The sequence below is a fragment of the Dermacentor albipictus genome, chromosome 1 (genome assembly GCF_038994185.2).
Source record: "Dermacentor albipictus isolate Rhodes 1998 colony chromosome 1, USDA_Dalb.pri_finalv2, whole genome shotgun sequence".
NCBI lineage: Eukaryota > Metazoa > Arthropoda > Arachnida > Ixodida > Ixodidae > Dermacentor > Dermacentor albipictus.
In genome coordinates this window covers 352,022,931-352,078,731 of record NC_091821.1, presented here as the reverse complement: position 1 = coordinate 352,078,731, position 55,801 = coordinate 352,022,931, and the positions used below count along the sequence as shown (strand labels likewise).

General features: G+C 45.5%; 4 protein-coding genes across 7 annotated transcripts; 2 read left to right on the top strand and 2 right to left on the bottom strand.

Annotated features, from left to right (window-relative positions):
• The first annotated feature begins 4,690 nt into the window (after positions 1-4,690).
• Achl (La ribonucleoprotein translational regulator Achilles) lies at positions 4,691-6,057 on the top strand. Its single transcript, XM_065441624.2, has one exon. It carries the CDS (start codon positions 4,974-4,976, stop codon positions 5,940-5,942), a length of 969 nt encoding a protein of 322 aa, XP_065297696.1. The 5' UTR covers positions 4,691-4,973; the 3' UTR covers positions 5,943-6,057.
• On the bottom strand, positions 6,001-32,128 carry Phax (phosphorylated adaptor for RNA export). Its single transcript, XM_065441623.2, has 6 exons — positions 31,927-32,128; positions 31,358-31,599; positions 20,664-21,114; positions 18,923-19,014; positions 16,045-16,213; positions 6,001-6,230 (listed from the first exon to the last, which is right to left on the bottom strand). Exons 2-6 carry the CDS (start codon positions 31,568-31,570, stop codon positions 6,055-6,057), a joined length of 1,101 nt encoding a protein of 366 aa, XP_065297695.2. The 5' UTR covers positions 31,571-31,599; positions 31,927-32,128; the 3' UTR covers positions 6,001-6,054.
• A 267-nt stretch (positions 32,129-32,395) lies between these two features.
• LOC135909619 (glycosylated lysosomal membrane protein A-like) lies at positions 32,396-50,120 on the top strand. Of its 3 annotated transcripts, none has more exons than XM_065441613.2 (6): positions 32,396-32,572; positions 36,265-36,404; positions 37,971-38,186; positions 40,308-40,535; positions 43,225-43,493; positions 49,565-50,120. In XM_065441613.2, the coding sequence occupies exons 1-6, from the start codon at positions 32,536-32,538 to the stop codon at positions 49,713-49,715; spliced, it is 1,041 nt and encodes a 346-aa protein (XP_065297685.1). In that variant the 5' UTR covers positions 32,396-32,535; the 3' UTR covers positions 49,716-50,120. The 3 variants fall into 3 exon arrangements, with proteins under 3 accessions (XP_065297685.1, XP_065297684.1, XP_065297683.1); XM_065441612.2 differs by having other exon boundaries at positions 32,404-32,763; XM_065441611.2 differs by having other exon boundaries at positions 32,406-32,763; positions 36,147-36,404.
• LOC135909625 (transcription factor Adf-1-like) lies at positions 50,112-52,559 on the bottom strand. Of its 2 annotated transcripts, none has more exons than XM_065441625.2 (3): positions 52,223-52,559; positions 51,494-51,653; positions 50,112-51,197 (listed from the first exon to the last, which is right to left on the bottom strand). In XM_065441625.2, the coding sequence occupies exons 1-3, from the start codon at positions 52,365-52,367 to the stop codon at positions 50,792-50,794; spliced, it is 711 nt and encodes a 236-aa protein (XP_065297697.2). In that variant the 5' UTR covers positions 52,368-52,559; the 3' UTR covers positions 50,112-50,791. The 2 variants fall into 2 exon arrangements, with proteins under 2 accessions (XP_065297697.2, XP_070387899.1); XM_070531798.1 differs by lacking the exon at positions 52,223-52,559 and adding an exon at positions 51,794-51,943.
• Between the last annotated feature and the right edge of the window lie 3,242 nt (positions 52,560-55,801).

Sequence of the window (55,801 nt, the reverse complement as noted above, 5' to 3'; positions counted from 1 at the left end):
GGCGTGTGAAATGCACGTGAATGATGTGTCCCAGTATTGCTCCTCTTTCCAGTAGGCAATGGTAACGACTCACGTAAAAGAAACTCTCCTGATAATTGACAACATCGGCCACTCGCAAGTAGAGGTAATAAATATGTATAATTTATTCAGTAACCGAAATGACGCCAAGCCGGATTCACTCGAAATTAGAATCAGTAGCAGCCATGCACAACAGCGCTTATACTCGGACTCACCGGAAGCATATCGTCAGCCTATGTTTATGTCCACTGCAAGAATAAGGCCTCTCCCTGCGATCTCTAATTACTCCTGTCTTACGCCAACTGATTCCAATTTGCGCCTGCGAATTTCCTAATTTTATCACCCCACCTAGTTTCCTGCCGTCCTCGACTGCGCTTCCCTTCTCTTGGCACCCATTCTGTAACTCTACGATGGTCGACCGGTCATCCATCCTACACGCATTACATGGCCTGCCCAGCTACATATTTCTTTCTCTTAATGTCAATTAGAATATCGGCTATCCCCGTTTGCTCTCTGATCCACACCGCTCTTTTCCTGTCTCTTTTCTTTATACGCCAAACATTTTTCGTTCCATCGCTCTTTGTGGTGATATATATATATATATATATATATATATATAAGGGTTTAGGAAAGCTGGAAAGCCGAATAAATGAAAACTTTCCGCCTGTGGGTGCTCATACGAACGAAAAGAGAATCAATCAATCGCTCGCCGGTACGTGCTTGCCAGCCGACTGTCGATGCTCGCCGTCCCCGACTCCGGTTTCCACCCTGCGTGCTCGAAGAAAGGCGGCTCAAGTTCAATTTCTTGCTATCCAAGGCATACGAGGGAAAAGCCGCTTCGCGCTCATTGCAGTGCACGACCACTGATGTGCACGTTCTGGCACTTGCGTTAAAGTATCTTTTCGGCATAATTTCTTTCGTGGATTACGTTGGTTTGTTTTTTCGTTTTTTTTAATGCAGCTATACTTTCCACGCAGGAGCCTCGACCCACACCCTGAAACCGCTCAAGACGGGCATTTTACAAATAACACTCTTCTTAAAGGTGTAATTCACGTTACACCCTTGGCAAGGTCAGCTTCACGGGAGTTTCCTGCACAACTAGCCGTGCGGGAATGAAACGTCACTCTCGAAAGATCAGTTCTACTAGTGGAGTAATGCACCATAAACATGCCCCCGCAATGCACAGCGCAAACGAAATTATTTTGTTGAAACGCTCGTTTCAATCAGCGTCTGTCTGCCCCACGGAGCGGGGTGCAAAGGAAAGAAGGAAGAGGAGCGCGCGTGCCTCAAGCCCCGCGTGACTTTACGCGTGCCACGCTGCATGCGCCGCCTGCGTACGAGAGTGGGAAGTATACGAGCCGACGCACCTGGGGGTCTTTGTTCCGAACTCCTTGTCCATCCCCTGCGAAGATGTTTGCTCTTTCTGCTGAGAAGGTCCTCGCCTTTACAAATATATTTCGCGAAATGTGCGTCGACGAAACGATCCTGACGCCACGCCATTACAATAATGATTAAATTACGGGGTTTTACGTGCCAAAACCACGATCTGAATGAGGCGCGTCGTAGTGGGGGGGGGGGGGGGGGGGGACTCCGGAAATTTGGACCACGTGGGGTTCCTTAATGTGCGCCAAAATCTTAAGTGGCGCTCTGCCCCGTCTCCATTCTTGTTTCTGTGTGTGTTCGCGCCTAGTAACCAAGACGAACTCGCCCACCAAGACGTCCTTTTAAATCTAAGTACACGGGTGTTTCCGCGTTTCGCCTCCCCCAAACGCGGCCGCCCTGGTCGGCATTACCATTACAATTACCACCAACGCACAAGTGTTTATCACTACTTTAAAACAGGGTACCAGGGATAGCTGCGTACGCTGTATACATGGGGAATAACAACGCGGATGGGAAAGTCGACTGTTCCCTTTGTCTTTTTTCCTTCTTTTTTTTACCACTATTCTCCCTCCGGCGAAAGTTAGGCTTCTTTGCTGTTACCATTGTGGTGCATATCTTCTCTGCTCGAAGTTCCAGAAGGATACACTGCTTTACAGGGTAGATGACGTAAGGCTTACGCTCTTGTTGCTGCGAAACATCAAACGAGTGTGTCGCTGTTTCAATCGTAAATCAAGGCGCTACGAAAGCAGCAAGACAAAAAACACCGCTACTCGCTTGTTACCATCTCCGACTGTATGTACATACGTCGTCGGCCAGCGTGTACGTGTGACGTCTCGGCGAGGCTGTAGTGTGCCTGCACTCAGACAGCGATTCCTCAAAATTAAGCAGAAAGCTGCTTCTGTAAGCTATAGCTTTGGATGCCCATGGTAGTACGACAAATGAAGCAGTACGAGGACACATCGGGCATTTAAAATTTGAAGCACGGGATGGCAGAAAGCAACCTTAATGAAGGAACAGTTCAAGTATATGGAGAACAATGAAAGGCGACAGTTCAGTATCTGGATAACTAACGCTACGGGGAAGTGGCGCCGCCAAGCATTTTTTTTCTTTTTCGGAGGAGGTGGTACGTTGCCGTGTGCCCCCCTCCCCCCGGCTATGCCCCTGGTACTTGGTGCAGGACACGATTGCTTGCAGGTAAACTTTCGTATACAGATGCATACTCTCAAGCCACACACTAAAAACAGTTGCCTGTACCATTTTCTTTCACCTCATTTTTGTTCTGCAGTGCACCTTACGACGCGGGCGTCGAGCAAGCGTTGTGAGAGGTCCTTCTGGTATTGCACCAGCATGTAAAGAGAGCCGCACTCGGCCATCACAGTGGGGTTTTACCATCACTACATCTGCGATGGCTTCCGAGTAGGCAACAATGTGTTCTGAACATCGTAGATGGTAACCTCTACGACATTCTGTGATAACAAGCACTCCTGTCTTGTTGTAGAGCCAAGACGGCCTCGACAGCAAGAACTTCTTACTATCTTCCATGGCATCCCTTGCCACCAGGACAACGTGTAAGTGAAACCAACGCAGCAGCAACTTTTCGTCCTCATGACAAAGCAGGAATCAAGACTCGGCGGATGGTAGACAGCGTAGAAGGCGGAGGAAGCACGAAAATCGCAAAACAGTTTCGCAAAAACCTAGAAGTTGCAGGTTTCATGAGCGGGAATACCGTCATCCATCCGACAGCACGAGGATACATAGGAAACCAACACGTGTTTCTCAAAAAGAAGGCTGCACAGCTAAAATTCTACTGGTACCAGACCGGGGCCATGCGGGTCGGTCTCCTTTCTAGCTTCGTACGTTCTACTGTCGGTGCGTGCATGACGACATTCCCGCTCTGGATGGAACATGGTTCGACCTCTATAGCATGAACACGCATTTCGTCCTTTTAGTCACGAGACGGACGCTTTGACCGATCCTCCGCCCTGGTGACGTGTCCTAAGCTAATGGGAAGCACCAGAGACAGTAGCACCGGTAAGGTGCAAAGGGCGCCGCATAGTGAAGCCAAGTAAAATACGAGCACGCGTACGCCCGCACTAGACATATATGCCCTCAGTGCTGTCATGGTAGAACGAACCAACGTCGGGACAAGATGTATAGCTCATATTGCTCGGGCCTTACAATGCTATTCGCCACCAGGTAACCAGACTTACGGGTGGTATGATGACCTCCGATTCGATCCTAATTGTATTAGCCCCACAGGACAGGTTCTGGGGAAAGAGGACTGGAGTTACGCATTTAAGTTTGCCTTGAGCACAGGCCTCTTGAGGGGTACACACGCACTTTATTAGTGATAGTTTACTTCAGATGCAACACCGAAGCTGTAGCAAGATTGGAACAGCAGGCATATTGTTTTGCGACTTTGCCGCTGCCGATTTCGCCTGCTTCAGGAACTCATTTGCATAAACTTGCACGAAGCGAGAATGTGTTTTAATAAATACGTTTCAACAACGAGTAGCCCTCGCTCATTTCACCATCAAAAGACTCCCAACGGAAGGTACGAAGACCCTCGAGCGAAACATTTCCGAGAACGGAATTTATTTTTCGTAAAATTTGACGCAACATCCGTAAAATCGTAAAACAATCCCAAATTCGTAAACATTAGGAAAAATTATAAGGAGAGTTGGCAGGTATGGTGCAGCTGATATATGATAAAGTTGGGCAAGTCACGTAATGTGTAGGTCAGATAAACATTGGTCTATCGAAGCAACATGATGGATGTTAGTGGCAGAGAATTAGGCGGAGCGATGATCAGATTTGCAGGTATGGATTGAAGTCGGCTGATGCAATCAAGACAGGGTTAATTGGAGGTTTACGCTTAGTCGTAGCTGCGTTCCTTTAGAAAGCGCACAAAAAGCGAGGTAACTTTGAGAACTGTGCTTGATAAGCGGACGCACCCAGATTGCTAGTGAGCAAAGTTTTTAGCACACAAAAAAGAAAAGAAAGAAAAACGCAATGTGTTTTATGGCAGCTGCTCAGTGCTAGGGTACACACAAAGGATAAGAAGGGAGAGAATGACGACAACCATTACGCATATGAATAACAATTAAGAAAACAAGGCATGTGATATCAATGTGCACTTTTTTAGAGAATTCAATAATCGCGTTACCGTACATATACGTGAATTTTTTGCTGGTGCATGCAGGCACACTCTGGATCGACTTATCCTGCAACAATGGCGCCCACGTGAAGCGCGTCTTCTTCCTCGCCACACAAAACAACGCAGCCGGCGCTCAACAGTGGACGTTGCAGCCAGTCGGCCGTGCTCGTGAATCACGCGCTCGGTGGGCCCATTGAGTGCGCTCGCGGCAGCTGGCTCGAGCCACGGGCAGCGAAAGAAGACGACGACGACGGGCGGCAGCAGGCACCATCGGCAGCGCCAGCGAGCGCAGCAGCAGGTCCAGCATTCATTGGCAGCCGCAGTAGCGTGGCGGGAGGCGACGAGGACGAGCGGGGCCGCAGAGACCAGCGTTCGGGATCCAGCCACCGGTCATCGCGCAGCCAGCCAGTCAGCTATGGGCACGGCGGACGAGAAGCGCTGGGAGGAGGAGGAGGAGGACAACCACGACAAGGACTCCGGCCTCGAGTCGCTGAACGGCTCGTCCGAAGAAGAGGACGAGCTGGCGCAGCGCATCGTGGCCCAGGTCGAGTACTACTTCTCGGACGAGAACATCCTGCGCGACTCGTTCCTCCTGAAGCACGTGCGGCGCAACCGCGAGGGCTACGTGAGCCTCAAGCTGATGGCCTCGTTCCGCAAGGTCAAGAGCCTGACCAAGAACTGGGAGCTGGTGCGCGAGGCGCTGCGCTCGTCGTCCACGCGGCTCGAGGTGAACGCAGAGGGCACCAAGGTGCGCCGCCGCGAGCCGCTGCCCGAACACGACGAGACTGCGCCCTCGCGCACCGTGGTCGCGTTTCCCCTCGTGGACCGCGTCACCGTCGAGGCCGTGGCCGAGATCTTCTCGCGCTGCGGGCCCATCTCGCTGCTGCGCCTGCTGCGTCCCGGCGGACCCGTGCCGCCCTGCGCCAAGCGCTTCCTCCAGCGCCACCCGGAGGCCAGCGGCTGCTCGGCCGCCGTCGTCGAGTTCGAGCACCACGAGGCGGCCAGCCTGGCGGTGCGGCAGGCCAGCCCGCTGCTGCGCGTGCTGCCGCTCTCTCCGCCGGCGGTGGTGGGCCTGCTGCCCACCCCCGCCGCTGCGGACAGCGACGGGCACCGCGGTGGGCAGAACGGCGGCAGGCCCGCCGGCAACCGCAGCGTGCGAGTGCCCGGCCCGGGCGGCGCGGCGTGCAACTCCCCGTGCCCCTCGTCGCCGTCGCCGCTGCTCGGCCCCCGACACAAGTCACACAGCCAGGGTGACGTGAGCGCTGCCGGCCTGTGGGTCAAGAAGCGCCCCGACGGGCTGGGGCCCGTGCTTCGCCAGCCCCGGGGCCCAGACGGCACGCGCGGCTTCCATGACCGCAGCAGCGCCTGCCTGGCGCCCTCCTGAGCTCAAGCAGACCAACGAGCGCGCGCAGGCCCAAAATTCGGCTGCTCCGCCCCACACCTTTTTTTTTTTCTCACTGTGTCTTTTATTGTGTCACATTAAACTTGTTCCACCCTCAGTCCACGATCTCGCCATCCTCCAGGTCTTCGTCGTCGGCGGCCGCCATATCGACCTCGACGCAGCCGCTGTCGGGTTCTTGCGGCCTTACAGGATCTTCCAGGTTTTCGGGCTCCTCCGCATCTTTTCTCTCTTCGGTAGCTTCGCTCAAGGGTACCGCCGCCGCCGCTAGAGCTGCACATATGCAAAACGCAGCCGTCTGAATGTTTCTTTTTCTCTTTTTTTTTTTCAGTCGCCGTGAAACACTAGCGCGGGCACACAAGCTGTCAAGTTGCTCAACAACAATTAGTGCATGTATGAATCTGCTCAACGTGCCAAATTGGTGTCCTTTTCCCCGCATTAATTTCGAAAACGTCGCGGCTTACCTTTTAAGAGGGGGCTCTAGCAGTCACTTAAGAATTTTGCATGCACAGCGGGTAGTCATACACCATTTCAGAAGCACTTACCCAGCTTCGTCCTCTATGAAAACTAAATACAGCGTGATAGCGCGGCCCGTACGGTGTATAGTGGCTTAGCGCGCCACATGCAATGACACCTACCACGGAAAAGCAGGACGTCTTGGCAGTGTGGGTAAGCCATTGAGCAGCAAGTGAACCTTGGAAACACCGCTGCGCCAAACTTCTGTTTCAGAATAGTAAAGTTTGGGCTGAGGTAACTGAAATAAGTGTCAGGACAAGGGAAAACTTTCGTTTCTTCACAAAGGCGGCCGAGGAAATATACGTGCGCAAGGATGCCCTCTTGACGGTTTTGTGAAGGGTCTCAAAATTAGGCCGCACGTGCATCCATTAAGGCAAAGTTATACACACCCATTCGCAATGGATTTGGTGGGCCGCGCACAACGGTAGCGTAAGAGGTAGGTGGTTTTAATCTGGCGTCAGTGGTCACCTCTCATCATAGATTGTCGTTCAGCCCAAATCCGTGGGCTTGTCCGCCACAGCTGCCACATTTCGAATGAGGGCGCGATATCGAAGCGGTGGCGCACGAACTTTTGCGCGGAGATGAAGAACCCCACAGATGGCCGAAATTAGGACAGCGCCGGTCATATTTTAGACAAATCCAGATCCGCGTGCTTCGCATGAGTGGAGCTTTACGACGCACGGGAATGGCAATCGCTTTGTTCCGACCCGTGAGAATAGCCGGCAACACAACGCTGGAACTTCACGCTTAGGAAAGGAATTGTGGGGCGCGGATCGCCACCGACAGCGGCCACGCGTCTGTCATGACGAGAGGACCCTGAAACTGCGTAGTCTGAAGTTAAGCGTCAACACCATGGCCTGCCCCACAGAGATAGCGTGCAGTCGTATGTTACGAGACGTGGGTCATAAAGGCGACCATCAAGAGGGCACCATGCCGCTAATACCGCGTAGGAAACCCCTGGAACGAGCGGATCCAGGGGCCAGTGAGCGAGTAACGATTCGACCGCCGCTCCCAACCGAGGGCTCGCACTCATACGTTCTGCAGCAAGGCTACAAAATCATCGAACGGCACTGTCACATGCAGAAAGGCCGACGAGACCTTCACGGCTGCGGCGCCTCATGCCGCGACGGCTCTCTTTGCATCCAAAGGGCAACTAAGGCCAGCGCACAGGTCGTTATGATCGGCCGGGAATACGACCTCTCAAGTGCGGGAAACTTTCCAGCACGTTTTCCAGTGTCGAGGTAATTGCCCTCATCACGGAGAAATTTGCGTCACCCCTCTGGCCCCTGCCACGCCCTGAGCAGAACCAAAGTGGACCCAAAGGTGAGGATACGAAGGGAAGGAGGTCCTTGCAAAACCTGACAAAGGTACTGACACTTCCACAAGTTCCCCCAAAAGACATCGACTACTGACCACGAGGAGTGAATGACCCTTTCGGTGGGGACCTCTCCACCAATTGTAACGGCTGTATGCGAGAGGTTATCTATAAGGCCATCCTAGCTGGCCCCGTTTGGCAGAACCACTCGAGACTCGGATAGAGTCACAACCATGTACCAACGAAGTGAATACATTCTTTCTTTCCTTATTTTTTTTCTTCATCCCGATGCCCGCCTTCGTCGCATTCTTCCGATTCTCGCGGTGAAGACCCACCTGACCCGGTCGAGATCGTACCCAGGGTACATCTGACGGACGGCTTCGGGAGCTCGGGCGGGAAGGCGGGCGCTTTGCGGCGCTGAGAAACAGGCACGATAACGTGACAAGTAGTATATTTTTGCACTATATATACGTTCCAAGCGGCGACTTCTATACGTATACGCTTGACCAAGGGTTCCGAATCCGCCAGGCGTGTGAAACGCGTTGTCACCGTCGCTTTCTGCAGAGCACGTGAAACAAACTGTGTCGCATGCCGACGACACGTGCCACCTGTGATCAAGCAGCCGCCGCGTCGCCAGCGCCGTGCCTGGCTCAACGAGGCATCTACAGCTTCCGCCACCACACTGAAGCGCGTTGTGCAAATGACACCGCGCCAGCGTGACAGAGAAATGAAACGGCCGTCAAGCCGCCGCATCGCCAAGCACGGCGCGACAAGCTCGGAGAGACAAACCGCGCGCTAGCGGCTGCGAGCTGCTCTATTTTTGAGTCCCCGACACGCAGTTGTTGCGGCGCGCGCTTGTCGCCGCCGCGCCTGCCATGCCAAGCCGACAGCGAGGACGAAGTGTGACGACGAAGTATGACGAAGCTCTTCGCGGTTGCTCGCCGCGTGCGCGCGTCTCGTCAGCCCGACGAGCGCGGATGCCAGAGACACGTACGCACAGCGGTGCATAATCGGGGAGAAAGAATTAGGCGCTGCCTCTAGTTTTCTCTGGCATAAATCGACCGAATTACGGCTGCAGAGTCTGACGCAGCAGCGCTTCCTCACCTTATCTGTCACTCTTGTCTTTCGTCATCCACGTGAGAGCAGAAACAACACCTAGATGGCACAGTATGACAGAACTGCAGGGTTGCAGAATTTTACCGACGTTTCCAGTGTCAAGGCTGGTGTGGCGAAATGGACATGGCTGTAGGTCCCGACACAGTCCTTGCTCATTCTGTGTATCAAATACCTGTCACTTTACTGCAACTTTTTATAATAAATTCTGATCCTGAAAAAGACTTCGCAGGGGCAGTGTTCTCTGGCGATCACTTTCGGGGATAGTCACATTTCACTAGATTTCACCGAATGCATCCGAGTACACGGCCGACAGCATTTCTGGCGCTGTACCAAGCTCGCACAGTGCAAAGCCGCTGTCGGCCATATATTTCGACAGATCCAGTGTTGAGTGTAGCGAGAGTGAATCTCTAAAAGTGATGACTCGAGAATAGTGCCCCAGGCTGCATTCAGCACGTCGTGATTCGACGCTGGTGTCATGCTCGGCGTTATGCTTCGTTGCAACATCGTTGCAACACCTTCTGTAATAGAAAACACCAGGACTGCGTGCTTCCAGTGGTGGCTTCACACCAGAACAGGCACCTCAATGGTATAAATGTTTTCGTACTATACACGATTTTCGATGGGCTGTCTTCGTGAACTTTATCATGGTTCAAAGCACACAGAGGGTGACCATTTTCGCCGTCCTTATTTTACAGCGTGCATGGGTGGTCAGTCCACTGCATGAAGTCGCATCTCAGAGTACAAAAGCTTTGTCTCATTTGGGAGGTGTCGACTATACCATGACAAATGAACGGGAATTAGATGCGATGATAGCTAAAGAGTGGCAGCACTCAAACTTTTAACCAAATCCAAATATCGAGTCAAACTGGCAAGAGTTCAAATTTGAATTGCTATGTTTGTTAAACCAATGTATTCCTACTATCAAAGAACATGCACACACAGGTCAAATACAACTTTCAAATGATCAAACAATAATGTTGCTGTAATGCTTTTAATTATTTTGGTTACGACCACCAGCCTTGACTGCTTTGGTCAAATGTGGTGGAAGGGGTAGGGGAAACAGGAATAGGGTGAGTGGAAAGATTGTCGATTTTTCCCAGGTAAACTTTGGGTTCTTCCATAGCATGGGAAAAGCATCATGCTGCTTCGAAGCATTAAGCTTGCTCACGGTCCTAACCAAAAATAATTTCTTTTTCACAACATTACCATCGACATTACGCAGTGATCCCAAACATTTCTGGGAACCAATAACCCTTATTTAGAAAACAAATTGCACTATGGATGTGTTGTTCCGGAAAATGAGGTCGCTGATCTGCTAAACACAGCTCTCCGTTTCATTCTTACAAATTATCATATAGTGAAGACCCTTTCACAGTTTTTAAACATAGGCCCTGGACAGTTTTCGGTTTTGCTCATTGACATAGCCGGCTACATTTAGCGAGCAAGAAAGGCATTGGCTGCGATATTGAGTAGCAAGAGTGCGTTCAAATCTAAGCCCGCAGATTTTCAACACTTTTCCTCTGTGCATAAGAAACAATTTTACAAGTGAACGTTGCCCTAAGTTACACAAAAATTGTTATGTATTTTTCTTGAGGCTAATGTACACGTCTTCTATCTGAAAATTTCAAAATAGACTTTCCGCCAGTAAAACAACTTAAAAATGTGCTTTGTGTTTCAGCGCAGTAGACTGATAAAGCTCGTGATCGGAAGTTTCTTGTGGGCGCACTCTCGCTGTAGTTATCGCGCAAGTGAAACCATCTATAGTGCTAGCCTGCCCGAGATCCTACTATATACTCAGGCCCTCTATGAATGACATTAAATTTGACCCATCCAGGAATTCTTAAGTTAAAGGATTCATTAACCCTTTAAATGCTGGCAAAAAAAAAAGTTCGGAAAGTTAACTTTTTATCTGGATAGCAAATTTTTTGCAGATAGCAGATATATATCACAAAACAATAGAAAATTCACAACTTGTATACGAAATTACCCAAAAAGTAAAACGAGAAGGTGCTGGAAGGAGATACTGTTAATCTAACTTCATTCATTGCCGCGTCATATCAAACTATAATCATTGTAGGCAACATCAGTGTCACTGGGTGAATCTATAGCACTAAAAGCACTGTTATCACTATCAATGCTTTTATGCAGAAGCAAATCATTTTCAGAGCTCGATGACTTAATCAAATGAACGCTGCATTTTTGCAGAGGGTGCTGAAATGCACAACTGGTAGCCTATCTACATCAATTAGAAGAGTGAGGCAAAACTTGTCCGATTTTAACAGTCCTCAATGATAATAAAACTTCACTATTTTCTTGTCACTGTCATCACAACATTACAGCCTCCACTTACACCATTAACAAGCTTTATATAACCATGGTTTGTCTGAACAAATTGGTGTTCACTCCTCTGACCCGACTTGGAACATCATGTTATTCCATTACTAATTCTGCAATGCTTCTTGAAGGCTTCGTCTATAGCAACATTTCTTTATCATCCTCCTCTATTAATGTGAGCCTACAAAACTCTTCTGCACCCTGAACTCGAGTATGTAAGTGCTAGAATCGACTCTAGCGACTTAAACCTAGTTAAAATGCTCGATTCAGTCCAGATACATGCTACGTACTATAGATTCATTTTAACTGATTGCTTTTAGAACACTACTGTCACAGCACTGAAGTCTCAACTTGATGTTCCCACTCTGGCCAATCAGCAGTGAATATCTTGGTTAAATCTTCATCGCAGAGTTATTTTATTTGCTGCCATCTAACAACGAACCAACTTGCAGAGTTATTTTATTTGCTGCCATCTAACAATGAACCAACTCATAGTACCCATCCATCGCCTGTCTCACACCACCCACCCAAATTCTACAACATTCCAGCAGTCTTATTTTTTATTTTTTTGCATTCACTGCGTGCAACTAGAATAGCCTTCCCAGCCATACTGCTCACCTACCCTTTTCACTTCGAAACACCATCGAAGAAGTCAACCCAGAATACTGCATAGTATAATGAAATCTCGATAATTTGAACTGCTCTGCTGGTCCCAGCAAAGTCCTGTGTACGCAACATGCAATGGTTACGTAGAACAAAATTTCTCACTCGTATGGCCTACTTTTTCGATAAAACTAATCCAAAAGTGAAGTCTAATGCATCGCTAGCTACTGTATGTCCCGTGCTGTCCCGTAATGTCCCGTGATGCCCTCCTTTTCCACCTGGCTTAAACGTAGCAAAAAGGCACTCTGAGCGAGCGTTCACCTGCATTAATTAACACTACATAACAGCACACCTTTGGGCTGCCCTTTTTTACATAAAAATGTAGTAATAATTATACATTTCTTTATAACGTATGAGTTGTTGCGAGATCTAGAGCTTTCAAAATCACAACTCTAACTCTTTATGAGCACAAGCTTTTTAACAGCCTTAAGACCACAAATAATTAGAAATGCCAGATAAATAGAGTTTAACTAATTTACAATGTAATCCCGCCTCTTGTCTAACAAAACACACAGATCACTAGTAACTTGGTGGCTGCATATAATTTACAATTTTGAACTTCCGCATTATTCTCTCCCCATACTAATGGACAAAAATATACATAGTTTGTCAAATAATAGCATACTGCAAATGCTGTGTTGAATGCACAGCTTTTTTAGTTTTCTTTCTTTTTTCCCCCTCTATGTTGTGTGCTTTGAGGAGGGTGCTATGTAATTATTGCTGTATAGTTGCCTTCTGCTGCTTTTGTTTTATAGGGCAGTGGCACTAGTCATCTATCTAAAGGCCACACCAGAATGTTGGCGCATCCCTGGTGGTGTGTCCCGTTGAGACCAGCAACTGGACTTTCCTCCAGTACAGCCAATATGTTTCACCAGCTCTATACAGTAATGAGCTGCCATGACAGTACAGCAGCAAATTAGTTGCACTGAATAACATGAGATTTACAAGCTGCCAACATATTTTTCACAGTGATTGGGCAAAATGTATAAGCATTACTATTACAATGTTTTCGTCTGAGTTAAAAAGACATCAGATACCCAATCACCAGTAAATAAACACTTTAATAAGATTTCTGTGCTCAAACAACATATTTTGCTGCATCTAGGAGCTATCACCTTGTGCTCAGAAAAGAGGAGTTCTCTAACTTTACTACTTGATGACACAGACTGTAGACAGTACCGTAAAAACCCGCGTATAATACGAACTTGCATATAGTGCGGGATAACATTTTTCGAAATGGAAAAAAAAAGAAGTTTTATCTACGTATTGTACGAGTTAGGAAAACTCGAGGAAAACATTTATTTAAATTGCACTCTGCACTTCAATTGCTGTCTTCCTCAGCTGTGCTCTCTTTGGATAGTTTCTTGTCGGACATATCGGCCCAGAGGTACTCATCCTCTGTACTATCGAGCGCGTTCGAGATGCCGCACTTCTTGAATGCGTGATGCACAAGGTCCTCTTGTATGCTGGCCCATTCGTCCACAATCCACTTGCATAGTGTGGCTGGCGAAGCCCGCTGCAGCCGCCCAGTCGGTGTCACTGCAAGCTCACCTGAGCGCATCCAATCTGCATAACACTGCTTGACCGTGTCCTTGAACGGCTCGTTCACGCAAACATCTAAAGACTGCAGTTGATACGTCATCCCATCTTGGATAACGACGAGTTCAGTGCCGGATTCACGCAACAGCCTCTTCATTGAGTCGGCCAAATGGCAACAAAATGCGTCCAGCACGAGGATGGACGGCAACGACAACAGTGCGGCGGGCCGCCTATACCAGATGGACTTTATCCAGTCGAGCACCAGATTCTCATTCAACCAGCCTTTCTCATGGCATCTCACGACCACAGTTTTTGGCAGCTCCTCACCTTTAGGCACTGTCTTGCGCTTGAAGACGAGATAGGGCGGGAGATCGCGTCCGTCTGCAGTGCACAACAACATGACGGTAACTCGCGTTTTCTCGTTGCCAGTGGACCGGACATAAACTTGTTTAGAGCCCTTTTCGTTTCACGGTGAAGGGCGATAGCATGTCCAGATAAACCGGCGTTTGGTCAGCATTGCCGATTTCCCCAGCTGGAAGTTCTTGGACTTGCGCAACGAAATAATGTGGCACTGGAAAGCCAGAAGCAGCTCTTTGAATGATTCGGTCAGCTTTTGCGAAATCGAAGTTCGGCGGCGTAAGGAAAATCCAGCACGGCACATGCAGTGATAAATCCAGTGCTTCCTCGCTTTGAAGACGGAGCTCGGTAGCCCTTTTTCTCATGCAAGCTACTTAGCTTTCGCCTGCATAAGCTCCACGCTCACAGCTAGATGCGCGGCTCACAGTTGGTGTACGGACTCCGTCAGGGCGAGTTCAATTTCCAAGAATGTCCCACTCTTCGGGCCGTGAAAGCTTCTTCGCGTTCCGCTGCATGCGAAAAGGGCTTCCTTCTGTCGATGCCACCAGCGAATGCTTCCCTTGTTGACGCCAAACTGCTTCCTGGCCGTACTGTTGCCGATGTCCTGTGCAGCTAAAATAACCTTTCACTTGAAAGCAGCCGAGTACTGTTTTCGTGGTCCGGACATCTTGGTCCTTCAATGCGGAATAAAAAAGATGCACTTCGCAAAGCATGGCTTGCACGTGTGCTGCCAAGGTGCGCACTCAACAATAAAGAAACAATGCTGCAGTCACGCAGCAAGAATGAAACCAAGCCGTAGCCACGTAGCAATGAGGAAGCCAAACCGTAGCCACGCAGCAATAACGAAGTCAAGCCATAGCCATGCAGCAATAATGAAACCAACACTTCTAGCACAAATTTCTGACTGAAATTTTTGTTTGGATCCTCACATAGTACGAGGCAAAAATTTGGGACGCTAATAATAGGGGAAAAAAAACTCGTATTATAGGCGGGTTTTACAGCATGATCACAAATGGACATACTGATGTACTTGTCGCATAACTGTGTTAACTCTTTCCGTACCACACTCACTGGGCATCGTTAGCCTGCTAACGATGGTTTGAAATGCCACTTTCGAGATCTTCCACACCGCTCATGAACACACTGTGCTATCAGATGTGAAGGAGAACTATTTTTTCTTCCTAAGCAGTTTGCTTTTTCCCTAAGCGGTGATTTTCGAACGCGTTCCGAAGCTTTCATCATCGTCAAAGTAGAAAGCAAAAATGGCTGCCCGCTATTGATGGTTTGAAATGCCGCTTTCGCGACCTTTCACGCCGCTCATGGACATTCTGCATCATAGGACATGAAGGAGGGGAACTATATCTTTGTTTTCTAAGCAGATCACTTTTTTCCCCACCAGGTATTAATTTTTGAACGCACTCCAAAGTTTCACAATCACCAAAGTAAAAAGCAAAAATCGCTCTCTTGGAGTGGCGTGTGCACTTCAAAAGATTGCAGATCTTGCAATTCCGCTGCGTCTGCGGCTGATTTTATCGATAGATTGAGCAGCAGCGAGTTTGAGGATGCTGCCTTTTTGTCGGGCTTTGACTGAGAGCGACGACGATGTAAGCCAGTTCGGAACATTGGCAGTCACAGCCCGGCAAGCCTAACTGTATTGTTTGCAGTTAAATTTTTGTAGTGGTTTACCTGTTCAATCAAGAATTTTGATTTTTTCGGAGACAGTGCCTATTAGACGGCAATACATATTGTATACCTCATAAATGTTTTTACATTTTTTTCTTAGTAATTACAACCGTGTCTTTATGAACTTATGTCTCGTTGATAGCACAGCATCTATGCGTAAAAAGTGAATTCATTCTTGCTTTTGTTGACGCATTACTTAAAATGTTGAATGCAGTAATTCATTCATAAAAAATATCTGGCATAATGTACAAAAAACACCTATTTTCCCCATGGTAAGGAAAGAGTTAATATGCAAGGTTACTGTACACTAGAATAATAAATATAATCACATTTAACAACACTCACTGATATTCTAGATGCCTAATTGACATGTGGGTCACCACATAGTACAGCACCATGTAGAATACATTCAGTTCTTTTTCACCACAATATGAGCACTCCAACGCTCAAAGTGGAAGAATCTTGGGATCTTTCCAAGTATACTTAAAGGGGGCATCCAATTCTCTGGACTATAAAGGTTCACTACACATCAGAAAATCATGCACGCAGCAATGCAATACTCACCAACATGCTCTTCTCTGATCATACGACTACGTTCCTTCCGATACTTTCTGCGCATGCGCTCTCGTTGCCGAATCTCCTCCCCAAAGACCATGTTCGCCTCGTCTCGTGATGTATTGGCTTTAACCAGGAAGAAGAAGACGCCGCCAGGCGTCCGCCGTCGACTCTTGTCCTGTTAAAAAAAGAAAACAAATTCAATTCTGGGGTTTATGTGGAGAAACCTTGATCTGATTGTGATGCACACAGTAGTGGGGGACCCAGATTAATTTTGACCACCTGGGGTTCTTTAATGTGCACCTAATTCTAGCTACATGAGCATTCCTCCCCCCCACTGAAATGCAGTCACCGCTACCTTGAGCTCAGCTGTGCAACGCTATAGCCACTAAGCTACTGTGGCAGGTTAAAACGGGGGAAGGGGGAGAAAGAAACAGATATCTTCATGGTCCTATAGGCAGACTGTGTTTTAGAATAAGGCAAGAAACATGACACAACAATCTCAATAAACTCTCTGTAATGACCATACCTTGCTTGAACACACACATACACACAGAGTTAATTCTTCCAACGTTTGCATGTTAGTATATTCATGATATCACTCCAATATGTAATTTAAGACCTTCTTAGTGGGCACAAAATTCTACAATATGACCATACCAGTAATGCGACATATCACTAGAAACACGGGCATCACACTAGCTGCTGACACACCATATAAGGAAGACCTACCTAATAGATAACAAAATAGTTAACAATTAATCACTGATGAACTCATTCCGCACATCATTACTCGAAACATAAATATAGCTTTCTAAAAGTTATGCGTGCTGTAACTCCTATGGTGCACAACTAAGTGATCTCATCACTAGCAACCTGGGCTCCAATTAAAATGAGGTGCATATGCTCCCTCAATTGTTAAGCCGCAAGCAATGGCATTAATGTCTGTATGGGTTGTCTCAACACTGATTTCCTGAGTGAAACACGTGCTGAATATTGCTGCAATGTGGCCAACAAGGTGAAACAGCACCATATTATACAGGCTGCCCCAAGTACTGCATTTCCAATAGCATAACCCATATATGGGTGTAACGCAAGGAAGACTTTTGATGAACTGAAAGATTAAAAAAAGTTATGCTGTAATTATAATGCAACTTAACAATGCATAATGTATCCTTCTATGCACCGCATGCATGCATTATGGTAATGATCACTTATCACGACATCCTGAAAGACATTAACCCGCCTAGTGGCGCATGATGTGCTGTACCACTAGTCGCCTGTCATGCGCGTTTTCATGGTGACGCCTCATCGAAGTGCTTTGTTGGTGCAAATATGGCCATTAAATACTAAACTGTCTGCTCAGGGGTTCTGAAACTTTCTGGCCCGAGCAACACCACCAGACTGCTACAGAATCTCCCTGTCCCCTGCAGACACACACACTCCTGCTCACTTTCTTTTTTACACCAATGTGATTGTCCATGGCCCTGCAATAAAAATGTTATAATGAATCAACTGAATGGCTACACAAATTTTACTGTGTGGAAAAGAGAACAAAAGAAGGGAGCAAATTACTGAATTATTTAAACAGGGTAATTGGTATGTGGCTCTATGCCATTAGTCAGAGTGAGTTCGCCTGTCATGCAGTTGGGCTTGCATTGTGTTGTACTTGCAGATGCAAAGTGCATTATGCAAAATTTCTGTAAAGTTGAAGTGAAGACCAATTTACGTCTAGCAATGTCAATCTTGTGCGCAAGAGAAACAATATTACCAGATTGAATGTCACGTGAGTGAAACAAGAATAACCAAAGCAGCGCCACCACTGGATGAGCTTGATTCTTCTAATGTTTACGGTGCAGCCTGTTACCTTTAATCTAGAAGCCTTTCACTTTTGACTGAAAAATTCACAATAACACCTAACATGCAAATCTTTTTTTCATGTAGCTGCATGGCAGCATAATGCAGTGAGCGCTGGCCATACAGTTACCTTACGGGTAACAGACACCATGAACATATACTTGGCATGAACCAAGTGTCTGAAAAATGAAAAGTTATTTGTTTATGTTGCTTTTTGCACACAAATGCCGTCAGTCACTCATCCTGAGTAATTGCGATGGTATGGTAACCCTAAATGTCTGGCCACATGGGTCCGTGGTGCACCTTGCATGCGTTGAAGTGCTTCTCACAAGCTTTTTAAAAATCTCGGATATGATAGAAACAGATGCAGTATGGAAGCAAACCAGCCTGTACGAATATGCGCTGTACTAATACCAGCGCAGCAGCACTCCAAATCGTGCATGAATGTGCTCCGCATAGGTTATGCGCCGTTAAATGGCCTGATCATCGTGCATCGGCAATGAGCGAACCAGGCAGATGCTGCCAGACACGAAAGTGGCTCTTAGCTTGCACAACAACCGAGTTCATCCTTGCTCGCAAAACAGGCCACACTGCAAGGAAGAATGGAACGCATTCAGCGTAGATATTATGGGTCTTTCTCGTGAGGGATACTGAAGTGTGGCCACGGCATGTGGTTATGTTGTTAAATCTAAACCATAGTGCTAAAATCGGTTGAAGGGGTTATGGGCTCGAATTCATTCCGTCCATTTGTGAAGCTTCTCAGTTCCGCAGGACCCAGTTTGGTAACTACTGCAGAGATATTTGAGCCCCTTTAACCCACCAGCCACATTGCTCTGCATTGCATTGATTTGTGCTCTTAGTATTTGCAGACTTGCACTTTCTGCCGTCAAGATGCTGGCTTTCTTTCAGAGCTGAGTTGCCCAGAATTGGGATGATACCAGCTGTAGGACGGATTCTTTTTCTGAGAAAGTTAATTGGCATGCTTTTGATGCGCTCCATATGGAACTCATGAGTACCGCAGCATACTTGCCCTGGTCAGTAGGCCCCCCGTTGTTTCGATGTCTTCTGTCATGCCCAGCAGCTTGCGAGACCGTGCAACACCAAGGACTTGTACAACCCGCCCTTTGGTGAAAGGTTTTAAAAAGAAACAGAAATCACAAAAGTTGCTGGAAGCTAATGTTGGAAAACCACCACAATGAAAACAACATAATACTACATTAAAGAGAGACTAAAGAGAACTATTAAGTTAAGCTGGAGTGGCAAATTATATATCTGCAATACATGCATTGTTAAGTGTTGTTCTAAGTGGAGTCTTCATGAGCCAGAAAAGACACAACAATGAAAGATGGGTTTGAATTTGCTTGAAGAACATAACATCAGTGTAGCGTATATTTGTTTTTGGGGTCTCCGTAAAGGGCCCCTCACCAGGCCCCATAGCAAATTTTGGTTATATGCTGGAAGTTATGTGTCCTCTACGGAGCATTCTACTGCAAAAATTTTTCAAGTCAGCTCATTAATAGCTGAGATAGAAATATTTCAGTGCCCCAAACCGATGATTTCGGCAGGCGGGTTCCACTGCATAGTGAGACTCCCTCTTCACTTGCCCCGTCTACTATTCGCAAGCAAAATTCCTTCCCTGCGTTTTCCCACGCCGGACCTTGAGAATTGCATGACACATACGTCACGGGCCCCGCCTTCACTTTTCCTTTTTCCTCCTCCCCCCCAGCAATGCGCATTTCGGCTGACGGCGTTGTGCGCAAGCTGTTATTAGGGAGCATGGCATGTAGGTGCCCTAGCTGTTATCGTTTCGTGCAGCGCACGATTTTGCGTGCTGTGCGCAAGGACACATTACTAGCAGTACACTTCAGTGCTACGGATACTGAGGCAGAATAAGCGGATCGCAGAGTGTAATCACACGCTGGAACACGGTAGAAAATGGCATAGTTTTGGTACCTGCGCACGTGACCGCACGACCGCGGGAACAAGCAGACGAAGTGGAAGTACATATTTCTTGCTTTGGTACGAAGTAAAGCAAAAAACACGCAGACATTCCATTTGTGTGTTTTACCATCTCTCTAAACTTCAATTCATCAATTCAAGCAACACATCACATAAATAACAGATGGTATTTTGAATAATTCTCGAAGTCATGTGTCACCACAAGCGATGTCACACTGCGGACTCGAGTACGTAGGCACAGGGATGCTAGTACGTCATCCTCAGGCTTGGAGTGCGTGGCCGTGAGGAGAAGAAAAAAATGGTGTTCGGTTTGAAATTTCAGATCTTTCCGCAGCGCATAGCGATGTAATACTTTGCAGACACGATTGTTATCACGCAATGTATGCTCTGCGCTTGTCAGCTCAAAATGGCCAGACCTGGTGAGGGGTCCTTTAGCACACTGACAGAAATTTTAAAAAGTCTCATACCGCACCTCTGCTCCAAGAAGAAAAATTGGTAGTCACATCATACACTCCCCTGTAGGAATATCCTGGCAGTGCCCCTGCTACAATGTTGGAACAACGAATGCCAATTGCTACAGTGGGGCACCGTGCTGAATGCTACGTCATAAAGTGGCAGGAAGCACTGTCAAAAGTGGCTTACTGGAAATGCTTACTGAAAATATTGCCCCAGGGATCAATACCAGATGAGACATGTGACTACATAATATCTTTCCAAGACTGGGTGGCATCAAAACGACACGTTTGGTAAATAAAGCTACTGTGCATCCGCAACACAGTCCCTTCCTGTACGTATGAGTCCATGAAACTTACCCACAAGCTCCACATTAGTCTCCTCTAGTCGATTTGCTATGTCAGCAGCGACCTCAGCTACTTGTTCATCGTCTGCTTCCGAACTGCTCGACTTGGAGCTGTCTGACTTAGATCGCCGTTGCCTCCCAGCCCCTCGAAGTTTTGGACTTCGTGACCTTGAGGGACGGGTGCAGGCACGCTCTCCTAGCCGATCCATGATTGACCTCTTCTGGCCACGAGAACTTGAGTCTTGAATGTCAACCACGTCATGTGTAGTGGCACTGTCCCCGTCAAGGAGATCATCTGGCTCAATGGGGTCTGGCCGTGTGTCGAGGTCCTTGCGAGTGAAGTCGTAGCTCTCACAGTGACGGTCATTCTTCCAGTTGACCATATGGGATGACTCCACTGAGACTTGCCCGAGGTCCTCCATAAGCAGCTGCTCACTGAGTACAGCGCCCCACACATTGTTTACCTGTATGAAGTAGCAGAAGATAACTGAGCAGGGTGCAAACAGATGGATTTGCTTTACTAAGTACAATGGCACCAAGTACAAATGCTGTGACGAATTAAATGTACACAATTGGCGGTGAAATTATGTGAAAGACCAAAGCAGGAACCATGAAACGCAGAGGGATTAAGAATTTCTGAAGATTACACGACGAAATTAAAGCAGGAATTGAAGCCAGCAAGCTGCTTGCTGCGAAATATAATGGACGCGTGAGGCCACACCAGAACTCCTCTGTCTTGGCGCTTTCAATTATTCACTGCTGCAATGCATGGTCAATGTGCTCAAACAAGTTTCTGCTTTTTGAACAGGTGCTTCTCATCTGCGCTTCCTTCCACGGGAGTGCTTGGAGCATGCGCCTGACCAATCCAGCTGCTGCTGTTGATTCTGCCGAATTGGAACCTTGCCTGCGGATCATCGACAACCTCGACACCAGGAACGATGGTGGAATAATGCTGCGGGAAGACCGTATAAAGCAAGCACCCTCGCCAGCAGCGTCCAGTGGGCACGGCAGCAACACATGGGCGATGTGCTCAAACAAGTTTCTGCTTATTCAACAGGCTAGTTCATATTCATGCTATAAGAGTGATTATCGCTTTCTTGTAGTGCTGCAGTGCCCACAGGTGCTGTTTTCTATTTTCGCATCACTATGTCTGCTGTTGTCGGGTGAGGTTGAGATGAATCCTGGACCTGAATTAAAAGTACTTGTGCAAGGGTTGTGTGAAGGCCAAAAGACAATTCAGGCCAACCTAAGCAGCCTAAACGAGACTTAAGGCCCTGGAAGACATTGTACAGCTTTGCAGGGACCAAGCGGCAAGTTTTGCTGAGCTAAAAGAGACAAACGAGAGGCTCAATCCAGCTTTGTAAAAACAACAGGAAAAACTTGATGGTTTAGATGATAGGATGCGGCAAAACAATCTAATGGTGTTTCGAATATTCGAGAGTGACAATTAAATTTCACAAGAACTTGAAAAGAAGTTGTAGAAATATTGAAGGAAAAGCTCGGTCTTAATTTGAAAACAATGGAGCAGATGCACAGAATCGGAAAGGCGTATGAGAACACAACCGCAGAAGAAACCTTGAGGCCTCGTCCAGTAATACTGAAGCTTTATGATTACAGGGGAAAAAAAAAAAAGGTTTTTGAAAACTGCAAAAAAACTGAAAGGAAGTGATATTTCTGTTGGCGACGACTATTCAAAAGAAACACTGAATAAGTGCAGGCTACTCTGGAAGTCCGCATGGTGAACGTATAAAGGGTTCCAGCAAGTACGGACGCGAGGACAGGTAAGAAGAACCGGACAGGACCAAGGCAGACCTTCTTCTTGTGCTCACGTCCGTACTTGCTGGAACCCCTTATATGTTCACCATGCACCAACTGGCCCAGCAAACCCCACTACTAAACTGGAAGTCTGCATTGAAAGAAAAAGAAGAAGGTTCGCGCGTGCACCTGAACTGTGACAGGCTTACTGTAGATAACAATGTCTACATATGGGATTATTCCAAGAATAGCTGTGTCAGGATACGGCAATTCCCGAAAGCCGAATTGACACAATCAAAGACTACACCGACAGATAGTGACATTGAACCAATACAGTCTTTCAGGAAATAGACGTTTGACTTATAAACCTTAATGCTCGAAGCCTAGCGAATAAAGTCAGCGATATAGAACATGTGCTAGCCAGTTATGATACCCATATAGTTATTGTTAACGAAGCATGGCTGCGACCAGAAATACAAGATTGCGAGTTGTTACCTCCAGGTTTTAAGATAATACGTAATGATAAGAGAAACTAGAGGAGGAGGAGTTGCAATAATAATACAGGAAAATATTGAATGTGTCAGGATGAACGGTATCCCTAACCACGAGAGCGCTTGGTGCAAAATAAAATTGGGAACTACTTTAGTCGTAATAGGAGCAATCTATAAATCCCCCAACGCATCGATCGAATACTTAGAGGCCATCCAACACTACTTAGAACAACAGAAGGCGCGAAGCTGGTGGTTAATAATTGCCGGGGATGTTAACTTGCCAAGGATTGACTGGAACTCAATTACCATAGAGTCATGGGAACAAGCTGTCTGCGAAGAGCTGCTTGACATTGCTTCCGCTAAAGATTTAACACAGCTGGTACAGGAAAGCACTCGAAAAAAGGGAACAATGCAGTCCATATTGGACTTAGTATTTCTTGATGGACGGTTTGAAAATTATCAGGTAGCAGTTGAAGATGGCATATCAGACCATCAACTTGTATTTGTACAAATCAAAACCAAGGTTCCTGCAAAAAATGTTAAAAAAATGCACTGCGCACATCCTCAATTCTGCTAAAGCTGATGACACAAGCATTATTTATTATTTGTCGTTTCATCTAGACAGTCTGAGCTCTGATGATGACATCAATGAATTGTGGCCAAGATTTAAAACCATTATCTTGCACTGTGTAAACTCATTCATACCATTAAAGAAAAAAAGAAAAATTAAGCGTAATCCCTGGATAACATGAGAGATTGTTTGTCTGAAGCGAACAATAGGAAGACAAAGGAGAGTAAAAAATCGTGAAAAGATATCTAACCTACCTGCACAGCTGCAAATAAAGCTTAGGCAAGCAAAAAAGAAATATTATGAGGAAACGCAAACTTCATGCTATCTTCTCTGCAAAAATTTTGGCGCCACTTGTCGCAAACCAATCAAAGCCAATACAGCATTGTTGTTAACGATGAAATCATAACTGACTTCGAAAATTGCGTCTTACCATAACAAGTTCCTCCAGTCTGTCTTTTCAGATGTTTCTAATTGTACTGTTCTAAATACAGTAACAATATTTTCACACGTGCCAGATATGCCAGAAGTACGTATTAGCTATGAAGGAATACTATCCCTACTGCTAAACATTAAAGAACAAAAATCTGTGAGTCCGGATGGAATTCCAAATGCCTTTTTGCGAAAATATGCTGAATGGGTTGCTCGATATTTAGAAATTATCTCTAATGCATCCTCACAACGAAAACAGGTCACAGACGACTGGCTTGTTGCAAAAATTACACGATACACAAAACCGGAGACAAGCTATCGACCAATTTTTTTAACCTGCGTGTGCTGCAAAGTCCACAAACATGTAATATCGAAAGCAATATATAAGTACCTAAAAAATAAGAAAGCACTACATTCGAACCAACATCGCTTACGGCAAAAACTATCAACTGCCATGCAGCTCATTGATATCATTTAAGACTTTTCAAAAGCAATAGATAATGAAAGATAGGTTGATGCAATATGCCTTGATTTCTCAAAAGCTTTTGATAGGGCTCCTCATAATGAATTATTTATGAAATTGAAGCAGCTTGGAATAAATAACAATATAGTGAAATGGATCAGGTTATATCTATCACGTAGGACGCAGTATGTGGACATAAACTGCTACCAGTCCGATCCTTTACTTGTAACTTCGGGCATCCCTCAAGTGTCTGTCCTTGGACAGGTATTATTTCTCGTTTATATTAACGAAATGTGTTCTGATATTAATTAAAACGTTACTGTAAGAATGTTCACAGATGACTGCTTAATTTACTGCAAAATATGTAACCACAATGTTAAAAAAATGCTCAGCTATGCACTGGCGTCTATTGAAAAATGGTGTGAAACTTGGAAAATGCAAGTAAATAGAGAAAAAACTGTTGTTTTATGTGTTACGAACAAGGTTAAGCCCTTCCTAAATATTGATTATCACCTAAGTTCCACTGTATTAGCTACCATTAACAAATGCATATACTTAGGAGTAACAATATCTGAAGACCTCAACTGGACTGATACCCCCCCCCCCCGATACCAACATACCACTAATATTCGCTCTACCGCTGAAAAGAAGTTATGGTTCTTACGTCACAAATTAACGCTCGCTCCAGCCCCATAAAGTTAACAGTGTATTTAACAATAGTAAGGCATACACTGAAAGAGAGAGAGAGAGAGAGAGAGATTTACAGAAAGGCAGAGAGGTCGGCCTGAGCTATAACTTGCTCTGGCCAGCTACTCTACACTGGGGAAAAGGGACGGGGAGGAAAAGGGCTGATGAATAATGATGATGGTATGAGGAAGAGATGCGTATATACAAGTTCACAGAGTTATAGCATCTCTAAAGCCGTGTGTCCAGCTCAATGGCTTGGAAAAAGGCTATAGCGGCACTTGTTATTAGGGCTGCACTGTTCGCATTAGGCCAAGGACCTAAAGGAAACTCATCTGATAGTGGCCTCATATCGACCCCTGCAATAGAAGAGACCAGTCGCTGTCATTCTTGCATGTACGTGGGACACACACAAAATATATGACTAAGTGTTTCTAGTACCTCACAGTATTCACAGTTTGGGCTAGTATCACTGCCACCTATCGTATGTCTATAACGGTTGGTGAATGCGACACCAAAGCGAATCCGGTGCACCATGCTCGTTTGGCTTCCTTTGAGCTTGTGAGGCATACGAAATTTCATTTCTTGGTCCCATTTGTGTACTCTCTTGTGTTGTCGACATGGTTGGGTCCAGTGTTCCAACATACGGTTGCATATTACGCGACAAAGTAGGGCGTTTGTGTCTGCTCGTGAGAAAGGAATGAGTACTTCAGAAGCATTATTTAAAGCAGTTTTCGCTTCAGCATCCGCCTGTTCGTTCCTTATCACGCCACAGTGTGAAGGTATCCACTGAAAGGTGACATTGTGGCCATTTCTATTTGCGTGATCAAGACTCTAATTTCTATAGCCCTGGAAGAATACAGGCCCCATCTGAGGACACAGTCAATCGTTTGAAGAGCAGGCTTGGAATCGCAGAATATCATCTATGCGTGAAGAGGCTCCTTGGAGAGAAATCAAAGTGCCTCCCGGACAGAAACAACTTCTGCAGTAGTTGATTTTCATGTACAGTCTAGTTTAAACCGCCGAGCAATGATCACCTGTGGGATGACGAAGGCTGCAGTGGAGGCATATGGTGTGACAGGGCCATCGGTATACACGCATACAGTACCTTCGTACTCTGCATAAATGTGAAACAGTGTAAGTTTCTTGAGGCCAATAGATGTAACGGATGATTTTTTTGTAATTCCAGGGATCTGCAATGTAACGAAAGGTTTAGGCAGAACCAACGGGGGTATTCTCTGAATACAGGCGGCAGAAAAACTGGACGGCAGAACACTCTGATGGCACGATAGATTCCTTGAAAAGCTGGAATCTAGGTGGGTGGCAGGGAGCGATGACAGAGGACGGTGCATGTGTCAGGTCAACACGCGAAGGTACATTCAAAGAGGCTCGCAGAGCAAGTATACACCAATAGGACAAGCACAAGCTTCCGCTATTGTTCCATTCGTTGACGTGCATCGTGGGAGGCCCAAACATGTACGCAATGCTTGAGCTTGAATGCTCTCCAACATGTGCACACAGCTAAGTCCCATGCTTGAGAGCGCTGGCATGCTGTACCGTATATACCCTATGAATAGTGCTTGGTACAATTGGAGTAATGACGACTCCAAGGGGCCCAATCCTGTTCCTGCAACAATGCGAAGGACGTGAACAAAACTCTTCAGCTTTGACTTCAGTGTGGCGATGTGTCTTGACCAAGATAATTCACGGTCTATGATTAAGCCAAGGAATCTGTGGTGTGTAACCGTAGGTATCGCTACCCTGTTAACGAGTATCGGATACCTGGTCAGTCATTTTCGCGTGAATGCAATCACGGAACATTGTTCTGTTGAAAGCTGGAGGCCTTGACGCTGCATATACTTAGCTGTGATTGTCAGTGCACGCTGAAGCCTAGCACGCATTTGGGGACAGGTGGCTCCAGATGCCCATATGCATATGTAGTCTGCATATGTGCTAATCTTCACCGTGTTAGGAAGTTCAGATGCAAGGCCAATTAATGCAACAGTGAAAAGAGTTGGAGTGAGAACTCGAACACCTCGATGGATATTGTACTGTTTGGTGTCGCCATCACTTGTCGACATATACACCGTGCGGACACTGAGGTAGCTAGCAATCCACGCATATAGCCGACCACTGGCGTTTAAATCTACCAGTGCTTCAAGGATTGTGTAATGGAGTAAATCGTCGTATGCACCCTTAATGTTCAGAAAAACAGCTCCAACTAACCAATGGCGACTTCTTTCCTGTTCAACAGTGAAGACCAAGTCACCAACATCGTCAATGGAAGAACGGCCTCTTCTGAATTCATGCATAAAATCAGGAAAGCAATTATTGCTCTCCAGAAACCATTCCACTGTTGACAAGACCATTCTTTCCATCACTTTGCCAACGTAACTGGCTAAGGCGATCGGTCTGTAGGAAGAAAGCTCATTAAGGCACTTCTCTGGTTTAAGCAGCAATACAATGCGACTGCATTTCCAACTATCTGGAACATTTCGTGTCTCCCACGTCGTATTATAAAAAGATAGAAAGATACATCGTGATTCTGTGCCAAGATGGCAGAGTGCACCGTACGCGATTCCGTCAGGTCCTGGTGCTGATGAGTGTAGGGAAACCGAAATTGCAGCGTCAAGCTCTTGCATCATAAAAGGTACTTCGAGTCGCTCATCAGTTGATGGGGGCGTGATGGTGACAAGGGATGAAGTCGCTGCATTAGACGTGTCCACAATGAGTTTACAGTAGTCCTCTGCTACCTCCAATTCGGTCCAGCGTTGATGTAGAGCCACGGCACGGAATGGGTGTCTTGGTTGTGGAGTTGCTTGGAGACTTCGTATGACCGGCCAGATCTTAGATAAAGGCTGTCTTGGATCCAGGGATCCCCAGAATGTCCTCCAACGCTTTCTGTCAAGCTTGTCCAGATGTTGAAGAACATGTCATTGAGCTCGGCAACTGTTCGAAAGAACTGACAGTGACTTTGTTCTTCTGTATCGCCGTTCCGTGCAGCGATAGATTGCACGAAGGGCCTCATATTGTATATTGACTGATGATCTGTGCCTCGGTATGCTAACTTCTCTGGTTTTGTCCTGCAGGGTAGATGCAATGATGTCCTCTATTTCAGATGGAGATGTAATACTGTGACCGGCGGTGTCGACAGAGGTCTTAAATCAAACCCAGTCTGTTTGATGAATGCAACGGTGAGGCTGAATGGTGAAACCAGCTAAACTGAACGTAAGTTGGGAGGTAGTCACTACCATGAGTCCCTAGATCCGTCGACCAGCATGCTGAAGACAGAAGGCTCCTTGATACAAATGTTAGATCAAGACAACTGCTGTAGGATGTGCCACGAATAAATGTAGGATATCTGTCATTGAGCACATTCAGTCCCTGACTAACACATGAAGTCGGCCAAATGTTTGCATTGAGAATTCATCAAAGTGCTACCCCACAGGGGATGGTGTGCGTTAAAGTCACCAATCACAATATGAGGACCTTGCAATGCTTGCAGCAGAGATATCAGGTGTGAGCAATCGATCCTCACTCTTGGGTGGATGTATCCTCAATCACTGTGAATGTGCGCCATCTGTGTTTTATGGTAAGGCATACATAATCATTAGTAGTATGCGGTGGGACGTCATGTCTGGAGTACACCAGATTGTGACGTATACAAATTCATACTTTGCTTGAGGTTTGGTCATTACGAGACCATATCGGGACATATCCAGAAATACAGAAAGAAGAATCCATATTAGGGTTCACAGATGACAATAACTGGAAACTGGTACTTAAATACCCGCTGTCAGAAATCAGACAAATGACCATGTTGACCTCAAGCATTCCATTGCATAAAAAGCAATTGATGCATCCTTTCTTTCCAGCCCTAGAAGTGGTTCCAACACATCAAGTAGCTGCAAGGCAGTTTTGGCAGCCGGGGTACTTAGGCTAGAAAGAATCCTGCGCATGGCACCCATCAAATTTTTCAACATACTCGTGACGTCAATATCACCCATCTTTTCATTCTCTACAGTGCATGTATGAGTGGAACATAAGGGCGTTCCTGCGGGCATTGATGGTAACGAGGCCCACTGAGTCTCCGATATGTTCGGGGCTGATGATGAGTGGCCTTGCACTTTTGTAGAATACAAAGGCTTTGAGGCACGTGTTTCTTCATTCCTCAGACGAGGAGGGGGTGGAAGCTGCACCTGAGACGTCAGCCCTTCTACGCAAGGAGGGATGCGGTCCTGTTGATGTCGGTGTCGTGAACGGCGTCTGCGGTGGTGGATAGCCCTTGCCGCTTCCCTTTGTTTGGAATGATCTCTAACCATCTTCTTCAGAATACCCATTTCATTCCTGATCTTTGAGCACTCTTTTGACGTTGCGTCGTGGACACCAGAACAATTCAGACACTTTGCAGCAACGTTGCAATTGCTGTCTCCATTAGGTTCACCACATCGTCTGCATGTTACTGCACCCTTGCAAACTGCACTGACATGCCCAAGTTTCATACACTTGCGACATTGTAAAAGCCTCAGCGCGTAAGGACGTACTGAATGCCTCACACATCCAACCTTAATGTGTGTTGGCAAAGTTTCCGACTGGAACACTAATTTCGCACATTGAGATTGTCCAAATGGTGAAAGTTGAGCACAGGAGACAACGATGATAGCAGTTTATCTGTGTCCACGTCGTACATGATGCCTGTCGTCGCTTCCTTGCCGTATGTGGAGAATGCGCTAACAGGGATGCTTCTCAACTGAGTGACGTTTTTCAATGTTTTCAGTATTGTCGGTGTATTGACTTCCACCGAGAGGATGTTCTTTCGAGCATTCATACGAATTTCTTCAACTTGACCATGGACAGTTCATTCGAAATATTCCGACAGGCTCTGCCTATTCAGTGAGTTGAGGTTGTCTGTTGTCGGTACATATGCAATAGCGTATGATTGCTTGCCACTTGCCTTTTTCGTCGCCTGATGACTGGTCGGTGATGTCTTTCTTACCTTTCTCTTCAGACGTCGGCTTGACACCAAGGTAAAATTGCTGTCCGAGCCCATATCTTCAGTAGAGGAGCCGTCTGATGATTCAATCGGGACCATGCTGGGGTCGAAGTGGTCACTCTCATCGGTGACATAGTGAACTGGCTGTTCAGGACCCAATTGCTGGGCAGGGTTCGGGTCTCCCATTGCAGAGAACGACGCCCCCCAGTTTTCTTTTCACTTATTGCAGAGATCACAGAAAATAAAATAGAAAATGTAGAGAGCTCGAAGCTGAAGCTGCTTGCTACGGTCACTTCTTCCTTACCCCAATGCCTACACTGGAGTATGAAAGCATAATATGGGACAGTTACCAAAAAGGATCAATCCATAAAATTGTGAGGGTGTAAAGAAGGCTGGCTAGATTTATTCTCTCAAAGTACTCCCGTATTGATTCTGTAATAGAAATGCTGCAAAAACTAAATTTACCCCCCCCCCCCCCCTCTTGGAACACCGTCACATAGCCAGACTAAAATTCTTGTTTCTGCTTTCACAAAATATATTTCACTTTGATGCAGCGTAGTATACCCAATTTCGCAACCAGTCTGGAGCCCACGAAGTCACCACCACAGAAACTTTCTAGCCTCTCAATCTCGTGTGAACACATATGCATACTCTTTTTTCCCTAGAACCATAAAAGACAAGAATGATTTACTGGATGCTATATGCGATTCTCAAACTGTAGGACATTTTGAAACCAATGTTACAAAATATTTTCTACATGAATCTTTACGATCTAACATATCTTGTGCAAGTTGTAGAATGTAGTATTGTGATGCATAATTTTGTAATGTATGTGATGTAACATGCATCATGCAAGTTGTAGAATGTAGTATTGTGACGCATTTTTCGGCTCTACATTGCTACTTTATGTTTGACATGACGGTTATGTCTGATTTTGTATTGTAGTTATGTATAATGGCACGTCACGATTTCTAATTCCATGTATTATCTATACACTGCTGCTTTATGTAAGCAATGATGGGTTTTGTGCCAGGTTTGTACCCCACCCCTGTAGCGGCCCAATCGGCCAATAGTTCCTGCAAAGAAAAATAATAAAATAAGAATATTCAGCACAAACTGTGCAAGCTACAGCCAACACACGCATCTGCGATCCCTGTCAGAAGAGATACACAAAAAACGTTCGTTCACGGCGAATTAGCTGGTTTGCCTTTATATATATATGGATCATGCCCACTACGGGGGATTGGTCGAGAATCGGATGAGTTAGGAAGATAATCAGTCAAAAAAGTTGTCACACGTATCGGAGTCGGTAAACACTTACCTTTTTCTTCCTGAACGGCGACGCTTGTTGCGGCACCCCAGCTAAAGCAGCACATTTGGAGAAATCATACCCGGCTTTAGCTACAGCGTTTCTGGCCTTGTCAGTTGCCTGTCGTTTCCAGGATGTCTCCTCATCATCGGAGTCATCTTCCGACGTCGAGTTAGGACGGTCGTCACGGTACCTGGTCACACTGTTCGCGACCGACGCTTCCATGGCACGTTATTTTGCCCACGGAAATGTCACTGCACACATAAGCAGAACAAAAATACGGCGCAACGTTTGCAAATCGCTCGTACATGTACAGGTAAGTTAAACAAACAATAATGCCCTCTGTTTATATCTTCGAGTTACTAAACCTCACAGTTGCAAAGTACGCAAGTACTTAAGATGAAAAAGCTACGCGCAACAATTGTGTACGTGCACTCAGAGGTATGTCCTTTTCAACACACAACAAGAGTGAAATAAAGCAAAACGCATTTGAAACGCGCATTCAACGCGCGCAGGGACGCTTCTTTGCAGGTACCGAGCTATCCTTGCATAAGTGCAACACAAGCTGCAAACGAACTTACAGAAATGCTTCGTAGCAAATACAGGACAAAATTTCAGGGTCTACAAAAGCAGTGGAACAAAAAATTCTAATTGCGCTTGTTTCCTGGTAAATTTACATTAGCACATTGCAAGCTATAGTTTACTGTACTGCTCGCTCGATGCAGCCGATGCAGGTATCAAGGTTGCTGCATAGCGCAGCGTTGTTGCAAGTTGTTGCCGTTCCCGCCTTCAGGTTTTCATAACAAATGCACGCTGAAAACGTCACAGAATACCTACAACCAACTTGTTTCGTCTACTATACTACAACAGCGAAAGTTAATGCACAGATTATTTTTAGTGTAGTTATCATAAAAATAAGGTATTCTGAGCAAGAAGCGAAACCGAAAGCTAAAAGAGTTTGATGGTTTGATAGCGAAGAAAGAAAGCCCGTTTCAGAATCTACGCCCATGCTCTGACCAAACTTCGGGGTCCTCTGAACTGCGTGATTACCACTCAGCTGGCGAAGTTTTCTTTTCTTTTCTTTATTTTGGTCGAAGCCCGCGCAATTGCGCGAATAGCCCCACGAGCTCGAGCCCGCCAGCTGGCCTTCCTTGCGAGGCAGATGACAGAGGAGAGTTGAGGAGGCATTGATGACACAACCACAACCTCGTGACTCGCGTACTGCAGGTACTATCGTACTATCAGCAACCAGCGTTATCAGCGTGGCCGAATTTCGAGACAAACTTTCACTGGCAAGTGTATGTGAAATGACAGGCGCGTGACTGGGCGTATGATATATGCTCCTTGTGAAAGTCATGATCGCGAAGGTAGTATTTGTTGCTCTGCTTGCGCACACTCACGCAGCATATCAAAGAAAGGTGAGTGTGATATGACCTGGTTTTTCTTGTACGCACTTGCATTGCATCGCCACTTTGAGCTAACTGGAAGTGACGCGGCTCTACGTTTGCTATCTACAGGGAACCTCTGTTTCTAGTTTGTGCGGCGTATTGAAGTTTAGGTTGCGACGTTAAACCGTGAATTGCGCATGTGGTGTGTGGATGCCGAAACGTAAACTATGGCACGTCTCCACCCATTTTGCTGACTTTGTAGTGACTTAAAGCTTAAACTCTATATAAAGCTGTGCCAAATTTCCCCTTGTTTTAATAGTCTACCTATAGGAGAAATAGCCTAGATTTTAAAAAGCTAAAGCCGTTAGAAATGCAGCCTTCCTTCAAAAAGCGGCATATCTTACCGGCCATCCGCCGTAATTCCACTGGATAATTTTGTTTGAGTTATGCATATATAGGGCGTATACTTCGCTGCAGGTTGTAATTTTAAATTAAGGTGAATATATATGCATGATCAGGCGATGTTGACTTATGTTTGTTACTCTTTTCCTCTTTGAACAATCTGTGATGGGTGTAGGGCAAGAAACATGCTGCCTCATTTAATGTACAACCTTCGCCGAAACGTGCCCTAACAGATGGGCAGGGGATTGAGAACACTTCAGAAAGAGCTGCGCACAGTAAAAAATTTCTTCCTGCCTAGCTCTTGACAATAAACGAGTACAGTGCACCTTGACATATATGTAACTGCGTAGTGAACGAATAACATCGCGAATTGACGTAAATGCTAAGAGAAGGTCACATATACGTGCGCTGACTTACTATTACTTTTGCTATTAGAAGCGTACAAAATATATAGCATGCACATGGCACACAAAAATAAAGAAACATACAACAATCGTATGCCCGTGGTGGCCGCTTAAACAGCGCTGCTTATTCCTTTACATGCATACGCACCAAGAAACCTTTTCTCTTTTTCAGACAGTGTCAGGAATGCCATGCTTACTCATGCGCCATCAGTATAGTTTATATTTTCTGTTTCGACTGCTAACCTTGCCATAGGAATGGCTAAGCACTGTTGTACTGTCAAAATGTGTGTATCCACTATCTAGGCAATGTATTCCCAAATGGGCGGAAATGGCTGAGTTCACATTATATTGTGCTCTTTTAATCTTGCATTTATGCACCTGCCAGTTTGATCTGTATATGTTTTACTACATCAGAGGGAAACAAAATAAGCTACATTGCCTGTGCACTAAACAAGATGTCTGCGGTGCTGTGCTGAATAAGCGGCCGCCACTTTTTCTCAGGACCAGTGAACACCATGTGGACACTTGCTCTGTTACCTGTGCTTTGAGAAATGCGATCCAAAGTAGAGTACAACTACTTTTTTTGCTTTTCAGGATGCACCTGTTCATTACGTATTCCCCTCCGTACACTGCTACAGCAGACCTTCTGCCAGTGGCATACCTAGAAATTTATTTGGGTGGGTGGGGGGGGGAGGTGGGGGGGGGAGTAGTTAGCCAGAATCTACCACTCCTTCACTCACTCACTTTCTCTGATGAAGTAGATCACTTTTATGAGGATGCTGAATTAGCGATGAGAAAAGTGGAAACTCGGTATACTGTAGTAATGGGCGACTTCAATTCAAAAGTGGGGGAAAAGCAGGCTGGTGAACAAACAATTGGCAACTATGGCGTTGATTCTAGGAATGCTAGAGGAGAGATGCTGGTAGAATTCACAGAAAGGAATAAGCTACGAATGATGAACACCTTTTTCAGGAAGCGCAGCAACAAAGTGGACCTGCAAAAGCCTTAACGGTGAAACAAGAAATGAAATTGATTTCATACTTTCTGCCGATTCCAGCATTGTGCAGGATGTAGAAGTGATAGGTAGAGTGAAGTGCAATTGTCATAGGTTAGTGAGGGCTAGGATTCACCTCAATTTGAAGAAAGAAAGAGTAAAATTGGTCAAGAAAAAACAGGTCAACCTAGAGGCAGTAAGGGTAAAAGCAGGCAAATTCAGGCTGGTGCTTGCAAACAAATATGCAGCCTTAGAACAGAGAGATGAAGATGATATGAAGGTAATGGATGAACCTTAACTAGGCTGGCTTCAGAGGCAGCAATTGAAATGGGAGGCCAGGCACCAAGGCAACCAGTAGGCAAGCTCTCCCAAGTAACAAAGGACCTAATAAAGAAATGACAAAGAATTAAAGTGTCCAACTCAAGAGATAAGATAGAATTAACAGAACTGTCAAAACTGATCAACAAAGTGTAAAGGTATATTCGAAATTATAATGTGAGAAAGACTGAAAAAGTCGTAAAAAATGGACGCAGCCTGAAATGAGTGAGAAGGAAAGTTGGCATAGGACAAACCAATATGTATGCACTGAAAGGTAAACGGTAATATCGTCAGCAATCTTGAAGATATAGTAACAGCAGCGGAAGAATTCTATACTGACCTCTACAGTACCCAGAAGAGTCGGGATACCTCCATTCGAAGCAGTAATGAACAGGATACAGAAACTCTTCCTATAACTAGCGATCAGGTCACAAGGGCCTTGCAGGACATGAAACGGAGGAAGGACGGCAGGAGAAGATAGAATAACAGGCGATTTAATCAAAAATGGAGGAGACATAATGCTTGGAAAACTGGCGGCTCTCAATACGAAGTGTCTGTTGACTGCCAGGGTCCTAGAAAACTGGAAGAATGTAAACCTTATACTAATCCACAAAAACGGAGACATTAAAGAATTGAAAAATTATAGGCCCATTAGCTTACTCCCAGTGTTATATGAAATAGTCAACAAGATAATTTGCAATAGAATAAGGGCAACACTGGAATTTAGCCAACCAAGGGAACAGGCTCACTTAAGGAAGGAAACTTGTCGCAGTTTCCGTTCTTTTATACCTAGCTCCCAGTGTGTCTTGATGCATGCTGATGATGAAAGCATCACACATGCCCACTGTTTCTGCTCGTGATATAAAACTTGATAAACAATGTACCCATCCCCAAAGGAAAAAGAATGTGCAGCTGCTTGTGGGAACGTGTGGAAGGAGGAAGGCAAGAATGTGGAATTTCTTTATGTTCTGCGTGCGAGCTGCATTGCCTAGCGTGCTGACCTGAGCATTGAAGGTACCCATCGGTTTCTGCTTGCACGCTTACATTGCAAGTAAATTTCGCGCATGAGTTTCCTGCAACTTCAAAAATACTGTATGACATTGAAATAGTTGTTTTCTAGTGTAACACCAGGGAGAAATTGTTAATTCAAGGGTGCAGCTCGAAATCTATTGCTTTTCTGCCACTGCATTTTGTCTATGCATTCATGAGTTGAGTGCAGCCTTTACACTTGATGCTATCATTATTTAATACTATTTTCATTGACTGATGTGCACACAACTTGGATGTACTTCCAGCTCACAGCTAATCTCAACCCGTTTTGTGAGGACAAGGAGGTTTGTGGCCTCTGCTACGTCACGGCCGATGGCTCAAATGACACTCTGCATTATTTTTGGTCTGTTTTGGGGACACCAGCTGCACTTGTCATCCAAACCCCACCGGACAGCAAACTCATTGACATTTCATGGGAATCGCTACGCGGGCACAACCTGAGCGAAACAACCTTTGCGTTTAGTGGTCCTGTGCTCTCTTCATCAGCTGTAGTCATCTCAAAGGTAATCATCAGAGACCTGCTGCAGTGCTTCGTGCCTGTGACATTCTGCTGTTGTGTATGAAAAATGCTTGAGAACATTGAATTAAGTGCGTTAAAGAACCACAGGTGGTCAAAATTAATTCAGAGCCCTCCACTATGGTTTCCCCTACAGCTTGTGTTGCTATGAGATGGCAAAAGTGATCAATAAAATAAGTCAGTCGATCAGGAATCAATAAATGTTGAAGAAAATCATTAAATGGTCGAAACTGTGCACAGAGTTTTGGTGTGTGTCATCATCAAGAAAGCATGCATAGAATGTTAAATGGTAGTGTCAGAAGTTTAAGAGCTATAGGGTATGTACCGTGTAATAGTATGCAATTTGATGTCAATCACTAGTTCACTAGTTTAATATGCTTACAATAATGTGAAAGAAAAAAAAGGTGGGGGGAGGTGTTATGAACCTACCTGCTCAACTTTAAGCAACAGTAAGAGTTCCGAGAGCTTAAGGAGCTTAGCTAGATTTTGATAAACTTTTCATTAATGAATCAACGAAAGAAAAGAAAGCACTGATGTGTTTTTTCGTAAAGTGTGCATAAAGTTGTAGGGAAAAGTACCTTGCCTGGGGACAGATATTGTATATATTTTAAAATTTGAGTACATATGAGTGCTAGCTGCAATGAGAATTGATAATGTGCTATGAATGTATGCAACAAGTTGTTTAAACATCTTGTTCTTCTTGCATGCAAATATTAGAAACACAATTTTCCGTGATCAAGAAGAAATTCTTTATTTTGTCATAGTCAGTGCAACTAAAAAGTTAAAACTCCTAAGTAGCAATTTGTAGTGTATGTGAGATATGAAACTATTGTCTTGTAAAAACAAACCAAGATTCTGTATTTCCTTCATTGTACTGGGTATCTCACATTACTCAAACACAGCCATTTTTAAGAACACTTTGGGCACAAAACAAATAAGGATGAAGCGCTCGTCCTTGTGTTGCTCCTTTTCTTCGTCCCTGTTTGTTTTGCGCTCAAATTGTTTTAAACATGAATCTGTTCCACCTAGGCCGACTCGGAGTTATGCTTCAAACAAAGCTTTATGAAAAGTGGCACATATCTTAGGCGATTGAGAGCATGTAGTTCGTAGCCATCCTGAGTTACGTGGAGCACTTATTGAAGTGCAATTAGTTAGTAAAGTTTAGTTATGCAAACTTTTAAGTTATTCATCTTAAGTCAATACTAGTGTGTCGTGGCCTGGGACTGGCCCATCATGTAAGATAGCAGTCGGCTCTCGTAATGTGGACGGAAGAGGCAATGAAAGTGACATTTTCAAATACGCATATTACAGTATTGTTCTCGATACCTTGACCTTCAAGTATATGACAGCATGTGAACAAAACAGAGAAGAAATATAGCCATTTATGCCTCCAAGCAAACTTTCACATAAAAAAAAAAGAAGGGGGGGGGAGAGAGAGAGAGAGAGAGCATCAACAAGTTTTGTTTGCAGAGAGAATGAATGCTGAAGTAAGCAAACTGTGCAAGAATAGTTTAAACAGTCGATGCCATTGCTGCGTGCATTTTATTTTCAGCTCTTGGAGTACAATGACCCGGAAAACAAGGCTCATCTTAACACCACTGAGAAGAATGGCACCCACTACATCGACCAGAGCAAACTTTTGTGGAAGGAAATTCAGGGTTGCACTGGCAATGGAAGCAGCTTGGTTACTGCAACATTTATTGCGTATGCCACCACATCTGCTCATGATGAAGGGTTTTTCTCAAACAATGGCACCATTCAGTTTACGGTAAGACTACCATTCCACCTGGTATATCACTCTTAAGTTCATTATGAACCTTCTGTTGTCATGTGGGGCGCACGAATATTACTTGAATTGAAGGAAGTTGCCACCTGCACCTTTGTGCTTCGAGGGAAAAATAATTGCTGTTTTTTATATTTGTTGCATTGTATTTGATTGTCATATATCTTTAAGCCATGTTTATCTCCAGCCAGTAAATCTTGACCACTGCAGCGACAACTTATGGGGCAATATGACACAATGTACTGCCCAGGTGAAATGAAAATGTACAAGCACCGCTAGCATTGCTGCAGTATCCTGTCATTACATCTGGCATATTATTACTTAAAGCAGTGCACAGTAATGTTCAAGAGAAAGAGGGCAACATGGAATGGATGAACTACTCTGCATGTAAGTGTGGTGAGCAACTGTGTCACGGTTATACATTCGACTGAATAGTAGAGCAGTGAAACCCGTTATTTGAACTCTGCTTGTGGGCGATGCCGCTCCCATGTTAGTGAGAAAAGTAGTTAAATCACAAGTGAGATGTACTTCACCATGGCTAATAACTGTTGTAAGGCACCTGCTGTAGATGGAAAATTGAAGGCTGTGGTTGTATTGTCTGCAGGGTTAGTCATTGGTTTGGTCCACTGCACTCTGTCCTTGACATGCCTAAATTGCAGGGAAACATAGTGCATCTACGCCTCACTATATGCCACTGGGCTGCGTGCGCTGACATCTTGTGACGTCAGGGACCCATTCTTTCTTGCCCATTGTTATAAAGTACACAGGGTCGAGAACGTAGGAGATATCGGAGAATTACACAAACATATATTAGTATCTCTCACTTGCACAGAACATCTAGTTGCTTTCATTGTAGAAGTTGTCCTCTGTGTATAATTGAGTTAAACAGGCTGTAGCTTTAAGTGCATCTGTCTGATGTGTGCTACCAACATGGTGCATTGCTCATATACTTTTACATGCTAACAACATGGCCTTTCTGTGGCATTGTGGAGGAAAAAAGAAACTAGGAGGGAGCATCATGTGACAATCTGGAATCCTAGCCATTAAAAAAAAATTTTTTTAAAAGGAGGAATCGTGGAAAAAAGCACCCAGGCAAGTGATGGCAAGCAGTGTTTTTCTAGTTGCCTCGCATGGTCATGCTTGGTTCATCATCTTCTCATCTGCTGTGCCAGTTGCACAGCCACTCGGAAGTTGCAACATGGAGCTAACATGAAGCTAGCGTTGCCATTGTAATGACAACAGGAGAAAGCAACCAGCACTTCAAGACCCAAGCCACGTACAGCATGCTGTTCCTAGGATTCAATGCATGATATGCACATTTCCTAAGATTCCACAAGTTGAAGCCATGTGAGAACAGCATCAAAAGAGGATGCCTTTCAAAGGCTGGATGGTTTGACATTGTGCTCCTTCCTAGTTTTTCATTTCTTCAATGTATGGCATATTCAGTTGCAACATATGGAGTGAGGCCTCTGAGCTGGGTCAAGATATGTTAGATGACTGCATCTAGCTATGGATGTTCGTGTGTGTGTTTTATGGAATGACTCATTAAAACTATTAATTATACATAAATTTCATTAATTTTCATGCAAGATGAGCTGTGAAACTGTTCCAGTACAAATGTGCATGTAAAATGTTGTGCGATGGCAATTTCGAAGTGAATAGACTGTACAGTACTGTTACAGGTGCTATTGTTGATATGAGCTGTTTAATTTAGTCACTAACACAATTTAGCCGATTTTATAGCATAAGGGTACATATACTAACACAAGTCACTGTTTATCACCATGGATATAGTAGGAATTACGTTCTCTGTGAGCCATGCTTGTTTCATCTCAATGTTGGCATTGTCTTATAATTGCTTATGTATGTTTGTTCACTGCTTGTTATCAGTTTAAGTAAAGTGGAAAATTGTGGGATTTCTGTCCTGTGTACAGAGTACAGGATGGCTGAAATGTTGAAAGACAAGCAAATGCCTGCCTTTTTCGTATATAATTTTTTATGCCTTCTCTCTTTCTGCAATTGTGCATGCTGTGAAAGCACATTACAAGTGTACTAGTTATCCTCAACTTTCAGTAGCTTTCTTAACCTGTTTTCACATCTTTTTAGCTTGAAGTCCAAGACAGCGATGGCCATGACATCCAGTTTCCGCATCTCTTCTACACAAGCAACAGTAGCCAAATTCAGCTCTCATTGCTCAACCTTTCACCTCAACTAGGCAAGACGTCACAGTTTGCATTCGAGCTGACTGTTCTTGATGACTCCTCTCATAACAGAAGCTACAGCATCAGCAGTACAAGAACTTTTGATGATGAGTACACACCAGGCGTTTTTACAGTAAGTAGGACCGTTGCCCAACTTCTCAACAACAAAGTATGTAGTGGCGTTTTGCTTGCGCTGCGACCTGTATCCTTTGCCCACACTCCTGCCGCTGATTGTCGTTAACCTTCCGTGGTCCCTCATCTTTGTGCCTGTGTGATTTGTAAGGAAATTTCTTTACAGGAGGATGAACAGATGGAGAACAGGTGGAGAGTGAACTGCTAGGCTAGTTGGGTATCCGACATAATAAACGAGTTTTGCGCCAAAACCAGACACACAAGAAAAGAGACAACATGGGCGCTTACTTCAACTGTTTAGTGAGAGTAAAAGCATCCTACATAAATAGCCGCCCCACACCTTGAGTGCATGCGCATGCATACAAGGCATCAAGTAGATTCGGGTAAAAAACACATTATCTGAGTAAGCGTGAAAGAAATTTCTGCTCAGCCTCCTACAGAAAAACAGATTTGTCACTGACACAATTCGGACCAGCTTTTCTAATGTAAAAATCTTCCAAGGTTTCACATGCCGTTTGCTGCCTGCCTCTACGCAAGATCTTCACGTCTTGGAACCATGGAATACAAGTGGTGCAAGCCCTGCAGTGTTCTACTAGCCGTTCACCATCATTATTTTTTATATCTTTTGCATGTTCCCGAAGTCGGTCATTTATGCAATGCCCCGTCTGTCCAATAACAGGTGGAGATCTGTCAAAGAACTGGTGGAGCATGCTATTCTTGACTTGCCACTGAGTACAACTTGAATTTAGGAAGTTAAGGAAAGAAGGACCTTAGAAATCTATTTCAGTAATAATAAAGCTAAGTGGATAAAATTGTATGTGTCATACAGAGTTCAATCTCCCTTTTTCCAAATGTGTCTTTAGTTTATCAGGACCTTATCAATTTATTTTTCTGTGTATCTCTGAGAGTGGGAAAAAGTATGGTCCCTTGTACAGGTTTGGAGCTTCATATCATGACTGAGTGAGTGGTATAGCCTACATTATGCACATAGAGCACAGATGGCAAGGAAGCTGAAAAATTAAATTTGTTTAGCTTTATTTTCTTTAAAAAATGTTAATCTCAACTTCCATTTTCGAGAACACTGTGGAGGGGTTTCCCAATTTCCCCCCAAAACCACATAATAAAAATTGCCAAAATTATAATATGACCTTGATACTTGCATTCTACACACCACTTTGCACGCAAACTTTGGTTGAGATTGAATCACCTTAAGCGCAAAAATTTTAATGCACAAGCAGAATGAAAACAGCGTAAATTGAATAAAGGAGAAAGACGAAATTTAAAATTTCGGAGCATTATGTAAGATTCCCTAAACATTTTCAGGAGTAGTGGACTAATAATTGCTGTTTAGCATAGTCCAGTCAAAGTAATCAAAGTCAATAGAGCCTGGAATGTGTACATGTGTATGTTTCTTTTCTCATTGATCATTGTACAATTATTGCAAGTAAACACCCTGGTGTTTTATGGCAACCTCAGAGAAAGGGGGATCTATGCCAAAACATGTAGTCGATGTACTTTGTGGTTCACTGTTAAATGAAAAGCATAAGTGTAGAGTGCAGGCGAATTTTTCCTCCTGGCAGGTGTACAGTCATCCGGCTTTGCAGCGGATGATTTGCGATTGGTGGCAGTGGCACCTTTCTACACACCTAGCTGTGCATTCCATTGGCATAGCTTCAGCCATCACTCGAGCTAGAGTAGCAGCTAAGTAAGAGCCACACATTAGAGTGTTTCCTTTAATAGTGGACTGTACTGTACACAGCCAGAAGCAGACTTGTGCCAAAGGCATGTTCACTTATCACTTACGTGGCTCCTATATGTACAGCCTTTGTCAAAAATATGTAGGCTTGCCTGTGGTTGGTATTTTTGCCAAAACCTGGACTTGGCTGGGTAGCCTGTAGCGGGTATTGGATAAAAAGTTTAGAAGAAAGTTGCACTGTTTAATGTCCTCCTCCCCCCCACCACCACTTTGACCTTACTTTGATCTTACTTTATTAGTTGTTGAAGATTGGTCTTTCTGAATTAGTAGAGGTGTCCCTTCTTGTTTCTCCCCTATACAAATTGCATTCTTGAAGAGCACTTTGTTGTAAGGAAACCTGCTTCATAACATGCAAAGTTTAGCAAGCACATCATCGCTCATTGTAAGATCAGTTTTATGTAATGCCTTCTTTAGATGCCTTTAACAGTTTTATTTGTCATCATAAATATATGTCAAGGTGGTTTAAGCCTTCTATGTATGATGTAACATGTTCTCTTCAGAACCTGCAGATTTGTGAGCTTTCGAGCTGAAACCTAGGAGAAAAGGCTGAGGGGCTGACCTGTGACGAAAGAAGGTAGCTTCATTGTTTATTGAGGGTACTCATCTAAAGAGTTATACATATTTTAGTTTAAAATGTGGCTCATTAATGCTGCATACTTTCATACGTAACATTGCTGTCTGCATTCTAGTGTCATTTTTTACAGGGACAGCAACTGCAGTGTAGTTTGCAAATAAATTCTTGCCACATGAATGCTCTTTACTTAAGCAGATGTGACCTGTAGCTTTTCTAATTGTTACATCTGCACTCCTTTTCTTATTGGTTAGTTATAATATGTAGGATTGACTTGCCTATGCACGAGCACAACTGCCTTTGGTACTGTGGAATAATTGTGCTTGTCTTTTCTCATTGTATTGCACTCTTATTACATTGCAGAGTGTGGCCCTGTTTGATGAAAATGAAAATTCCTCGTCCACCTTTTACCTTCATTGGAAGCCAGTCTGCTATCGTGACGCAGGAAGAACAGTGACACTATCGGTTGATGCTGCATATCAAAACCTCACCCCTGCTGCAAGCTGGTGGACCTTTAATGTGGCAACAGCATGGCTTGCACATAGGGCACCCAAAGTAGCCTCTTCAGCTGTCACTGTGGCCTTTGGTTCAGAAGGTGACGGCTGGTACCAGGAAAACAGCTATGCCACATGGTGAGTAGTGGGGAAATTTTATGAATGCCATTGCTGGACACTGACCTGAAAGGTTCTCATTAGTATGTGTTGTAATTAATGAGTACATGTTTCTAGGCTTGTTTCAGAGCACCAAAAGTGGCATTTCATTATTTTATGCATATGGAAAGAATATGTAAGCTGAACTATTGTATGCTAATGAAACAAATTGTACTTTAAATTTAAAGGGGAATCTAAGGCAAACAGTCAATTTAATGTGATAGACTGGTGTTACGAAATAGCAAATACAGTAGAACCTTGCTGAGAATTTCCTATTCATGACGTTCTTGTGGCTGCTAAGTTGCATTTGTCCCATTCTAGCACAAGGCCAATTCCCGACTGTTAGATATTTCTGGCTCCTAATGTGTCCTTTTTATTGGTTTTCCCTGTTGCACTTAACGATGGGTCAGTGTGTTTGTTTTTACTATATACCACTGTCACTGGGAAGAAAGGTTCAGTAAACATAAAAGTGACTTAACCCTTCGAGGGTCGATTTTTTTCGCCATGTGCGACTGCCCAGGGTCGATTTTCTTTATTGCAGATTCCAATTCTTCTTAGGGACTTCTTCTGAAAAAAATTTACTGTAATTTTTGTAGGGTGACCGTAAAGTGAGAAAAAAATATTTTGCGTTCGTATATATGTACTCTTCATTCATGAATAAAAACAATGAAAAAGGAAATAAAGTTATAAGAATTGAAAGTTTGATGCATTGTTAACACATAGTTCAAGGCTTTGAAGATGCGCACATGAGAATATTTCGCAAGACTCAAATATTCCTGCTCTTACACTAATATGTACATCCATAGCGTAATCGAACTGCGTAGGTGCATGCACTCAAGAAAACTGTGTGGTTGTGTGCCCGTCAAAAAAGCAAAACGTGTGACAAACTTCCGCTAATCTTCATCTTATTGCCAACCAGAGGCAATTAGTTTTCACGAGTCACCAAAAAAAAAAGCAATGGAAATGCCTGTATGGCAGCATCCTTCCTATGTCCATCCTTCCTATGCACATACAAGCCAAAGATATTTTACATCATAATTATTATTAGTTTTTTTTTATGTTCAGAAACGTGATATTACAGCAGTATTATAGTACTAGTAATACTAACTTAGAAAACAAGAGAGCGAGTAAAGAAAGTGCTACGCTATAGGGGATATATGATGTGTGCAGGCTATGGTACATTTATGGCTTGCTTCTGTCTATGCAAATTATTGTGTAACCCCTTTCACTTACTGAATGCAGATTTTGTGTTGATACAGAAGTCAAGTGTTATAATTTCATCTGTGAACCTAGTAGTTGGACCAAGCGATATTTTTTTCTTCACATATGTTCTTTGTAACCAATGTAAAGCTTCTTTGCTCAAAGAACATCTTTCAGGCATGTAAAATTAAAAACAGCACTGGTGCGTGCACGATTGCATATGAAAGGTAAAGGGGGTGCAGACTCAAGAATATATTATAGACACCACTCGTTTAATTAAAATGTCTCACCCACATGTCCATTGGTAGTGGTCTATGTTAATTTTTTCTCTGAAGGTTACTCTTAAACAAAATAAAACATCAAATCTGTGATAAATCCTATACAACCTGAATATGAAGCACAACTATTAAGTAATATGAAATTACAGAAGACTATGTGCACATTATGCAGCAATATTGGACATTACAAAGTGATGGCTATAGTACTTGCCATTTCTGTCACAGTTAAAGGGCTCCTGAAATGGTTAGGACAAATTTTGTAGATGCCTGGGGTACAGCTAAAGTTAATCATTCGCACCACAATTTGTGTGAAGTGTCTCATATTAAGAGAGCTACGGACGATTACAAGTTACCCTCCTCCATGGTCATGCATTTTCTTCTCAAATCGTTTGTTGAGTGATCAGTGGCTAAGTTCCGCCTTCACTGGCTCTGCACCATGATGGCACATTGTGTTGTCGACTTCCGGTTCTCTATGAATGAGTGCGTGAAGCCTCTCCAAACTCTCCGCCAGCTGCTTGGCAGTCGACCCCAAGCAAGAGCTATCAAAGCAGTGTGCGTTGTGAGCATACTGTCGCAGTGCCGAACGTATCTGGTATTCCGGTAACTACACTCTTAAGCAAAATTACACCCTTTTGCCACACAACAACAATCGTCATCTGTCTTGTCCGCATTTCCTTTCTTTAACGCAGCGAGCCCGGTACTTTCCAGCAACGAACGGCATGCGCGTTATCAGCATGACATAGCATTCCGGACAGAAAAGTAGCGAGCGCGGTGTTTTAAAGAAAGGAAACACAAGCAAGGCAGATGACGATTATTGTTGTGTGGCAGAGATACACCCCAAAGGGTGTAACTTTTCCTAAGAGTGTACAGGCGAGCTGGGCATTTCGACGGATGGGTGGAGGCATAAACTCAAGCTGATGAAGGAACTTTAACGTAGACATACGTGAGCGGCCTGATCGGTCTGCACTGTCCAGACACCTGTTGGCACAGAGCTTGACCAGCCAAAAAAAAGCATTAATATTGCTCTAACCAAGGGTTAAACATTTACAAAAACAATGTGTTAATGATTACACTCTTGCGAAAAATTTACACCAGCAGCAAAGAAGAATACATTTCGTTACTGCTACTGTGTGTGGCTGAGCTCCGTGCCACCAAGTGGCTGCACCGTGCAAACCATTCACATTTGCACTTCTGCTCATCCTGTGAAACGGCACGGTCAAATGGCCAGGCCCTGTCTCCTTGCGCTTACCTGAATACCGGACTCTCGAAACGCTATTGTGGTAGTAATCCTCCGGTGTGGCGGTCGCAAACGCGCAAATCCTGGCGCCAATCGGATAGTGACAGTCCGTTGCGCTGCAGCCAGTCCACTCATCTGCTGCCTTGCAGAGGGACACGATGTCACAGCTTGGCATACAGTCAAACTCACTTATGACGATACCGGTTTTAACAATATATCGGTTAAAACAATGAGAAGCTGCTGCAACGCCAATTTTTATGTTTTCCATGGTGAAATAACCTGCCTACTACAATGCCCCAATACCGCATTATCGGTTGTAACAATGAAGTCTGGCTGCTGGGTGTCCTTGCCGAAAGGAAGTGAAATGCAAAATCCTTGAAAAGAAAAAAAAGAAAACGAGAAATTCGAGTCGCTGCATGATGGGCCGCTGCCACCGCACGCTCATTTTCCAGCCTCCTCCGCGCGACTCTCTCCTGTTGCCCTTCCACCCCTCCGAACATGAATGGGCTACGCTCATAGGTTTACGCCGCCCCACCCTCCGGAACACCAATGGACCGCACCAACTGTGCCGCAAGCAGATTGCTCACTGGCTCCTCATTCAACGCAGTTCTGCGAACAGCTTAATCGCTCGCATTCTGCTTTGTTGATTGTATCGAAGTCGTTCCTGGCCACGCGGTTTCTCAGCTTCGCTTGACCCATCACCGAAGCGGAAAATGGTTGATCCACCCACAGATCGTCGGCAACGCATGATGTTGCCGGTGAAAAGAAAGCGCATGGCTAAGATTTGGAAACTTCTAACTGATGAGATGATCGTCGTGAACATGCTTGCATCAGATAGCGACAACGGCAGTGATGACGCGGTAGGGCAGGCTGCGTCAACGTTGTCCTCACAGGAGTCCCGGCAGATGATTCAGTCCCTCCGGGGCTTCGTTTTCGTGAGGAACCTTCCGCTGCACTACGTGGAATACTTGAATGCCTTGAAGAAAATTGTCGGCAAGCTTCGTGTAAAGCATGCATGGCTTGCAAGTCAGTGAGAAGTACGTGGCGAGATGGTTGTGGCGATCTCTCCCCACGCGTTTCTTTTGGATTTCTCAAGCTGACAGGCTGCCGCGGCAGCCTTTTCTCAATTTTTAAAAGGCCCCTTTCGAGCCCACCAAAGCGATGCTTCAGCGGTGCTCGCATATCGCTTGCCACCCGGGACACCTCTTTGCAGTTGTTATAGCAGTGCCATTCTTTAACGCTGACAGCAGCACCTTGTTACACGTGATCCGAGCACCCAAGAAGCAGTTAAACGAGTGAACACAATCAGCAGCCGGGCAGAGGAAAGTGGTGGGGAGGGGCACCGCCTATATAGTTTTCTCACATCAACTCTGCCATCCCCCTATATTGATTTTTTCATTCAACCCGGTTAATAATATTTTCTGGTCGTTATACCAGAAAATATTATATTCCTAACGTTTTTAATTTTTTACCCACTGAACTGTGCTCTATCTCATCGAAACGGACACTCAAACTGTACCTCAAAACCAATTATTCTTCTGTTTAATTGTCATTAGAGCTTGTGCCATAGTTTCGATTAGTTTCGTTTGGTCTAGATTGGTGTGTATCCTTGTTTGTTTCACTTTATATCTTTTGTAGCTTGCTTTTGCTCGTAGCTAGTGTTTGTTTTTGGTACTTTGCTTTTGTGTTGTAGCCTCCGTTTGTGTGGTAGTTTGCTTTTGTTTAGAGCTTGCTATCCGTGCTTTATTTTTTTGAGTACTTGTCACTGACTGTCGGGTACAGCCCGACAAGCCTTCTTAAGGCTTGGGCTGACCAGTTTTTGAATTTGCAATATTTTTATGAAAGAAAGGATATTATTATTATTATTATTATTATAACAACTATCAGTTATAACAATGGAATTTTCGTGGCACTTGAATGTTGTTATAAGTGGTTTCGACTGTATTGACATTTGCTACGTTTGCAGCCCACAATGCAACAAAGTCGAATCATGGTGCTCATGAAAAGACCGAGACCGACTCTGACTGCAGAGCTCTTGTCAAAATGGAGCACGTTGTAACACAAGCAGACGACGTTTGCAGTGTGCCGGAAGTGCTTAAGTGTAGTGAGAAATTGTTCTTGTGCATTCTCTTTCCGTTACTTTCTTTTTATAGAAACAAATTAACATTCCAACTATTACGAATGACATTTGCTCACCATAAAGTTGCAAAATTATTGACGACGTGCCCTGGGCAGCCAATCTTATAGCTCGCCCTGCTAATGTCATTTCGGCAAATCACGTCAAATGGGTAGGGGCGGCTTAAAATTCAGCCCAGCAGTGTGTTGCGATAGGCGGCGATGTACGTTTTTAAAACCTTATAATAAATTGCACGCTTTATGCAGAGCATTTAGATGCGTCAATTAATGATCAGAAGGACCTGCTCTAATGACTCAGTACGCTTGTACAAAATTGTCAAAATTATTTAAGGGTCCCTTTAAGAACTATCTATTGAAGAATTCATAAGTCCACATTGGTCCTTTCCACTCTTCTTATTTATCCTCCTTAGCCAGGGGTGTTCTCGCAACAATTTCCCAATCATTCATGCAGGTAGGACTAGAAAAGCAGCGGAATCTTGTCAATATTGGGATAGCAGGCAGCCCTAGCATAAAAATGTTTTTACAAAAATTATGGGGTTTTACATGCCAAAACCACTTTCTGATTATGAGGCACGACATAGTGGAGGATCCGGAAATTCGGACCACCTGGGGTGCTTTAACGCGCACCTAAATCTAGGTACAAGGGTGCTTTCGCATTTTGCCCCATCGAAATACGTCCGCCGTGGCCGTGATTTGATCCTGCGACCTCGTACTCAGCAGCCCAACACCATAGCCACTGAGCAACCACGGCAGGTCATAAAAATGTATAAAAATGCTAAGCATACATTGCAATTAAATCTCTGCGTGAGTTAAGCAAGTAGTATGTCCCTGGCTCAGAAGCTTTACGAAGCAAGGCCATCAGTTTACATCACCTACCCTATATTTTAAGCACCCATCTAGTTTTAAAATTAAATTAAGGGGTTTTACGTGCCAAAGCCACAATCTGATTCTGAGGCATGCCGTAGTGGGAGACTCCGGAATAATTTGGACCACCTGGGGTTCTTTAACGTGCACCTAAGGCTAAGTAGATGAGTGTTCTCGCATTTCGCCCCCATTGATATGTGGTCGCCGTGGCCGGGATTTAATCCCGCAACCTCGTGATCAACTGCCTGACACTATGGACACTAAGCAACCACGGCAGGTCCATCTAGTTTATTGATTTCTGTGTATTACAAATGGCATTTCTCGGTTGATGTGTGCAGGGCCATGTCAAGTGGGTTTGGAGAGAGGCCCCTGGAGCATGTTTCTGTGACAGTGCTGTCAGTTACCTCTGTCGGTCTTGGAATCCCTGCCATCATCGCACTTGGCACAGTGATCTACGTGTCACTACACAAACCGGAGCCAAAACTGTGATCTACGACACCACCAGAAGAATGGACAAACTACCTCTGCGGCTCTGAGAGAGACTTTCGCATACAATGCAGTGTTGTCAGAGCATGCGGAGACTTGGCATAGTCCACCAATGGTTACAACTACTAGTCCATACTGCACACGCAGTTAGGTAGTGCCGCACAGCATTATCATTTTTAACAATGACTGCACTAATGTGCCTCACATCATGTTTGTTATTCCCAGCATGTTCAGCGGTATTTTTATTTTAGATCTGACATTTCACAGGACAGCTGTGCAACAATGACCCAGCTTTCTTCCTAAAGTTATAGTCCTCTTCAGTTACTTCAGGTACATTGTTCAAAATATGCTCTTGAGAGAAAAAGAAAAAGATGACAGCAATAAATGACAACCTCAGAATCACCAAAATGGCTCTTTATTACTGCAAACACTTTGCAAAAAAAAAAGAAAAAAAAGTATGGAACTTGCACAGCACTGAAAGGCACTTGCAACTTCTAGAAATGTTCCAGAGATCTGGCTTTGCATGGCAGCATATACAGTTCATTATGACACACACAAACAGACATTGGCACCTGAACAGTAACAGTGTAGACTTAATTCCACTAACTGGCACTCATGGAGTGTCCTTGGCACATGTTAGAAAAATATCACTGTCTTTGGGACGCAGCAACAGAGCCAGTTGTGCCTTGCACCTGGCAAGACTCGCTAGTCATCGTCAAGCTGGGCTACGACTACAATAAAATGAAATCCCTGAATGTCATAGCCAGCGTCCTGTGCACTGGAAGATTGTTTTCTTTTTATAAAGACAGTTCTTGCATAACACAGTGCATCAAAAACTGAACCAAGAGCTGTGACTGTTGCGACATTGTGGTTGCCACTTAACGAGGTGGCATGTCGCCATTTCTCTGCTCTTGGCTTCGATGCCCACCACAGCGTCATTTTTTAGACTTCAGTCTTGCTGCTGTGAACAGCTGAAAAGGCACGGAATATTCTCTCTTCATGGCATCACTGGTCCCACACTTCCTTTGGTAAATATGGCACTGACGGAGAACAAACGTTACAACATCACTCGGCAGTTCTCATTCGCCAAACTCAATCACTGCCAGGTCTTGAAGTATCTTGACTTTGGCAAGCGCCTTCTTCTTCAAGGATAGGCGTCGCAGGGAAGGCACGATGGAAAGTGCAAAGTATTCGTCTTCGTCGAGTGGACGGTTAAGGATGTTGAGTACCTCAGATTCAAATGAGTCCATTGACTCATTATTGAGCATGGGTTTCTTCTCGGGTGGCTCGGGACTCTGGTGCAGCCTGAGTGGGGCATAGTCCTCGGGTGCTGCCTGTGGAGAACCGATCACCAGTTTAGGGCAGTGGGAATGAGCAGGAGGGGGGCCTTCCGATGTGAAGCTGTCTTCCAACACAGCTGGCTCACTTCCATTGGAGTAGTGGTCTAAAGCACCCGTGTCTCTAATACCCAGCGGCTGTTTGGCTCTGGAATGTAAAAAAAAAAGAAACATGATGATATGTTGCTTGTGCAACACAGCTAAGGGCTAGGGTACAGCAACCAAATATGTTTTGTGCTTCAGAAACACAATATGAAGTAATCAGAAGAATTAACTTTGCATTGCTATCTTCCAATGTCTTCTACACAGACGGATAATTTTATATTTTTCACTATTTTAGTCACTATCTTGCACTCGTCATCTAGCCGAAACGCCTCTCGGCTGCCAAGTGGGCCTGGCGTGCGCGTAGCAAATGGTGTAAACAACATTGGACCGAACACTGACCTTGCAGCTCTACCGCAGTCCTTGTAGAAGTCCAGGGAATTGAAGTACGTCCACTTGCTTTTCCGTGCTTCCCAAGGCAGTTGGCTAGGATGTTCCAATGCCCTCAGTTCTCGAATGTACCGGTCTCTGAGAGATTTCCATAGACGCTGACAGTCGTCAACTGGAACACATAAAAGCGGCATTTAAAATAACACGCTTACAGCACGCGATTAGTTCATATAGTGCAAAAAAACAGAAACGAGGGGGGGGGGGATCAGCCGGCGATCACTGCGCGGATATCGCTCCCGCGACGACGGTTACCTGCTCGCTTTGCGGTCACCTCAGGGAGGCCCAAGTTTTCGGCAATCATTTCAGCACCCACTACACTTTCCACGGCCGCATCACAAAGTCATGTTCCCGTTTCACGTGTTTAAAATATTGCGGATATATTCGTACCGTAACCCCAGCACCGATCAGCCCGCGAGACCGAAAGAAATAAAGTATTTAAACTGTGCGCGCTGCCGCTCTCGTCACGTGAAACGCACGCCGCCTTTGTTAGCAAAAACAGCAAAGCATGCAACGCGCGTCCGTCATGTTTACTGACGATTGGCGGCCTCGAGAGCGAACGTGCAAAGCGCGATAAAGTGGGGAACACTGGAAATTAAAGCATGCCACTGTACAGGCGACAACAGTCGGGGTCCCATTTCAGCTGTCTCGACGACGAAGCGCGACGACGGGTTTGTCACTTACCGGTTTCCATTCCAGTTTCTTGCTTGACCATTTCCCAAACCTCCCTCTTTCTTTCAACATCCCTGTAGCCGAGACGTTTGCAGTCGTAGAGTATCGGGTACTTCTTGACGCTGGATATGAACGCTTCGACAGAGTCCGGAGCCATAGCGCCTGCCGTGTAGTCCGTCTGCGTTGCGCGCGCGACGTTGAGTAGCGACCCTCAGTGGCGGCTAAGCGCCAGCGGCTAAGCGTGGCCAGCGTCCACGCACTGGACAAAGGAAAGCGAAGCTGACGCTCTCGCCACCGCCGCACCCGCACAGACAGACACTGACCCCCGCCGACGAACGAGCGGCGGTGTGCGCCTCCCCCCCCCCCCCCCCCCCTCTCTAACCAACACACCCCCGGGGAGGTGCCGACCAGCGTCGGAGCGATCGCCCCCCACCACTTCCCCCCCCTTTTTTTTGCCCTCCGCGTCCCCCTCGTGGCCTTCCCCGCGACCGGACCGCACCCCCAAACAGAGGGGACGAAAAAAGCGCAAAAAATAAAAGAGAGAGAAAGATTCCTCCAGCGACGTTTTACGCCGGGCTGCTTCGCGCGGCGCTACCCAAGTTCCCGAGAAACATTCCAGACAAAAACGGGCCAGCCGCGCGCTTCCAAGGGCCTGCTCCTAATTACGCTGAAGCCGCGGCGAGCATCAGCGGCGGCGGCGGTGTCTGCCTGCTGCCTGTTTACTTGATGGCGCGCCGCTAACTTGGTCCACGCGCGCGGCCAAGCAAACAGCCAGAAGAGCGCTCTCGGCCGGGTGGCGGGGTGGGGAGGGAGGGCGCGCATGCCGCCCTCCCTGCTGCCGTCCGGCAGCGGCGGCGACGACGCTCCGAGCGTTGCAGCGGGCGCCGCCGCTGGTTCAAAGATCCGGAGCCCCCCTCCGACCGCGGCAAGCAAAAAGTGTCACGCGCAGAGAAGCCAGCCCCCGCAGCGGCGAAGGGGGACGCAGCGAGTTGGGGGGGGCGGCAGAGAAGACGCCCCAGCGTCAGCCCTGCAGCAGCAGGCGCCGCCGGCCTTCGCGGGTCGGTCCTTTCGCCGCCGCCGGATAGGCCGGATAGGCCGGCGTAGCGCCGCTGTTTTTCTCGGAAAAGGGCCGACGCTCCCCTCTCCGCGTCTGCTGCGAGCGGACACGCTGCCGCTGCCGCCGTGAACGCGGCGACCCAGCTAGCGCGGACTCAAGCAAAAAGAGCCAGCGACGACCGAGCGAAAGCTCGCGGGCTGCGCAGCGTGCCCTCGTCGTACGCTTCGCTAGCTCTTCCCCCCAAAAGGAAGCTGAAAGGGACGTTGCCTGGAGCGCCCGAGGGGATGTGAGGGGGGCACCCACGACTTGAGCCCCCCTTCGTCCCTCCTGCTGCTTTTGGTCTGTCGCACCGCCGCGCGCAGCCGGGCTGCTGCTGCTGCTGCTGGCTGCTGATACGGCTGCTAGCGTCGGCGCCAGGCGCGGACAGCAACTGCTGGCACTCCTCTCGCGGCCGGGGGTCGTGAAGGGAGCCCTTTCCCTCAAAGCAGTCCCCTTTTCAACTTCCGTTCCCCTGGTCCGGAAGAGGAGAAAGGCTCCCATTTTGTGTCGCCGGGCTCGCACCACCGCCATTGACGTCGGGCGAGGGCCACAGTGCTCCCGCCGTCGTCCAGGTTTACGACATATTTCAAGGCTCCGTGAAACCCGTTTGAAGCGACCGTAGCACGGCCGTCCCACTGCGTTAGGTTCTGTTTGACAGCAGCTCGTCGGTGCCCCGGGAACCGCCCATCGCGATCACCTCGCGGCTTTCAGGGCTTACCAGCAGAAAAAAAATCAACATTTTAAATAAAGAATCGGTAATCGTTTCTTGAGCGAGAAACAGTCAGAGAGAGAAAAAGATAGAGAAAATAAAAGCCATGATTAAACTGAAGTAGAATGTAGACGTCATTAGAAGCGGTCTCAAGAAAAATGATACTATACTATGTTTAGAGCGCACTGTGTCTGCGAATCAGCTCCCGTTTCAACACGCACCGACGCTCCAGTTCGGCCTTGCCGCACATAGGTAACGGCGATGAGGCCAATTGTACAGATAAGCGCAGCGCGATGTACGACGCACTATGTGCAGCAGCTGAAAGCATGGGCACGCAGCGCACGTCCAACTACAGACTGACTGTGTCGGTCAGTCTGGGACGACCAAGATGGCTGCGTTAACGGCCCCACTTTTTTTTTTTTTCTAGAAAAATGTTATTTCACGACAGAAAATTAGGTGGGATGATGGAATTGGGAAATTATCTGGCGCAAGTTTGAATCAGCGAGCACAAAACAGGGGAGATTGCTGGTAGAGGCCTTCGCCCTGCGGTTAACATGCAAAAAATTAATATGATGATGATGATGATGATTTATTTATTTATTTTAAAAGCGGAGCCGGAGCTTTCTTTGCCTCTTCCTCCCTTACTTTGCTGCGGCATGTGTCTTGCCGAGTAAACGACTTCGGTAACATGTGAATGTACCCGAATAGACATACAGAACAAGAGGGAAAAAGCAGTCGGCTACAGAAAAGTGAATGAGGAGTCGGCAGCAGAATCAGCCGAGTTGGGGCCCACGTTGAAACGGAGACCGCACCTGTATCGAAACATTTGCATCACTTATGTTACATTTGCGTGATCGCCTTACGTTTGAACAAACATTGCATTTGCATCATTAGCGTTACATTTTTGTATTTACGTAAAAAAGGATCTGGGGCTTTACGTTCCACAACCACAATCTGATCATGAGGCGTGCCGTAGTGGGGGGCTACGCATTAATTTGGCCCGGGTTCTTTAACGTGCAGCCAATACACGGTACACAGGCGTGAATTTACATTCCGTTTGGGTCGTTTTGGACAAATATTTCCGTCGATCGTTAGCGCTACATTCGAATATTTGCGCAAATATCAATAAAGCTTCGCTTAGCACAGATTCCTACATGAGAATTGGATTTGTAAATTTTATTTCTTTTTTCTTGAGCGAGGTGCAGTGTTCGGTTTATGTTTTTAACAGTTCTGTGAGTTGGCTGCCCTGCAAAGCTCCGCAGCCACCAAAAATTCTGGTCCACAGACCCGCCTTACAAGCGCGAGGGGTCCCGCATGCTAAGTCACTTATTCAAGAACGGAACAGAATAGAGAAAAGTACACAACGACAAGAAAGGTAGAGAGGGTCTATTTGGTATATTTACAGCGCAATTTTCTCTGGATATTTCGCCTGCCGTGCAAGTTACAACGATATTTTTTTTTAGTCACGTGCGGCATGTAACGCAAATCTACTCGTTGAACTCGGTTACTCGGAAATCAAAATGCAAATTTTACTAACGAAAATTCTGTGATCAATTTTTTAACTAATTACTTTAGCGCACATATTCCAATATGTTAATTGAAGCCACTGATTTCGCAAGGCATATTCACTTGGAACGAATTTTGAAACTAGCGCCAGCTTCGAGATCGGCGCTGTAAAACTTGGAGTAAAATTGCACTGTTGTTTCACTTAGTTTTCCACAAAAAGAAAACGCTTTTTTTATTTTTTTATCCACTGAACCTCAGATATTACTAGAATAACAATGCA

Coding starts and splice junctions, on each gene's coding strand:
- Achl (XM_065441624.2), top strand. CDS start 4,974: ATGGGCACGGCGGACGAGAAGCGCTGGGAGGAGGAGGAGGAGGACAAC.
- LOC135909625 (XM_065441625.2), bottom strand. CDS start 52,367: ATGGCTCCGGACTCTGTCGAAGCGTTCATATCCAGCGTCAAGAAGTAC. Junction 51,654..52,222: donor AGAAACTGGAATGGAAACCG/GTAAGTGACAAA, acceptor TATGTGTTCCAG/TTGACGACTGTCAGCGTCTA. Junction 51,198..51,493: donor GACTGCGGTAGAGCTGCAAG/GTCAGTGTTCGG, acceptor TTTACATTCCAG/AGCCAAACAGCCGCTGGGTA.
- LOC135909619 (XM_065441611.2), top strand. CDS start 32,683: ATGCTCCTTGTGAAAGTCATGATCGCGAAGGTAGTATTTGTTGCTCTG. Junction 38,187..40,307: donor ATGGCACCATTCAGTTTACG/GTAAGACTACCA, acceptor ACATCTTTTTAG/CTTGAAGTCCAAGACAGCGA. Junction 43,494..49,564: donor GAAAACAGCTATGCCACATG/GTGAGTAGTGGG, acceptor TGATGTGTGCAG/GGCCATGTCAAGTGGGTTTG.
- Phax (XM_065441623.2), bottom strand. CDS start 31,570: ATGGAAGCGTCGGTCGCGAACAGTGTGACCAGGTACCGTGACGACCGT. Junction 21,115..31,357: donor CGCCGTTCAGGAAGAAAAAG/GTAAGTGTTTAC, acceptor TACTTCATACAG/GTAAACAATGTGTGGGGCGC. Junction 6,231..16,044: donor GATCAGAGAAGAGCATGTTG/GTGAGTATTGCA, acceptor GCATATGTGCAG/CTCTAGCGGCGGCGGCGGTA.